The following is a 61,392-nucleotide window of genomic DNA, read 5'->3' on the forward strand; positions in this document are numbered from 1 at the left end:
GTTAGTGCAAAGAAAGTGCTCAGAACAGTGATTTGCAAATAAAAGTTCTTGGTAAATGTTACTATTAAAGAAAATTGTGGATCAAATAATCAGAAATGACTCCTTGGTGAACATATATCTTTCCTAGTGCATCCCTCATTCCTGTCTATTGTTTGTAGACAAGTTAACAGTTGAGAGAAAGTCTTCCCCTTTTTTTACATGTTAGCTGGCCTGAAAGTAGATATTGGGGTCCTTTCCTGGAGCAGGAGGTTTTGGTTGGGACAACTTCCCAGTAGGGTCACCAAGGGGTTGGTTAGTTGGCTAAGTTTTGTGTTGTCTGGCCTTATCACCTCCAGCTGGATCCACTTTCATTCTGTATTGCAGGTGAAGATCCTAATGTGTGAAAATGAAGTCCCAGGCAACCATGATTTGCTGTTTAATGTTATTTCTGGCCATAGAATGTTCTCACTATAGATCCAAGATCCACATAAAAGTAAGTTTGATCCATTCTCAGGTGGTCCCATAAGAAATCTGTCAGTTCTCCTAGATGGCTAAATTTATGATAAATAACATAATCTTTAATAAAATTTCAAATGACTACAATTTTACTCCTGCTGATATATTTTTTAAAGGGAAAGTTGAGAGGTGGCTGGGCCCTGCAGCAGTATATTTTCAGGGTGCAACAGAGTGTAACAGTACAGTAGAAAAATCACTTTGCAAGCCACGGAGAATGTAGACAGGCAGCTGTTGGGAGGAGGAATACCAACCTGGCAGGTAGCATTTCAGCTCTAGACCTTACCTTTGCTTCTCCTTAGTTGTGCAAGTTGTTTTGCTTCTTTGAGTTTTAATTTCCTTATCTATAACATAAAGGGTGTTTTTTTTTCTTTTAGATATTTTATAGCCCTTTATAGCTACAAAAGAGTGTGATTCTATTCTATTCTATTCTATTCTATTCTATTCTATTCTATTCTATTCTATTCTATTCTATTCACCTAATGATTATTCCTAGCGTCTGCTCATTTCTTCCTCTCTGGGGATCTGTGGTATCTGGTGGATCATATTAGCTCCATTTCACAGTCACAGTTAAAACAGAAGGAGACCAGCTTAGCATTATAACTGTTACATCTCTTTTCTCCCTGGGTACTTAAGCTTTCCATATGTACCCAATCCACTAACTTGACCCTCAGGGGCCAACTGACCACTGGCAAGGTTCTAGCCCTCCCCAGAGGAGAGTTTTTTCTCTGTCTATGCTCACCTCAATGCTTCTGTCTGCAAATTCCCGTGACATCACACATGGACCTGGTGCAGTTTTCTTCTGAGTCCTCAACACATTTTCTCTTCATCTCCACATGGAGCCTCTACGTTGAGATAAGAGAGGAGAGTCCCACAGTAAAGAGGACCTTTGGGAATTTATGTTTTACAGGATGGAGATAAACTTCAACATCTTGAAGGGAAACTCAAGACTGGAAGGATACAAGGTACGTGTCTAAGAACAGTCTTCTTCCATATGGAGCATGGGCAGAGTAAATGAAGGGCATGGATATTGCCAAGCACGTCCCCAGACCGCAAGCTTTCAATTGGAATAACAGTCTCTAACAAGTTCTCATTGTTTACCAGTATTGATAGACTCTCTTACAACTATACCATTATCCATGGCATAGACAATGACCCAAGTTGGCAAATTATGCACATGCATTCTAGAGCAGAAGACAAGTGGTCACTTTAAGCCCCCAAAGGGAAATCTGTTTGAACTAATGAGCTAACAAGAGACAAGAGGGAACACGGAAGAATTCATTCCTTCATGTGAAGATATTTTCAGAACGCTTAAATGTACATAACACTCTGGTGCTGAGAAGTCTATTGAAGTGATGTAAGATAAGTATTGTGTTGGTGAGATGGGTTACTCTCAAAAACTCAGAGATAAACTATGGAGATAATCATTACTAGTAAGATAGTGAAATCACATGGTTCTTACCCAAATAGTAGAGATCACTGGATTCTGCACAGACATTGCCAAATATATTTTTTAGCAACAGATACATCTCTACATAGATGAGGAATTGAGAAAAGAGGGAGAGAGATGGCTAACCTTCAGTGAGCATTTATAGCAACACCGATTGAAGTGCTTAACAGGATGCTCCCTCAATGTTTGTAACAAGACTATGGCATCACCTCCAAACTGTATGGATGAAGAAATTGAGAAGCACTGAGCTTAAATAACTTGCAAAACCAGGGACAGTGGGCAGGTGGTAAAGAAAAATGCAAACTTACTCGTTTCCTTTCTCCATGAATGGAGTCATCCTCAGAGCTGTCCAAGCCATAAACATAGATGCCTACTTTGACTTACAGACAATTAGTCACCACATCTTATTGATTTCAACACCTTACTAGCTTCCATTAGGACCCACTTCTTTTCATTCCATTACCACTATCCTAAGGCAGTTCTTCCTGGGAATCCTTCAACAACTTCATTCTTGGGCTCTTTACCTCAAGTCAATCCATTCTACTCATGGGCCAAATTAGGCCTGCCACCAGGTTTTAGAAATAAAGTTTTATTGGAACAGAGTCATGCCCATTTATTTACATATTGTCTTTGATTGTCTTATGTCACAAAGGCAGAGCTAAGTAGTTTTGATAAAGACCACATGGCCTACAACGCTGAAAATATTTATACTCTGGCTAGAGTGGTCATATTTAGCAAATAAAAATATGCAATGCCTCATTAAACTTAAATATCAGATAAACCATGGATGATATTGCATGGATCATATGAACACTAGAAACTTATTCATTGTTTAACTGAATATTTTCAGTTGATCCCTGTTATTCATGGATTTTGTATTTGTAAATTCTCCTGTTCATTGAAACTTATTTGTAACCCCTAAATCACTACTCACAGTGCTTTCTGGATCATTCACAGACAGAAGAAAAATTGAGTTAGCTAAGGTGCAAGTTCCCAGCCAAACAAGGTGGCTCTCTGCCTTCTTGTTTCAGTAGTCCTACTATAAACAAGTGTTCTTTTTGTGGCATTACTAATACCATACTTTTTGCATTTTGTGCTTTTGTTTGTGATTTTGCTGTTTAAAATGGCCCTCAGTGTAGTTCTGAAGTGCTGTCTGGTGTTCCTAAGGAGACTGTGATGTGTCTCAAGGAGAAAATTCACATGTTGGATAAGCTTTGTTCATGTGCTGTTATGAGTTACGGTGCTATTGGCCATAAGTTCAATGTTAATGAATCAACAACATAAATAAAGTGTCTTTAAATAGAAACACACGTAAAATGAGCTCATATATTAATCAGTTGATAAAAATGTGAGAAGAAGCTCGTAAGAACCTGCCTTGATTTCCCCTCATTCAGTGTTTGTGGAAGCAACTCCATAGACCATAACTACTGCAAATAATGAGAATCGACTGTGTCTGAAAATAAAATTAGTATTTAACTGGGCTTTCTTTATTTTATCTGGCAACTCTATCTGGGCCTTTATAGAAAATTTTACTGCTTTCTGCTCTATGCTGTTGTTAATTATCTTTCAAAAATCCAATCATGTTTTCTGGTAACCCCCATATTCGCACAGAATTCAAAGTCCTTCATGTCTTGACTCCTGCTTTTCTCCCATCCTCATCTCTTTCCGCACTCCCCTCAGATGCTCTAAATAGCCTTTCTGTCTGACCTGCAACCTCTCCTCTCCATGTGCAGTTCACTCTGCCTCCACATCAGCGCCGCAGTCTGCCTGGCACGCCTTACTTGGTGCTGAGGACACTGCTCAGTGTCACCTCCTCTGGGAAGCAAGCAATTCCCAAATCCCTAGAATGAGTCAGCTGCCTCAGCAGAGTGCAGCAACGCTAATTAGGCCCCCTCGTCTCTCTTTTCCTTTTCAGAGAAATGCCGAGGACCTTGCATCCCTGCTTCCAACTGCAGCCAGCCCTGTGCTCAGCCCTTTCATGGAGAAATAGGGTTTACATGTCATCAAAACAAGTGGCAAAAATCAACTGAAACATGTACAAGCCTTTCTGTGGAGACACTCTTTAAGGTGACACATTTGCATATTATTGGCTTCCAGGGCTAATTTCCCAGGAGATGGTAGAGGCATTTTCCTGTGTTCTGTTCGGCACAACAATCTCAGATCTAGATTTGGGAAAATGGCAGAATGGGTGAAATTTGTCTTTTCTCCTTCCTTCCTTACCCAAATTCTCAGACACTCTCCGCCCCCCCGCCACTCTCTCTCCCTCTCAACATCTTTTCTTAAAAATAGATCTGAAACTCATTCACACAATGGTAAATGCTTAGAGGTTAAAGTTTGAGCTCTAAAGATGGATTTGTGTGTACCTTCGTCTAATTAGTGAACTCTAAACTTCTTGAAATTGCAATTTAGTATTCTTTATCCTGCCATCCTCCAAATCCACCCCCCCCACACAAATTCCATGAGACTCCCCTTTCAAAAAATTAAAATAAGTAGACAGATTTTGATTTTAGCATTTTTCCACATCTCTGGAGAAAACTGTCTTGTTATCACACTTGAGTTAAAACCACTATCCTGAAAGCAATAGGTCAGTATCCTGATCTCGTGGGAATTTTGATGGAACTTCTCATTTGTGTGTGACTCCCCATCTTACTCTTTCCGTCTTTCTTGGCATCTAAACCCCTTTTAGGACTACTTGCTTCTCTCTTTTCCCCACGTGGTGTATTGGTGCCTTAGCTCCTTTACTCTGACATATGTTAGGTACTTAATCATTTTTGAGCGATTTTTTTTTTTTTTTTAAAGCAGGACTTCAATAGTGCATCACACCTTCCTCTAGCAGCATCATCCATACCCGTGCACGTTCTTGACTTTCGAGCACCAGAGCCCGTGGAGAGTGTAGCTCAAGGAATCCGCAGGAACTGTCCAATTGATTATGCCTGCATACTCGATGTTGTGAAATCATCAGAAGCCACGTCTGGAAACATCGCATTTATAGTGGAGTTACTAAGAAATATTTCTACAGATTTGTCTGATAATGTTACCCAAGATAAAATGAAGGTATTTTTTGATAATTTCGTTAAAAAAACTGACAGATTTCTTCTTTTTTTTAAACCAAATCTTGCCTTTTAACAGTTTCAAATGTACTTTTCAGGGTCCAAAATATGACAGCCACAGCAACCGTAACAACAAGGATAGACATTTTATTTCAATTTTGCATATTGATTCACTCTAGTTTATGTAAGTTTTCAAGAAGCTGGCACATTTTTAATACATGTTTTTGTACAGACTTACTATTTTCAAGAAAATGTCCCAAAAGGATGGCTGTGAGCAAGACTGTGTCTACTCCGGTCTTGCCCAAATTTCATTCTGTAGAACATAATTATTTGGAGAAATGTTAATGGAGGCTCCGTTTCTAAAAGGGAGATCTGTACCTAGCAGAGGTAGGAATTCTGGGTTAAACAAAGTTAAGCAGGTTTCCTTCTGGCAGGACTTTTTAAAGTTTTTCACGTGTTAATGAGGTTTGACCCTCTTTATAAAAGGGGGGGTTATAGAGATACAGTATGCAGTATTTCTCAAATTTAGGTTTTTATAGAATCTACCCCAAATTCCCTCCATTAAACAATCATTAATATCTCATGAGACTCTTGGGTTATAAAGACTGCAGTTTGGAAATGCTGCCCCGGGGCCCATAATAAAGCAGGTAAACTTTACCTATGATTTTTATTTTATTTTATTTATTTATTTATTTATTTATTTATTTATTTATTTATTTTTAAAGATTTTTTATTTATTTATTTGAGAGAGAATGAGAGAGAGCACATGAGAGGGGGGAGGGTCAGAGGGAGAAGCAGGCTCCTTGCTGAGCAGGGAGCCCGATGCGGGACTCGATCCTGGGACTCCAGGATCATGACCTGAGCCGAAGGCAGTCGCTTAACCAACTGAGCCACCCAGGCGCCCATGATTTTTATTTTATTTTAATCATTGTTTTACTTTACTTCCCTCTCTGAAGGACTCATCTCTCAGCATGAGATTCTAATAAACAATGAATTTGAAGAGCAATATGTCAAATAAGATCTGATCACTTGATCTTTAGAAATGGACTTTCTACAATAACGTGTAAATCCTTAGCATAATTTCCACTTTTCCTCCCTTGCAGAGTTATAGTGAAGTGGCCAACCACATCCTTCACACAGCAGCCATTTCAAATTGGGCTTTCATCCCAGACAAAAATACCAGCTCGGATTTGTTGCAGTCAGTGAATCTGTTCGCGAGGCAACTCCGCCTCCACAATGACTCTGAGAACCTTGTGGATGAACTCTTCATCCAGGCAAAAGGGCTTCGCATCACCCACAATACCTCAGAGGAGAAGTTCAATTTCTCCGCAAGCATGAACGGTACAGCAGAGGGTATCTTAGGAATGATAGAAATTCCCACGCAAGAGCCGTGGAACCTGCCACCAAATGCATCCCAAGCCATCAGCATAGCCTTTCCCACCTTGGGGACCATACTGAGGGAAGTCCGCTTGCAAAATGTGAGTCTTCCTAGACCTGTAAATGGTCTCGTCCTTTCGGTGATTTTACCAGAAGGACTGAAGCAAGTCTTACTCACCTTCGAGAAGATCAACAAATCCCGCAGTGCCAGGGCACAGTGTGTTGGCTGGCACTCGAGGAAAAGGAGGTGGGATGAGAATGCCTGTGAAACCACGTTGGAGATCGTGAACAGAGTGAAATGCTTGTGTAACTACACCAACATGGTGATGTCCTTTTCCATTCTAATGTCCCCCAAATCTATAGACAACAAAGTCCTGGACTACATCACCTGCATTGGGCTCAGCATCTCTATCTTTAGCTTGATTCTCTGCCTGATCGTCGAAGCCGCAGTGTGGTCCCGGGTGGTTGTGACGGAGGTATCATACCTACGTCACGTGTGCATCGTGAACATAGCCGTGTCGCTCCTGATTGCTAATGTGTGGTTCATTGTAAACTCTAACTTTCACAAAAAGGCCCAGGACTCCAACTGGTGTGTTGCGCTGACATTTTTCAGCCACTTCTTCTACCTCTCTCTGTTCTTCTGGATGTTCTTCCAAGCACTGCTCATCATCTATGGAATATTGGTTGTTTTCCGTAGGATGATGAAATCCCGCATGATGGCCATTGGCTTTGCCGTTGGCTATGGGTGCCCATTGGTCATTGCAGGTACTACAGTTGCTGTCACGGTGCCAGAGAAGGGCTACATGAGACCCGATGCCTGTTGGCTTAGCTGGGACAGTACCAAAGCCCTTTTAGCATTTGCCGTCCCAGCCTTAGTCATTGTGGCCGTGAATCTTGTGGTGGTTTTGGTTGTTGCTGTCAATACTCAGAGGCCCTCTATTGGCAGTTCCAAGTCTCAGGATCTGGCCATAATTATGAGGATCAGCAAAAATGTTGCCATCCTCACCCCATTGCTGGGACTGACCTGGGGTTTTGGAGTAGCTACACTTCTAGAAGGCACTTCCTTGATAGTCCATATAATCTTTGCCCTTCTCAATGCTTTCCAGGTAAGTACCAAGAGAGAGAGACTTATTTTATTCATTAATATTGTTAATTAGTATTTTATTTATAAGATGTTACTTTTATTTTATCATTCGCTATTCTGGCTATATGACAAAAAAAAAAAAAAGGCTACGATTGAAAAATACAGAATACAAAATGTGCCTTTCATTTCTTTCCATGTCTTAGAGACATTGAGCTGTGGCGTCTCTCACCCTATTGATTGTCCAGTTGGATTTAGCTGATCAGGCTGACTGGGTGGGAACCTCTTTCCTTCTGTCCTCAACCGATCCACCTGTATCCCTCCTGAAGTTTCAGGGTCAGAAGAAGTTGGCCTTCACTTATAGAGAACCAGTCTTTGGTCAAAGATGTGTGAGTCTACACTCACATGGTATGCCTCAAAACAAAGAAGTTTTTATCCTTTCTCAAGCAGTTGGGAACTCAGTGAAATAGTCATTTTCCATAGTATGACGAGACAGGACCTGCCATTCTCTTTGAGTGTTAACCAGTTGGGAGTTCTCATGGCTCTTTCCTGTGAAATAAATCTAGGTTGTTCTTCATTGAAATGGATCTTGCTGCATGTTGCCTGACCCTAGAAATGTCACTTTTCTCTGGGCCTCACCCATCTCCTTAGTAAGATAAAGATACGAATCTGAGATCATCTCTTTTCTTTTCTCTTCTCTTCTCTTCTCTTCTTTCTTTTCTTTTCTTGCTCTACCATACTTGGTTTGGCAAAATTATCCCTCTAATAGTTGCTTTACTCTATGTTGGCTACTGAACTTGTACTTTTGGGAAGCTGTCACTAGCCAGACTGCTTTCCATACCTATGAGTAATAGCAAGTTTGGCAGGTTCATATCCTTAATTGTGCTTTTAATCAGGGGTTGGCAAACTCCAGCCTGCTGCTTGTTTTTGTAAATAGGTTTCCTGGAATAAAGCCATACACGTTCGTTTACATTTTGCCTGTGGTTGCTTTTGAGCTACGATGGCAAAGTTGAGCAGTTCTAACAGAAACTGTGTAGCCCACAAAGCCAAAAATATTTATTATCTGGTTCTTCACACACACACACACACACACACAAATTCCCAACCACTGCTTTAAATATATAAATATAACTGCTTAGTAAAGCAGCAATGTATTCCTATTAACGTGTCACTATTACTCTATTTAAAAACATGGTACAAAATACAAAGCAGACTTTTAAGAAATGTCAGCTCAGATCAATTATATATCTTACTCATACTTCTTTAATAACTATGGAGAACATTTATTTCACGCTTTGCCTTGCATGGCTTTAAAGAGAAGCATTTAACTTATGGTTGTTGGTGGTGGTTTTTTATTTTTGTTTTTGTTTTTTTTTTGATCAAAAGCTCTTGGACTGACATAAATCTCCCCGACTCTTGAAGTTACTTTGGTGACTAATGATCTCATTCTATTTTTTTTAATTTTTTACTTTGCAACTTAATTAAACCCCAGAAAGTTTTATTCTGTTTCTTTTCCGAATCACTTCTTTCTCTCTTTTCTTGATAGAAAGAAAAATACTGAAACACTTTTAGTTAAATACACTCCAACTTTTCTCAGCAAGCTTTCCCTGTGACTCACATTTAAAAAATTTCCGTCTTCTGATTAGCATTTCTCTGCCATGAGACTATCCTTGGAAACCCAGCCTTCCTTCCACTCTCATGGCAAGATCCAGAATTTTCTTAACTTCAACTTCCACCATTTAAAAAGATTGGCTATCAATTATTGTGACTTTATAGGTAAACAAATAATTTAAACTTGAAGAGACTCTGGTCTTTTAGATCTCTGTAGTTTTCTCTCTTTTATGCATAAACTTATTCCACCAGCTCAGAGACCCTGCCGTTTCGTGACTTTTAACCCCAACTGAAAGTAAACTATAATAACAGGCTTCACTTCTCAAGAAACCTTCCATGATTGTCACTTTGAGCTACAGGATTCCATGTCATGTTATGTCATGATGAATAAGAACAACTACTTAATATTTGGAAAGAAAGTAAACAGATGTGATAAGGTGGAGAAACACCATCCTACATCTGCAGCCTTTCAATAAATATCAGTAACTGTCACACAAAAATGAAGGTGACCCTCTTTGAGGTACAGTCACAGAAAATACTTACCAATGCATTTTCTCTGAATCAGTAGAAGCTGAAGTTTCTAATACCCAATAACTGTCCTGGAAGATATCTAGAAGAGTGGTATTAAAATTACAATTGGGATGTTGTCTGCCAAACCATCCCTCATACTTCTGTTGAATTTTGCCATAGGGGTTCTTCATCTTGCTGTTTGGAACCATTATGGACCACAAGGTAATTTGAATTTGTTTCTCTCATTGTAAAAATTTCCATGTGGCTCAGGGTAGCCGGGGGATGAGGCAGTTTTGATCAGAAAGCCTGGTCCATGGGGGTGAGTTTATGGGGGTGCTTCAGGCATCAGCTGAGAGGAGGAAAGGAAAGAACTCTACTCTCTCATTTGTTGACTTAAGTCAACAGGAGGCTGTGTGTGAGTGTATTTAAAAGAATGAAAACCGTACCGGAATTTTAATTTTAATTTTAATCCCAAATCTAATTATAATAGCCAGAATTTTAATTTTAATCCTAAATGGGATTATAACTACACCTCAACTTTTATCCAAGTCTCATTATTGGCTAAGCACTATGCTAAGCCATCTGATGCTGCTTCTGCCAGGATTAGTGGTCTCGAAGTTTCAAGGCATGGGTCTGGGTTTGAGGGATGTTGTCATTTCTTCACTGTCATTGTTTCTTCAGATAAGAGATGCTTTGAAGATGAGGATGTCTTCACTGAAGGGGAGATCCAGGGCAGCAGAGGTAAGCCCTCCCTTTCAGTCTTAATACTGAAGGGTCAGTGTCCTCAGCAGAGTCACGCAGAGACAAATATTATAGCTTAGTATTCAGAATTTGTTAGCAAAGAATTCTTAGGGTATACAGACATTCATTCATGTCTTCACTCAACAAATTTAGAGTATCCCGCTAAAGCTTAAGGTCGGTAGAATATACGTCTCAAGAGAATTTTCTACCTTGGATGTATTTCAACTTGATATCTGGACCGTTGAGATGGGACAACATGAAGCCAGGATCCTAGACTCATAAAACAGAGCTGGGAAATGAGAGATGAGTTAGAAATGAGATTCTAGGCCAACCTAGTCATTTCATAGGTAAGGAAACCAAGGCCCAGATTACTTACGAGATTTGCCTGAAGGCACACAGATAATCATGAGAATTCACATTCTCCTTGCTCAGAACTCTTTTGAGTAAACCCTGTTCTTGGATTGAAGTATTTGTATACTTATTGATCTTGAAGATGACTTTGACCAAGCTATCCGTCTTTTAAGGTACTGACTGAAATTGCCATCATTGCCATATTAATGCAGTCATTTAGTCCACCAACAGTTTCTCAATAAAAACTACTTTCTTAAAAGTCAACAAACAAAACATTTTCTGAACATATTGAGAGTCAGCATTTATGGTTAGCTAGTATTGGGCGTGACTTTTGGTACCCTAGTTCATCAATGCTAAGATAGGTATTTTCTTTACCTTTTAACATTTCTGAAATAGGAATGTATCTTACAATCAGTGGCATGTCATGATTTAATTGGCAAGTTTTTTCTTTCTTTTTCTTAGTGGAACATAAAAATAATGATGCAGGGGCGCCTGGGTGGCTCAGTCGTTAAGCTTCTACCTTCGGCTCAGGTCATGATCCCAGGGTCCTGGGATCGAGCCCCGCGTCGGGCTCCCTGCTCGGCGGGGAGCCTGCTTCTCCCTCTCCCACTCCCCCTGCTTGTGTTCCCTCTCTCGCTGTGTCTCTCTGTCAAATAAATAAATAAATCAATCTTTAAAAAAAAATAATGATGCAGCTAACAATGTTAGGTTCAATGAAATATAATTTAATTCTGTGTAGCTATGTCATTTCAAATGCTTCTTTTCATGTTCCCATTTTTACGTGTTTATCTCTGGGCAGCTGTATACATAAATATAAATGCATTTTTTGTCAATGCCATTACTTACTGACATCACTGTTACTTTTTTTTTTTCCATTTAGAACGCATCTTTAAGCCCAACCAATGGATCTAAATTAATGAATCGTTGAAGATGAGGTGTGAGTATTAAAAACTGAAGGAGAATCTTTGCTTTCAAGTTGTGACAAACCCCTTAATGCCCCTTGTGAGCACAGTAGTACCTATGATGTGACGCAGGAGTGAGGTGGGGAGGGAACAGGTGGGTATATCTTTCAGAGATTAGAAACTTCTTCATTGCCCAGCGCATAAATGAAAATATGCACATCTTTAAAACTATGTCATCTCAGTGTGTATGTCCAAATCTTTTTAAAAACACTTTTATTTAAATTCCAGTTAGTTAACATACAATGTAATATTAGTCTCAGGTACAATATAGTGATTCAACACTTCCACACATCACCCGGTGCTCATCACAGGTGCACTCCTTCATCCCCATCACCTATGTCACCCATCCCCCTGCCCACCTCCCTCTGGTCACCATCAGTTGGTTCTCTATAGTTAAAAGTCTGCTTCTTGGTTTGCCTCCCTCTCTCTTTTATCCCCCTTTGCTCATTTGTTTTGTTTCTTAAATTCCACATATGAGTGAAATCATATGGTATTTGTCTTTCTCTGACTGACTTATTCACTTAGCATAATACCCTCTAGCTCCATCCATGTCATTGAAAATGGCAAAATTTCATTCTTTTTTATGACTGAGTTATATATATATATATATCACTTCTTTTTTATCCATTCGTCCATCAGTGGACACTTGAGCTGTTTCCATAATTTGGCTACTGTATATAATGCTGCTATAAACATCGGGGTGCCATATATCCCTTTGAGTTAGTATTTTTTTTTCAAAGATTTTATTTATTTATTTGAGAGAGAGAATGAGATAGAGAGAGAGCATGAGGGGGGGAGGGTCAGAGGGAGAAGCAGACTCCCTGCTGAGCAGGGAGCCCGATGTGGGACTCGATCCCGGGACTCCAGGATCATGACCTGAGCCGAAGGCAGTCGCTTAACCAACTGAGCCACCCAGACGCCCAGTATTTTTTATTCTTATATGACCAAATCTTAAGCATATGTTTCTTTCCTCAGTGAGAGGATGATGTCATCACATCTCCACTGATAGAGGATACACCCTTACTGTCTATAGCACTTACACACCCTAATTCCATCTTGTCAGTGAGCGGTGACACTTAAAATAGACTCATTGTTGAGAAGGAAGACTTAATTGATTGAAATCACAAAGCAACAAGCCTGTCTCTCCATAATGAAGTTGGAGCCCAGAATCATCCCTAAGGGGCTGTGGGTAGAATTGTAGCGAGTTAGCTGCCTAACAGCCAAACTCTGAGACATATTTCTACACAGATGAAATTAGGAGAAGACAAGTTTTAAGCATCTGTGAAGGGGAGATTAGTAACAAAATGGCAGCCGGGAGCCTGAGAGGTAGTAGGGAGATGTGGGCAGGGGTGATCAATTTTAGTATGGTTTTGTCTTGGAGAGTTTTCTCGGCCTTTGTACATGATATAGATGAGTCTCAGAGTCAGGGCCGAATAGCAAACAATGGGCAAAGCAGAGAGTTGAAAGAATCTCGTGGACTCAAAGACATTCTGAGTTGGTAGAACTTTTGGGGGACCCGCTGTGTTAGATACAGATCCTACAAACCTCATGTTGTGCTGCTGTGGGACATTGGTTCATGGTCCCGGGGCAAGGGAGGGAAAGGAAGAGGGCTTTGTCATACACACTGACTGGCATGTGTGGGGTGCTGGGAAAACACCAGCATATTATCCTCAATTAATCATCCTCTCACATTTGGGTTCTTATATTAGAACTTTAAAAGGGGGGAGGAGGGATATCGTAGTCCTTTAAAAGGGTTAACTCTCCCACCTCTGCCCATCTTCTAGTCCATAGTGGAATATCACTATAACATCTCTTGATGAGTCACTCATCAAGAGGTAATTCAGATGACCTGTGAAAGCTGACCTTTCCATTAAGGTCCCAGTTTGACCTGCTTTAGGAAATTCGTCAGACTGTTTCAGGTGGAGGAGACTCTGCCTCCTGGGGATACTAAATCTAGCCATTCTAGAGAAGAGAGGCATGGTTGGAGTCTAACCTCCAGCTATTTGGGCATACCTGGGTGGCTGTAGTAAAAACTGGAGAAGACCTGTAGAACCCAGGATCTGTACTGCACTCCTTCCTGTGATTGGGGAGGTGCACAAAGCTTCGACAGGCACTTGGGGAAAGTGTAGGAAGGAGGTGGGAGTGTACTAACAACTACTCAAAGAAATCCTCACCAGGTGATTCTTGAACTTCTATTTTTGAACCTGTGAGGTGGGGGATGAACTGAGGGTTGCATTTTTTTCAGCGTATCCTTCATAGGTGGCCCTGTGCCTGTTGAATTTTCTCAGTAATTGGAGCTATGCTTTTTACATCTGGATGCACGTGGTACCAGAAGTATCAGGAACAGCAGCTGACACCAGGGTAGACCATGTTAGGGGGGCTACAAGTTAGATATCAGGGATAGGAAATTCACTCTAAGTGAATGGAGACCTGGCAGCGCCAGGGAGGTCTTTCAGCAGAGAGAGAAGGGCTCCAGCCATGGGTCAAGATCAGAATTACAGCTCAGCAACATGGGGTGTTTGGTAGCTCAAGGCAGGGCTAACCCACAAGGAAAAGGCAGTATTTCAGACCTTAAATCAGAGCACAGAACTGAAGACTGATGGGGTCTGAGGAGATAGGCAGAATTCCATTTGTGAGACAGGGGGCCAGAGTTCAGAATTGGACTTGCAGAGACTTGAGACCCTGAGCATGGGTGGAAGCTGCTCATGTCCCAGTGACCTGAGGTTTGATCGCTCTTAGAAACAAGGTTTGGAAAGGTTTGTCAGGAGGTCTTGAGATCACGGAAGGACTGCAGAGATATGAAAACCCAGCAGTTTTCTTCAGGTATAGATTCTAATTGGGGGAATCCCATTCTGGAGACAGAGGAGGGAGGGAGAGAGAGGGCATGCTTATTATGAAGTCACAGCTGCACAGCGCCCTCTGCTGTTCATATGAAGGGCAGGCCTTTACTCTGAGGCAAACCCCCTGTTTTCCCCAGGGTTATTCCAGTGTCACCAGCAAGTCTCTTCAGTTCCTGTAAAATCTCTTCCACATATTTGTTTATGCCTGAACTCACCTCCAAGGATGCAGAACTCTTCATTCCACAGTGAGACATGAGACTGGCTGAGCAAATGCCCCAAGAGAAGCAACACGGTTTTCTATGTAAGGTTGTAGGTTCAGAGGAGCAGTCATTCTAGAGGCCAAGCTTAGGCAGCGGAAGAGGGAGAGAGGGCTCTGAGCATCGAGTTTAGGGCTGAGGGAGCAGCATGGAGAAGGTGGAGGGCACAGAAAAAGGAAGCTGGGAGAATAGCCTTCCTAGTTGTGTGACTTTGAGGAGATCGCTCAATGCCTCTGTGCCTCTGTTTCTTCATCTGTGAAATGGGGCTAATAATCGTACATACCTCCCAGGATGGTTTCAGGATTCAATGAGCTAACATATTCAGAACTCATAAAATAATGCCTGGTTCAAATTAAATTATCAGTAAATGCCAACTGTTCTTCCTGTTAACGTGTGTTCCAACCATTTTGCCTAGGCTGCTCCATTCCTCATGGGCATTCCGTGTCCTGGACTGAGAGTGAAGCTCTGGGAGAGGGAGGCTGGAATGAGGGACAATCGAGCTTCCCTGGAAGACTTTCTCTTCTGGCCAGGAGTGACACCTAAGCTTTCAGGGGTGAAAATGCTTGCTGAGGGAAAAGTAAGCATGACGTTTGGTGACTGGGCTTGAAGGAGCTAGAACCACTGACTCTTTGACTGGCCCATGACTTTCAGGAGCCTGGCTTCTTGGTCACCCTTGGCAAGATTAAGACAGCAAGCCATTTTCTGAGCTCCTGGACAAGCCTGGAGCTGTTGGGGCTCTCCTGGACGAGGTCCGCTTTCACACGCAAGGCCTGCTCTGTGGCTCCATAAACCCAGCCATTGTCACTGTGCATGGATCCTGCTTGCTTTGGGGGACAGGAGTTAGATCCAGTGTTAGGGGTAGGGGCTGGCATGGGGGTGGAGGGTGGGGTGGCAGCAGAAACACCGAATCTACTTTGGAGACAGTTAAGTCATGGTAGGTTTCCTAAAAATAGGGAACAGAATTAAATTAAGAAGACTTTTAAATGTGTTTCTGATTTTAGTCTATTTTAGACCTCAAGTAAAATAATTTAGCTCCTAGGACTTTAGGTTCCTCATTTGTGAAACTTAAAAATATTCTTGTAGGTATTATGATGATGATGATGATGATGATGTGTGTGTATGTGTGTGTATGTGTATCTGTGGGTGTTTAAACTGCTATACATAAAAAAAAATCTTAGAAATAAAAATAAAAACATTTACTTTTCACAATTTGCTCATGTGTGAGTTCATTCAAGGTGGATGGCCCCATTAGTACCACAACATTCTTGGGTACAACCCTTTTATCAATCTACCTCAACCCATTGGCCAGACACACAGGAGGCCCAGGAATATAATCCTACCATGTACTATAAGGTGAGGACCTGGAAATATTTGGCAAACAGCACTACTTTCGGGCATGCTCAGTGAAATTTCTATTGCCAGTTTGGTTTTAAACAGCCAGCCAGTCAGTAGGGCTGAAAATGGCCATGTGTGTGTGTGGGGGGGGCAGTTTGATCAAAGCAGAAGTTATAAAGGCCAGTCACCCCTTTTTCATAACACATGCACACAAGTACCTCTTTGCAGGCCTGCTTTCAGAACCTTTAGTGTTGGTAGTTTAGAAACAAGATAAAGATTGGTTTCAAATCAAATAGTGATTATTTTAGTGATGAAAATTTTGAGTCAACTTGACATAGTACCCCTTTCATAAAATAAAAATAAATTATTTATATTGAGGGATATGAATCTAACTTCTATATTTGTAAAAATTTCCTGAGCATTAATTTATTGGCCCCTATTTCCTTTTTGACTCTAGCCAAAGGAGTTATGAAAACAAGTTTTACTTCTCTCAACCCCCTGAGATTTAGAAATTCCAGAGCATCATGTAATTCCAAGCCAAATAATTGCCTTTAGTTTGGTAGATTTACTTGGTATTGTATCAAGGTCAAATTAATAATTTCCTATGATAATAGCATTGAGTCTCTTTTCTTTTCCGTATTTTCCCAAGCTCTTCATCTTTTTAGTGCATATTAGGGGAACTATCATGCTGAGTAGTCAGTTCTGCAGTAAGAGAACACAAGCATTTTTAAAAACCATCACACTATGCAAACAGGTAATAAAACCTGCAGAACTTATGGGAAAAATGGCATTAGGTACATCCAGGCATGAATCTTAGGCAGCAATATCAGCCCTGAGCAGCTCAGCTTAAAGACAAACTTTCTCCTAGGAATTTTTCCCTTCTGGTAATTCTCATCTCTGAACACAACTCAGTGACTCAATGGTTCTACTCCCATTGAGAAATCATTTTTTTTCTACTCTTTTTTTTTTTTTTTTGTTGTTGTTGTTGTCTTAGAGAGGGAAGGAGGGGTGGGTACTGGGCAGAAGGAGAGCAGAGCCTGATATTGGGCTCAGTCTCACAACCCTGAGATCATGATCTGAGCCAAAATCAAGTGTTGGACACTTAACCAACTGGGTCACCCAGTGCCCAGAGAAATCCACTTTTCAACTGCATTATGTGGCCAGGTGATATTTTATCATCTCTTTCCAACTTCCCAAATCCCATTTATTCCATTTAGAGGTGTGGCTGGAAGTTTGCATGACAAACAGAAGGGGTGGCTTTTATTTGGTGTCCACTTTGCCATCCCAGCTCTTCAAAAGGTAAAAATCTGCTCTGGGAGTGGGGACTTGGTTTCCAGAGAGATGCAGGATCCCTGGGACACAGTCAAGGAGTAGAACCACTGAAAGAGGCAAGCAGAGAATGGAACTTATATCCCTCAACTTCCCCTGGGAGGGTGCCTGCTAAGATCAAAGAGCCCTCACTCAGCGCAGGACCTGAGGACCAGCAGAGGAAAGATTTTAGCTGATAAAACACATGAAGAATGTTGAAACTCAGTAAGCAGGAGACCATCAAGGTGCACAAGACATTTTAAGACAGTGGATAGAACTTTGGTTCAGACACAGGAATGGGCTCTGACATTCAGGAGTAAGGACTGTAAACATCTCAGCCTTTGGGCCTGGGGATTTTGGGGGCTTGGCTCTGTAATACCCCTCATGCATACGCAGGGTGGGCCAGTGGAAAGAAGACAGGTTTTGAACAGTCAGATGTGTGTTTTAATTCTGTCTTTTCTACATTCTACGGGGTGACTTGGGCAGGCAATTTAGCCTCTAGGGGTCTCCATAAAATGCTCACCCATGAAATCGGGGCAATCTACACCACATCTTATGGTCCGGTCCAGAGTACAGAAGGTGATGTCTATAAAAGCACCTTCCTCCATGTCTAACAGATGGGAGACACTTGAGAAAAGTTAGCTCCCCTTCCCTATCCCTCTGTTTGTCTGGGGATGGGAGTGTGAGTACTCTGCTTTCCTCTGAAGGTGTTTTTGGCTCTGTGTGGCAGGCGGGGCAGGGGTGGGGACTGGAGAGGGGAATCGAGGGCTTACATACTAGGACTTTCAAGTCCTAGTGCTCAAGAGCAATAGCCGGAGGAGGGCTTCATATGTCCTTCTCATGGGTTGGCCTGGTCACAGGATAGGAATGGGGACAGGGTTTGAGAGCGAGTGATCTGCCTCAGGAATGACAATTAAAACTGGATCTGGAGTCTGGTGCAAGAGAGCGAAGGACTGTGTATGGGATAACAATAATTCCCAGAGTAATGGAGAAGATAAATTCCATTCTTGAACAACTTAGTCACTTAATTCCACAATTCAAAGCAAGCTTCGTGGAAGATCAGTGGTAAGGGCTCTGCTGTGCTACAACTAATGAATGTACAGAGGGTTCCTTGGGGAGAGACGACTGGACACTCCCATTACAGTTAAGAAGACAAACCATTGAGATGGGTAACATGAGCTGTGCACAGAGCCATCGACATCCTGGGCTCAGTTTCTCTGTCTACAAAATGGTAGTGAAAGCATGAGCCCTTCCCACAGGCTGTTATGGGCCAGTTGTGTCCCCTAAAAATTCCTATGTTGAAGTCCTAACCCCCAATTTCTCAGTATGTGACTGTACTTGGAGACAAGGCCTTTTTAGAGGTGATTATGTTAAAATGAGGTCATAAAGGTGGGCCCAAACCAACATGACCGGTGTCCCTATAAGAAGAAAATCTCAGGACACTGATAAGTACAGAGGGAAGACCATGTGGGGATGCAGAGAGAAGGTGGCCACTGCAAGTCAGGGAGAGAGGCCTCAGACGAAACTGGCCCAGCAACATCTTGATCTCAGACTTCTAGTCCCCAGAGTATCGAGAAAATAAAGTTCTGCTGTTTAAGCCACCTAGTCTGTGATATTTTGTTACGCCACTCCTAGCAAACTAATATACATGGGGCCAGAGATTAAAAAAAAAGACAATTCTTTTAGAGCAGTTTTAAGTTCATAGCAAAATTGGGAGGAAGGTACAGAGATTTCCCGTATTCATCCTGGTCTCCACACATGCACAGCCTCTCCCATCATCAACATCCCCAGCCAGAGCGGTACATTTGTGACAAATGATGAGCCTACATTGACACATCATAATCACCTGACATTAAAACTCACTCTTGGCGTTGTACATTCTATGATCAACAAATGGTCAATGAGGTGTATCCATCATTATAGTGTCATACAGAGTCTGAAATTTTAATATAACAATATGCCAGCAATAGGGCGGGTTTTATTTCAGACAAATCTGATCCTGATATTTATTAAAGCCGACCTACCATTTGCAAAGAGCATTGGGGCAACTAGTAGAGTAGATAGAGACAAAGATGTGATGCCAGTCTGCAAAAAGGTGGCTGTGAAAATGGGCCACCCGTTTGTATTCTCGAAGGAAGCATTGGTCGTACATGCTGGGATGCACTGCCGAGACTCTCCCTTGAAGACCGAGACACTTGCTCCTGCCTGGAGCCTTGCTGGCTGATGGCTCACAGCCGAGTTCCTCTCTCACGTTGCCCCTCAAGGACTGAGGGAAGCTGCCTCTCCTAAAGTCAGGCTGGAGTCAGCGTGTGTCTAAGGACTGAGTGATGCTGCACATAAAGGGCCAGCCCCCTTGCTTAAACTTGGAACGTATCTGAGGGGCCACCCACCTCAAGACTTCCTGTGGGATCCATGGCGGAGGCTTCTGTTGCCCCTACACCATGGTTTGATCCTCCCTCTGCCCTCTCTGGCTCCCCTCCATCCCTCATGGGTGTTCCCATGAATACTCCCCACTAAACATCATGCAAGCAAACCTCCGTCTCAGAGTCTGTTCCCCAGGGCATGTGACCAATGACACCATGCATCCTATACTGTTGTTCCTGATGCACTAATGCTGTTCTTTGTGCAGAATGAGTTGAAGCAATTGACAGTCTGAATGTTCTGCAAGGTAGACCAAGAGAGTGTTGGTGAAGATTTTCTAACATCTAATGATATGTCATGTCCTATAGAAGTAGGTCTCACATTTTTTTTTTTCTTTTTTAGTAAGCCACATTGCGGCAAAGTAATCTGGGATCCAAATATTTCAAGTTCCTCAGCTGTTATTAGAGACCTGCCAATCAATGGCCTTGCAGGTCCTTGCTTATAGGACCCTGTAAGAGGAAGCATAGCTCCTGACCTTGCGCGTGGCCTCCCAGCATGAATACACTTTGAGATGTGATTGTTTACCCGAGGAGTGAGGCCTCTTTGAAAGCAGTCTAGTGCTCTTTTTGATTTTTAGAGTGATTATATAGCAAAGACAAACAGGGAAAAACTCGGGCTCTAGCACCTGCTCTGAACTCTCAGAGCACCTGAGGGCTACTAGGCATGGGATCTAAGAAAAGCCAACCTTTCCATCATCCCGTGTCCTCACCTGTCACTGTGGATGAAGAGGAAATAGGTTGGCTGTGATCCTGAATCTCCAATTCCTTGACCTCAGAGGCTCCCAGAGAAGAAGTGCAGGGGGAATGCTCGGCTATTTCTTTCTCATGAGCACTTTTGTGTGCAGTCATATTCTCACAGGGAAGCCAGGACTGGTGAACGGGGCTGGACCACTTCAGTGGGAGCCTCAAGGACACCTTTTGTCTTTCTGGTCCCAGGCCACATGTCCTTGGTTTCCTTCCTCTCTAATCTTGACTCTCAATGTCTAAAATGAACTCAGACAAGTGCCTCAAATATAAGCACATATTTGTCTTTAAACCGTGGAGCAGTGGTCTAAGCTGCGGACTCTGGGCTTCCTATTTCCGCTAGTACCGTGGTCAGTGGGGCCATCTCTGAAGTCAGTGGGGTCACCTCTGACCCGAGCTCTCTATAGAGCATCTGTGCTTCAGCCCTGGCCTCTCAGCCTCAGTCACTATGATACTGAAGCCTTTTACTTATCAGCTCAACTCTGCCCACTTCCGAGCTAAGTCCAACCATTTTGGAAAGCACGCTCAGAGCATCATACAGACCGGGGCTTAGGGCATGCGATTTACATCCATCAACCCGGGTTAGATGTGCCAAGGATGAGTCCTGAGTCCTGAGTCCTGGGTGTCTTTAGCCCGTTCTATGCCTTTTATCTCCTATATCAGCAGGGTCAGGTTTACTGGCCCTCTCTCGCTCTGTGACTATTCCCTGTTCCGTAGTCCACCTTACAGGACCAGAGCCCCGACTTCCCCTCTGGACAGTTTCATCCTTGGAGACTGTCCCATGTCCTGGCTGGAGCCCTGCTTCCTTTGTCAGCTGCTTGGGATTGACTGTCATTGTCAAGTGTGTTTGGCAGCTGCACCCTGTGGTATCCTGGACTCCTTAGACAGTGTTCATGGCTCAGGTCAAGTGCCAGTTACCCAGCCCCTGTGAACTCTGGCACTCCGGCAGCTGCTCACGCTCTGTGGATCCAGCCCCGCTTTGCTTCCTCTCCTTCCCCGTTAGCTTTTTCTACTGAGGTTTCAGAATACTTCAAGAAAGAGCTTCTTCTTCCTTCTATCGCCTGTCTGTCCCACCTTACAATCTGCTATTTCTGTCTAGCCCTGACCCTGAATGGAGCTCAGTAGAAAAGTTCTTAAAAATAACAAGTTCTCCCCAATAGGATTTTTTAAACAGAAAAAAAAACCCCTATTATTTTATGTTTTAATCAGTGTGTATAGCAAGGGCCTTCAATATGTGATGGAGCTACTTGGACTCCAGCGTCTTCTCCTAGCTGAACTTAAAATTTAGGATCAGACTTGCCTTAGGCTTTAGGACTGATTTTATCCTTAATCAAGATGAAGGAAGCCTTGTTTAGGAGGAACTGGCTGATTCAATAGTAATTAAACATGCCTTTTTTTTTTTTTTTTTTTTGACCATGTGCCCCTGTTACAGCATGTGGAAGTTTCTACCTTTCTCCTGGGACCCACTTTCCCTAGTGTACCAGCCCTAATAACAAACCTGTGCCTTGTGTTGATAGACTTCTCTGATTTTAGGTCCACATAAGCCTGGGTCTTCACCTTGTCCCACAATTTCTCTTTTCCTCTAGATCCTCCCTGACCATAGCCAATGTCTGTTTCCAGATGTTCTTTACCACATTCTGCCCACTTACTTAGAAACCCCTCTTGCCTTCCACAGGAATGCCTTCTTGCCCAATATTTCCTCAAACTGCCATCTATTTCTTATTTCAATATTTCCAAATACATTTACTAATTTAACATGTAATTGAGCATCTACACTGTGCTTATAATTGTGAACAAAACCCAGTCCCGGTCTCCAAGGAGCTTACCATGTACTAAAGGGAAGAGACAAATAAAAAGGAAATATTAGTAGCAGATAACTCTGCAAAGTATATTATCTAAATTAGTCCATTTTATTCTCAGAATCCTATGAGGGGGATATTATTATCTTCATTTTGTAGATGTGGAAAGTGAGGCTCAGCTAGGTTAAGTAGCTTGGCCTGGATTATGCAGGCAGGAAGGGGCAGAGTTAGGTTTAGAACCCAGGTCAGCCTGACTTTGCTATATTAGTTAGTAATCCTCATCGAGTCTGATGAAAAGTCTAAGTACAGTTTGTCAGTTCACAGGGAAACAACCTACTGACTTTGGCTGGAGTTACACTGACCTGGCTGAGAATTAATAGCTTGGCAAGACTGTGTCTTCTAATTCATTAACATAGTTTATTCTTCCATGTTAGTCTTTTGGTCCATGGGTCTTCTTTCTTTCTTTCTTTCTTTCTTTCTTTCTTTCTTTCTTTCTTTCTTTCTTTCTTTCTTTCTTTCTTTCTTTCTTTCTTTCTTTCTTTCTTTCTTCTTTCTTTCTTTCTTTCTTTCTTTCTTTCTTTCTTTCTTTCTTTCTTTCTTTCTTTCTTTCTTAAGATTTTATTTATTTGACAGAGAGAGACACAGCGAGAGAGGGAACACAAGCAGGGGGAGTGGGAGAGGGAGAAGTAGGCTTCCTGCTAGCAGGGAGCCCGACGCGGGGCTCGATCCCAGGACCTTGGGATCATGACCTGAGCCGAAGGCAGACGCTTAATGACTGAGCCACCCAGGCACCCCCATGGGTCTTCTTTAAATTCTCTACTTGTTTTATAGTTTTCTGTGTAGGTGTCTTGCATTTTTTTTTCTATTTATTTTTAGGTGCTTGGCGTTTTTTGCATATTTTTGGTATTTTTAGAATTTATTTTAATTTCTTTCTTTTTTTAAAATTTAAATTCAATTAATTAACAGAGTATATTATTAGTTTCAGAGGTAGAGTTCAGTGATTCATCAGTCTTATATAATACTCAGTGCTGGTATTTTAAAAAAATATTAATTTCTAATTGTTTATTGTTATTATATAGATATAAAAGAATTGATGTTTGTATATTGCTTTTATATCTGGAAAACTTGCTGAATTTGTTTATATATTCTAATAGCTCATCTTTAGATTTTTTTCCCTGTGTATACAATCTAGTTATATGTAAATAAGGACAGCCCCCTCTTTTCTAATACATCTTTTATTTCTTTTTCTTGTCTTTTTTTTTTTTAAGATTTTATTTATTTATTTGACAGAGAGAGCACAAGTAGGCAGAGCGGCAGGCAGAGGGAGAGGGAGAATCAGGCTCTCCACTAAGCAGGGAGCTGGATGTGGGGCTCGATCCCAGGACCCCGGGATCATGACCTGAGCTGAAGGCAGCCGCTTAACCGATTGAGCCACCCAGGTGCTCTTGTCTTGCTGTTTTTAGTATCATTTCATTATCTGAATAAGTGAAGCATAACTGGCTGTCAGAGGATATACTTTTCTCTGGCTGATTTCCTAAATTTCTGTTGTCTTTACCATATTAAAACTGAGTCTTGCTCAGTAGTGGCCCTAGGTGGCCTACCCTCTGATGTAAGCCAGAGTTAGGGGTGGGCAGCACCTGTTCTTGCTAAGAGTTGGGTCTGTGTAGCTGTATGAGAGCTTCTTTCTATGACTCATTTATTAGTAAGGGTTTCATTCTATTCTGCATAGGTCACAGAAGATGTGTTGGCACCACTTCATGTTTATTTTTTATTTCTTTATGCAAGGACAATACCTCAGAAGCATGAGAGGGAAGAAGGGAAGGAGGGAAGGAAGGACAGAGAGAGAGAGAGACAGACTGCATTTGTTAAAAAGCTTTCTCAAGCCTTATTCTGTTCTGCAGCCAACACTGCCCTTATACCTGGAGAACCTCTTTAGTGTCCTCCCTACACTGCTATAAGGCCTATATAGTTCCCATAGGGGCTAGAGAATCAAGTAATGGCTAACTTTGGGTAAGTCCAATGCTCACTTTATTCCTAGGCTGGAGAGGTCAGAATTACTGGGGTCTCACAAAGTAGCACCCAGCCCTCATTTCAGAGAGCCACGCTCACTTTATTCCTAGGCTGGAGAGGTCAGAATTACTGGGGTCTCACAAAGTAGCACCCAGCCCTCATTGTCTTTAACTGGGCATCAGTGCTGAAGCCTTACTCCATAAGACAATCCTGATTTCACCTTTTAGTTTTTTTCTTCTTTTACTCAGATAAGTATTAGTGGGGGCAATTGTGGAAATATATAATACTGAGACTCATATAAGGCTGAATACAGGGTACCTGATTGGCTCAGTCGGTTAAGCATACAACTCTTGATTTCAGCTCAGGTCGTGGTCTCAGGGTTGTGAGATCAAGCCCCTTGTTGGGCTCTGTACTGGGCATGGAGACTGCATAATATTATCTCTTCCTCTGTCCCTCCTCCCACTCCCACACCTCTGGCTTCCACACTCACTCTCTCTCTCTCTGTAAAAAAAAAAAAAAGTTTGAATACTTCAAATTTTTAGGTTTATGGGCATTAGACATGTATTCCCTAAAGTAACTTCTTGACTTCATGGCTGATATTTACTGACCAGTAGAAATATGAAAAAAAAATGCACTTAAACATCAGCATTTCTTTCCATGAAGAAGAGGGTAAAGGCTATAGAAAGAAAACTGGGGCTAGTGACTAAGGATCAAAATTCAAGTTTCCTAACTAGTACAAACTTTTCTCCAGTATATAATTTTTCACCTAGCATGCCGATGTGATTGCATAGTTTTAAAGAAAAAATTGAGATATATGACTTGATAGTTCTACTTATCTACCTGTTAGTCTATTATATATTTACATCTAGTAGACATACAGTTTCAACCATGTACTCAAGTGTACAGAAATAGTTTTTTAAAAAAATTACAATTTAATTTTCATTTTGAGACTTGCCTCAGCTTAAACAAAAATATATGTTATTATATAGTACATATAATTTGTATTTCTTTTCTATTTCATATAAATTATATACATATATATCCATTTAAGGTAAACTAGTCCCTCTAGGTCAATTTCAATCACTTCAGGATGTTTCTCCTTATTCCATCCCCACTCCTATCTTCCTGAGATTACACTTAAGTTCTAGAAACTTCCATTAGCTTCATCCATCATTGAAAAGAAGACCTTGAATCCTTGGGCAAGCTCTATCATACAATGGCTTCTACTGGGTACCATATGGTCCTTGGGGAGAAGTCGTCCTCCATGCTGGCATCTGCTGAGACTTCTGTGAATATATCTGGTCCTTGGCCATATGGCTTGTCCCACTTTCCTTTTCCTTTTCTCTTTCTCCTAACTTCCATGCCCTTTTCTCAGTTGTGTGCAGAGGACTTAGTTATTATCCCATGACTCTCTGAAGTTGTGAGACTGCCTTATCCCTCCCTTTTGACAGCCTCTTAGCCATGTCCACCCCACAATCTCTGCCAGTGTAGCAGGGAGAGTGTTTGTGAGTCTTCAACTTCCAAAATTTCAGGTAGGAGCGTGGACAAAGTATTTTTTTTTCTTGGACCCCCAAACTTATCATTTGATTTATTCTACACTCTCTGCCAGTCTAGTATTTAACCTCAGGGCCTACAAGAGCAGATGATATTCCTGCTCCTCCATCTCTTCTCTCTCACAGTCAGAAGAATCCTAATTTATTCTGTGGCTAGAATAAACCCATTTTGAAATTGGAAAAAAAATTTAGGTACTATTTTAAGTCTTTCTGTTTTTTTTTTTAAAGATTTTATTTATTTGGCAGAGAGAGAGAGAGCATGAGCAGGGAGGAGGGGGAGAGGGAGAAGCAGACTCCCTGCTCAGCAGGGAGCCTGATGAGGGGCTTGATCCCAGGACTCTGGGATCATGACCTGAGCCGAAGGCAGATGCTTAACCAACTGAGCCACCCAGGTGCCCTAAATCTTTCTGTTTTATCCACAGACTAGGTTCTTCAAAGCTGAAAGCTAAGAATTTGATGTTTGATTCTGTGGCAGTGATTCATGTCTGTAAGACCAAATGGGATGAGGGAAAAGGTCATGAAGTTAAAGGAGTTTGTGTGTGTAAAAAACATTGATTCATGTCTTATACTGGTCTGAATATCCATCCAAGCATCCATCCATTTGTCCATCCATCTGTTCATCCATCCATCTTTCCATTTATCCATCGATCCTCTGAATACTCCAGAAAAAATGTTGAGCATGCTGTTTGACTTGAGCATGACAGGGCAAAATATTAAAAATCAAGATATATTAGAAATTCCAGAACATACAGTAGCTGTGGTAGGCAGAACAATGGCCTCAAATATAACTATATTCTGTTCCTTGAAACCTGAGATTATGTTAGGTTACCTGGAAAGGGAGAATTAAGTTTGCAGATGACGTTAAATTTGCTTATCAGGTGAGCTGAGATAAGAAGATGATCTTGGATTATCCAGGTGGGCCAGTGGAATCACAAGGGTTTCTATAAATTGGGGGGGGGGGTCAGAATTAGAGATTTGAAGATACTCTATTGCTGGATTTGAAGGTGGAGAAAGGGGCTGTAGGCCAAGGAAGGCAGGCAGCTGCTAAAAGCTGGAAAAGGCAAAGAAATGAATTCTCCCTTAGAGCCTCTGGAAGGAATGTAGCCCTGCTTGATTTTAATGAAGTGAGAGCCATTTTTGACTTCTCACCTGCAGAACTGTAAGATAAGGCATTGTATTGTTTTAAGCCAATGCATTTGTAGTAATTTGTTACAGCAATAATAGGAAACTAATATAGTAGTTGTAACTCTCTAATCATAAATAATGACTATATAATGACTCTATATGACTAGCAAATGAATTTAAAACTTGGCAAACCAACAGTGCAATTGATTTGAATAAATTAAACACTTAGGTGCCACCTGGTGGCTGAAATCTTGCAGTGAGTGACTTGAAATGATCTCAGTTTACAGCTCTTCCCTTCTAAGCAGGGCATTCATTAGTCTTATGGTTTGTGGTCAAATGATTTAAAAAAGGTTTAAATGATTCATTTGGATTGCCAAATAATATGGTGGAAAAAAGGAGCTCAAGTGGTAAACATTCAAAAATATGGCATTGTATTGCAAGGACATGTGACAGAAAACAGGCAGCCTGTGAGACCAGCCTAGGAAACATTAGCCAGTGGTGGTGCCAGCAGGTGGCACCTGACGGGGAATTTTCCCTCACTCAAACCTTACTCCATGTAATCTATCAGACCTCGAGACTCTCCCGATATTAGTTACCGACAACTAACACTTTCTCCATTTCATACAGAGTATAGTGAAAATACAACATTGTTTCAACCAGAAAGCACCCCTCAACCTTTCCTAGAGGGAAAATCTGGACCTGTCTTAGCATACATGGCCTAGTTAAAAGTGCCAGGTACCTCCTACCTGTTAGGATGGTTACTATTAAAAAACAAACAAACAAACAACACACACACACAGAAAAATTAGTGCTAAGGGGATTGTGCAGACGTTGGGGCCCTGTGAACTAGTGGTAGGATTGTAAAATTGTGCAATTGCTCTGAGAAACAGTGTAGAATCTTCTCAAAAAATTAAAAATAGAACAACCATATGATCTAGCAATCCTACTTCTGGGTATGTAAACTAAAGAATTGAAAGGCCCTATCAGGGGCGAGGGCGAAAGGAAAAAGGAAATTGTTGTTCAATGGGCATGGAGTTTCAGTTCTGCAAGGTGAAAAAATTCTGGAGATCTGTTTCACAACTCTGGAAATAGGCTTCACGCTACTGGATTGTACATTTAAACATGGTTAAGATGATAAATTTTATGATGTGTGTTTTTTACGACAACAACAAAAGTGCAGGGTAAGTGGAACATGTACAGTAGAGAATAGAGGATGACAAATCCACCCTCCCACGGGGCATCTAGGTCTTCGACTGAGTAACGTGAAAGTCCCTGTATGCTGGAGAGGCATGGTGGCCACTGTGGGGTTTGAACAGGCTCTATATCTCAGAGTGGGCCCTATTCATAGGGTCCCAAGAGCTGCCTTCCTTTTGCCATTTTTACATGACTTAACTACAAAAGCATAGCTTTAACGCTCTTATCCTCTAACCTAATTTTGTGCTAGTCATTGAAAGAGTCCAATTTTCCCATCAGTCATGGGTCACTTCCTGCTGGTATAAATATACAGTCACGTTATGCTCAGATCTTTCCATCATAATTTTTCAAATTATTTATAACTTTTATAATACCTCTGAGTCTAGAGGCTGAACTCATCCCATAACCTATTTTAAGGAAACCTTTCAGGATTTGAGCTAACTTAATTCTCTTAGACTTTTCATCAGCCTATAACCTTCCTTATGTTAACTTTCCAGAAACCAGTAGCAAGTGGAGGTAAAGAGCATATGAGTGAAGGAAGACAACACACCTAGTTCCACCACTGAGTCCTCTTTCCACCATTTGCTCGCGTCACCTTAGTGACATGTGAGCTTGGTCACCTTAGTTTAAGAACTGCCTAAAATGGTCCTTCTGATTCTGAATACTCCTTACAGTCTAATTGTCAACAAAGTAACCTGAGTGAGGTTATGAAATTGATCAATATTTTGCTTTATGTTTGTGTTTTTGAAGCTTTGTTTAAAGAAATTTTCTTTTCTTTTCTTTCTTTCTTTCTTTTTTTTTTTTGTATCCCTAGGTTACAATGATCTTCTTTTCCATTCAGGTATTTATTTCATCTACAGAAGTGGTTCTTAACTGGGGGTGATTTTGCCTCTTGGGAGACATTCAGCGAAGTCTTGGAGACATTTTGATTGCCATGATTTGGGTGGTTAGGGGTGCTGCTAGCATCTAGAGGCACAGGATAATCCCCCTTAAAACAAAGAATTATGTGGCCCTCAATTTCAAGATTGAGAAACTCTGATCTATTGGCCACTTCTTTTAAAAAAGATTTTATTTATTTATTTGAGAGAGAGAGAATGAGTGGAAGGGAGGGGCAGAGGCAGAGGGAGAAGCAGGCTCAATTCCAGGACGCTGAGATCATGACCTGAGCCGAAGGCTGACACTTAACCAACTGAGCCATCCAGGCGCCCCTATAGTCCACTCTTGAACAATATGATATTAGGTGGGAATCCACTTTTATTTGTTTTTGCCCATAGTAATCCAGTCTTCCAAATACTTATTCTTCAGATTTCCATGTACCCTTTTTTTTAAATACAATTAATGATAATGGCTAACACTTATTTAGAGCTTAATACATACACACATAGATACATACATGCCAAGATCTTGTTAGTACTGGTGTAAATATGAATATTTTCACACATCCCCCCCCCCCCCGCCGAATCATACAGATCAAGAGGGAGGCCAAATGAAATCACCCATACCCCATATTGATAACATAATTAGATACAGTTTGGCATTCTTCAGTTCATGTACCACTAGGGAAATATTCATTCAAGACTAGCAAAGCTGCTTCCAGAGCCTGCTTAGAAGGGATGGTTAGGAGGGATTTGCACAGAAGAGACCAGAGGGCAATGGGTCTCAGTGGCAGAAGAGCACAGATCATGTCAACTAGGATTTGACCCCAAAGGGAGGGGGACCTAGCCTGAAGCCCAGTGAACAGAGAACTGGATACTGGGAAGTGAGTCAAAAGGAAGAGTCTGGAAGCGGAGCAGAAGCAGCAATGTCAGGAAGACCCTAGTCTGGGGGAAACAGAGAAACATAGCAGAGAGATGAGTTTCTTGAGGCCTAGAGGTGAAGAGGAAAAAGGAATCGATCGAACAAAAGTCTCTAATGAAACAAGAGAGCATCAAAGATTCAGAAGAAGATAGATTAAAAAAATACATTAGATGAAAAAATAGATGAAAAAATACAAAAAATTATGCTTCACCGAAGCAATAGAAGATATCTCTGTTCAAGGCTAACTTTCCTTATATGTAAAGAATTTTTTTAAATTAAGGAGGAAAAAAAATAAAGATATGAGATAAAGATCTAAAAAGAATTTACAGATAAAGAATCTTGGGGTCTCTAAACACATATATATTTGTTTATTAAAAAATATATCCACAGGAAAGATAAAGATGGAAAATAGGAAATAGGGTTACTAAAAAGTTGGGAGGTGGAGTGAGGAATGGGTTGGACTTAACAGGCATGTGTATTAGTTTTCTCTAGCTGCTATAACAAATTGCCACATATTTAATCACCTAAAACCACATACATTTATTATATTATGATGCTGGAGGTCAGGGTTCTTAAATGGGCTTCCCTGAGCCAAAATCAAGATGTCAGCAGGGCTGTGTTCCTTTCTGGAGGCTGTAGGGCAGAACACACTTCCTTGCCTTTTCCAGCTTCCTAAGACTGCCCACATCCTAGACACCCTTTCGTCTTCAGAGCCAGCAAGCAAGGGTTGAGTTCTTGTCTCATGGAGTCACTTTGACCTCCTCTCTTGTAGTCAGATCTCCCTCTGCTTCACTCTTCTGACTCCCTTTTTTTAAAAAAAGATTTTATTTATTTACTTAACAAAGAGAGACACAGAGAGAGAGAGGGAACACAAGCAGGGGGAGTGGGAGAGGAAGAAGCAGGCTTCCCGCTGAGCAGGGAGCCTGATGCAGGGCTTGATCATGACCTGGGATCATGACCCGAGCTGAAGGCAGACGCCTAATGACTGAGCCACCCAGGCGCCCTCCTTTTTTTACTTTTAAGAATCCTTGTGTTTACATTGGGTCTACCCAGACAGTGCAGGATAATCTCTCCACATCGAAATCCTTAATCACATCTGTAAAGTCCCCTTTCCATGTAAGTGTCATCTTCACAATTTCTAGGGATTAAGACATGGACCTCTTTTGGTGTGGGGGTGAGCATTCTTTTGCCTCCCACAGCATGGAAATGATATTATAATTTTTTAAACATTTACATCACACACATACTTTACTTATTAAAAAATTAACAAATCAAAATAGGAAAAAGAAAGCAAACATGAAAAGAATACATACCAGGTACATTTTATGGGATTCAATGCATCTAACCTTCAATAAAATATATGAGGCAGTGCAATTGTGTACAGAAAACTGAGAACCTTTGCTCTTTAATAATTTTCCCAAATCGGTGGCAGAATTATGATTCAAGCTCAAGTTATTATGACTCTGGAATAGCTCCCAAGGTCATTCCGCTCTAGCGTTTAAGCCCCAAACGAAGACTTTTTTCCATTACTTCACAGCTGCCCATGGTCAGTTGTAATGCTTACACAAGTGTTTCTTCTCTTTGATCTGTTGCCTATATGAAAAATAATAGTAAAATCTCCTGTACTGCCAAATTGTTATGAAATGTCCTCTTCAAGTTCTTTTAGAAGCTTCTTGCACTTGGAAAATATTAATATGAGTAGCAAAAATAACACTTCTCATAGGTGTGATTTAGTACCCAGGGATCGGGGCTAACTTTGGATAGCAGCAGATCTGGTAGCAAATAGAGAGCCAGAATCATTGACTATCGATGCTGATGGGTGGGCAGCAGTGATGATAGGATTCTATGGAAGTTCTATTCTGGTTGCTTCAGGTTTTTCAGAGAAATAGGAAGAAGGGTCGTTGGGTGAGAGGGAGGGTGGGGAAAAAGGTGTGGGAGTTTGGGAGGACAGAATGTGTGGCATGGTTGTTTTGGAAAGTGGGGTATCTTTTGACTGCTAGGCAACATAAAGGAGCCACTTGCTTTTTATGGTAATACATTTAAAGAGGTTGAGGGTTGAGAAGGCAGCAAGTTGGCTTTCATCAAATTTGTGGCTTGCCAAGCATGTGGGAGCAAGTAAGAGAAGGAAAAGGGACCAGAGTGTTTAGGTCTACAATTGACCATGGAATTTCAGCCTGAAAGGGAGGGGAGTGAAACCATCAAGAAGATGAGGAACAGCAAAGAGATTTAAGAATCAATGAATCATAGTTCTCAGGGGGGTGGAAGGGTAGTTGGCACAAAGCACTGGGGGACAGAGAATGAGATGTACACACCTGAGGTTATGGTGCGTGTACAGCTCTGTAAATGATGGTGATGCTGAGTCTTAGGCTCTGCCACGGGAGTGGCCCAGGGAAAGGAAGTCTCTACTACATGTGTATTGAAATTACTAAGGATTAGGACCAAAGTAGCATCAGAGTGAGTGACAGTGAACCAACCCTTGGGAAATGAGGAGGGATGACGTGGGGTCAGTAGGTGACCTCGACAGTGAGATTCAGAATGGAAGGGAGGAGAATGGCCAGAAAGCAGCCATGGAGGTTGGCAGGTGGGCAGGGAGGACACTTACTCCTTTCGAGGTCTGGGAGAAGCAGCCAATACTAGAGTTTTCTGCAGGGAGCATGGTGTCCCCCTGAGGACCAGGTTTCTTTTGGAACAAAAAGGTGAGGATACATTGGGAGAAGAGTGTGACAATAGAGGGGATTTGTTCTCTATGATTTGTCATGAGTCTAGGCAGTGCAGTGGAAAGATCTTGGGATCAGGGGAGAAGGGAAAGAGATGGATGGAACTGGAGATATGCAGAGCCTTATGGAACTACAGTGTGGGAGGTGAGGGGTGACCTTGGGGTTTGGGGCTTTTGAGATAATTCTCATAAACAGAGATAAAGTGATTAGTGTGGACCCAAGGGAGGGATTGGGGGTGAGACTTTGACTATAGAGGGTTGGAGAGGGTGGGCCTCTGGAGCTGCCTTTTTATCCCTGATGATGGGGATAGGTAGGTAGAAGGGAGGCATGTTCTTAGACCAGCTATGTCATTGTCCCTTATTCCCCTGGGCGTTGGGCATCACCCCAAGGGTGTCTGTTCTGTCTGCCTCCTTACTGATAGCCTGGAAGATTCCTGGAGAAGCAAGTGTAATGTCAAGGGTACCTATCTCTACACATAGTAATAAGAGTTGAAGGCATCATCTTGTTTCCACAACAATAAAGTATGAAGTTTGAATAACAACAGGCCAGGAAACAGAGTAGTTTCCTCAAAGGGAAGGCCAACCTAACTGATGGTATCTGCAAAAGGAATGAGGTTTACTTTACTGCCATCGGAAGCATTCAGAGGCGCTGAGAATAACAGACCCCTGAGTTCCTTCTCATCAGTTGAGACTGAGTGTCCGCTGCATGCCCAGCACTTGGGTGGGTGTTGCAGGACATGGAACAAAGGGGTGACACTGTCCCCCCTTGAAGCCTACTCCATTAGAAAACAGTGAAAAGTATTATATATAAAGTCAGTGCTGTCCCGAGGGATAGGCTACCACGGATATTGTTGAAAGGTATCTTATTTACCTAGAGTTTGACTTTCATAAAGTATCTGCAAATCAAAAGCCAAAAACAAAACTAAAACACAGATTGATTTCTGTTTCCTTGTATTGTTTTCCTGCAGGCATTTTTGATTTTTGAATTTATCATTATTACGCAGGTTCTACATACACTGCAGCCAGAAATGCCAATGAGCCATAATAGACGTTTCCCCCTGCATGCTTAAGATTAATATATTGAGAACTGAATATCTGTATTTTATATTTCCATTTTTAGAGACAATCACAAATAGCTAAAAAGTGATAGATCAGGGATTTAAATTCATTGATTTTAAAGCCATATGGTCTATTTTGTGTCTCCTGTGATTTTTTTTTTTTCCATCTAGGTCTTGCCCTATACCATCTCTCTTGATCCCAGTTATACTGCTGAATCACTGTCAAAGATAGGGACTCATAGGAATGGGTCATCTGGAGACGTTTGTCCTATTTTAGAACAAATTAAAAGTTGCCTCGGTCGGTGGTGTCTAACCCCTTAACTTAGAAGAGAGAAAATATTAATAGGAATCAACTCTGCTTATTTAGCAGGTCAAGTTGGTCTGTGGTGTCCACGGGGATGCTTGAGGACAAGCCAATTCACATTGAGATTTGTGGAAACAGGATCAATAGTTTTCAGTAACTGAGGAAGATTACCAGAAGTCAAGGGAGCTTTAACAGGGGCTGTGCAACGTGGAGCCCAGGCTTGTCAAGCACTTGGCAGGCGATTGAAAAAGTCTAATTGTGGCCGATGATGAGTCATTTTACACAATTGTCACACCTCCGTTCACCAGGTTCCATTTTAGGCACAGTATAACTTGCCCAGCCAGAAACTGCTTAATTTAAACCCTGACTCTTACCTGTGTGAATCAAAATGACTCAGAAAGTGCAAATAAAATATTCCCAAGGAGTCAGTGATTGTTTCATGTTTCTCATAGCTTCTCTTCTTAGAACTGAGTCTATCGGTATAGAAAAAAATACAAGTCCTGGAGAATTGAATTTGGGTTGGAAAGAGAAGAAAAGAAGTTTTACAGGACCTAAGTCAGAGCCTACATTTTACTCTGACATGAGAATACAGGGTAGGCTATTTTAAAATTTATGATCAAGATTTTAATTATACAGAAAATAGAGCACTTATTCTTTAAAAGGAGAGAGAATTGCTACCTTTTAAAGATAATTAGGGACATTGAGAATAAACAAAAATGAAGAGTGTATGCACACACACACACACACACAAACATAGATACATATACTCTTTAATCTTCTATGTTCAGCTCCTATCTGCTGTTCATCTCCTATCCTCTCAGCCTGAACCATTCCCCACTGTTCAATGGCTGTTAGTAATTCCTGATGAAATGAGTAAAACTGACCTGCTGTTCTTTGCTGAGACTAATTTTGATCCTTTTTAATTTATTTAATAACCACAGCCTAGATTCTAAAAAGAAGACTCCAGAACTCACAAAACCATGGCATATTGGCCAGTGAAGTGACGAACAAGTAGTGCTTAGTAGTTAGATAATTCATAAGACATCATTTATTCTATTATCCACAAAATATTGATACTTACAACAGCCCCGATCACCTAGAATGTTATAGGTAGCATTCCTTATTTCTATATAGTACTCTTCAGTTTTGAAGATGATTTATTTGTTTGTTTGTTTGTTTATTTATTTATTTATTTATTTATTTATTTATTTATTTATCAGAGAGAATGAGAGCACAAGCAGGGGGAGTTGCAGGCAGAGGGAGAAGCAGGCTTCCTGCTGAGCAAGGAGCCTGATGTGGGACTCGATCCCAGGACTCTGGGATCACCACCTGAGCTAAAAGCAGCAGCCTAACCGACCAAGCCACCCAGGCGCCCCTGAAGATGCTTTAATATATATATTATCTCATTTGACCCTCACAAAAACCTTGTATGGTAGCCAGAGCATGAATTTTTATTTACAATTTATAGGAAAGGAATCAGAAATACAAAATGCTCAAATGATATGACCGATACCAAATGATCCTACAAATCATGTATATTTACTCACAATCTAGTGATGGTTAGAAATATATAACACATGATCCAAGTATTTCCATCATAAAACTATTAAGATCTCTGAAATAGTAAGAATATAAATTGAATGGTTTCAATTATACAGAGTTGTATCTGTGAACAACATCATTTCCCCTAATTAGGTGTCACTGTATTTTAAACATATTTTGATAAAAAAAACATTTTGTAATTTTTAATGTGCAGATTGTTTCTTGATTCCTTTTATTTCATTTTATCTGTAAAGTTACGTTATTTGAGATCTTTCTTGTTTCTTCCTGTAAGCGTTTGTAACTATAAACTTCCCTCTTAGAATTGTTTTTGCTGTATCCCATAAGTTTTGGTATGTTCTGTTTCCATTTTCATTTGTCTCAAGGTATTTTTTGATTTCTCTTTGATTTCTTCTTTGACCAAGTGGTTGTTCAGGAGCACGCTGTTTAAGCTCCACATATTTGTCAAAATTCCAGTTTTCTTCTTGTTATTGATTTCTTATTTCATACCATTGTGGTTGGGAAAGCTAGTCTATATGATTTCAGTCTTTTTAAATTAATTGAGACTTGTTTTGTGGCCTAACATATGGTGTGTCCTGGAGAATGTTCCACATGCACTGGAGAAGAATGTGTGTTCCTGCTTGCTGGGGAACAAAATGTTCTATATTTGTCTGTTAGGTTCATGTGGTCTAGTATGCAGTTTAAGTCCAATGTTTTCCTATTGATTTTCTATCTGGATAATCCATTCATTGTTGAAAGTTGGGCCCCAAAGTCCCCTAATATTATTGTATTGCTGTCTATTTCCCCTGTCAAATCTGTTAATGTTTGCTTTATATACTTAGGTGCTCCAATGTTGGGTGCATAAATGTTTGCAATTGGTATAGTCTTTTGAGGTATTGATCCCTTATCATTATATAATGACCTCCCTGTCTCCTGTTACAGTTTTTGACTTAAAGTCTATTTTGTCTGGTAGAAGTATAACTACCCCTGCTTTGTTTCAGTTTCCATTTGCATAGAATATCTTTTCCCATCCCTTGACTTCGAGCCTATATGTGTCTTTAAAACTGAGGCAAATCTCTTACAGCACACACTTGGGTCTTGTGGGTTTTTGTTTGTTTGTTTTTTTGTTTTGTTTTGTTTTTAATCATTTCAGTCATTTTAAGTCTTTTGATTGGAGAATTTCATCTGTTGACATCTAAAGGAATTACTGATATGTATGAGCTCACAACTGCAATTTTGTTAGTTGTTTTCTGGTTGTTTCATAGTTCCTTTGTTCCTCTTTTGCTTCTTTCCTTTGTGATTTGATGATCTTCTGTAGTCATATGTTTAGATTCCTTTCCCTTTATCTTTCAAGAATTCATTTGTTCATTCATTCATTTATTACTTATTTATTTTTTATCTTTTGTATATTTATAATAGGTTTTTGCTTTGTGCTTACCATGGAGGCTACATAAAACACCTTATAGTTATAACAGTCTGTTTTAAGCTGGTAACAACTTAACTTCACATAAAAAAGCTCTACATTTGTATACTCTCCACTCCCATATTTTATATATATTTTCCACATATATATATAATCCATATAAATATATATAATCCATATAAATATATATAATCCATATAAATATATATAATCCATATAAATATATATAATACATATAAATATATACATGTATTAAGAGAGAGAGAGAGGTGGAGGGGCAGAGGGAGAGGGAGAGTGAGAATCTTAAGCAGACTCCACGCCCAGTGCAGAGTCTGACATCTGGCTCAATTTCACAATCCTGAGATCATTACCTGAGCAGAAATGAAGACACTATTCTTGATTGGCAGATTTTTTTTCTTTTAGCACTTTGAATATATCCTGTCACTTTCTTCTGGCCTGCCAAGTTTCTGCTGAAAAATCTGCTAATAGTCTCATGGGGTTCCACCGTACATAACAAGTTGTTTTCCTCTTGCTGTTTTTAAAATCTCTCTTTGTCTTTAACTTTGACAATTTAATTATAATGTGTCTTGTTATGAGTATCTTTAGATTCATCTTATTTGGAACTCTTTGTGCTTCCTGGATCTGGACGTCTGTTTATTTCATCAGGTTAAGGAAGTTTCAGGTGTTACGTGTTTGAATCAGCTTTCAGCCCCCTTTTCTCTCTCTTCTCTTTCTGTGACATATGCATATATTGGTCCTCTTGATGGTATACTGTAAGTCCCTTAAGCTATCTTCATTCTTTTTCTTTTTTTTTCTTCTCCTTTGATTGGATGAATTCAACTGCCCTGTTTCCAAGTTTGCTGGACCTTTCTTCCACTTCATCTAATTTGCTGTTGAACCCTTCTATTGGATTTTTCAGTTCAGTTATTGTATTCTTCAGCTCTATAATTTTTGTTTGGTATTTTTAATATTTTCTCTTTGTTGCAATGATCGCTTTGTTCATGCATTGTTCTCCTGACCTCAGCGAGCATCTTTATGGCCATTAGTTTGAATTCTCTGTTGGGAAAACATTTATCTCTATTTCATTAAGATTAGTTTCTGGAGACTTATCTTGATCTTTTGTTTGGAACATATTCTCCTGTTTCTTTATTTTCCTCTGCTCACTATGTTGGTTTCTGTACATTAGACAAAAGAGCCACCTCTCTCAATTTTGACAGACTGGTCTCATGGAGGAGATGAACCTTGTCAATGAGCCCTTACTGAGCTCCTGTTTGTCTCTCAAACTTTTGTGATTGTCTAAGCCATATTCTTTGTTCATAGTGGCTCCCTATATTTGGAGTATGTCAAGACCTGTTCAGTGTCCCAAAGGGAAGGATCGCAATCAGCACCTAGGTGCAGGCTGATTAGATGCCAGACCCTCAGGCAGCAGCTGGGGAAGTATGTAGTTAAGCCCCTTCCAGAAAGTAACTGGGAGATGCATGCTTTTGCCTGCTTCTTCTCTGCTGAGGCCAGGTATATAGCTACGGGTTCTCCTTCTCCTATTTAAAAACTGCTTCTCTGTTTGCAACAGTCCTATGGGACTCAAATGGAAGCCTCATTAAGTATTAAAGCTATGTAATTTGGGGGTCTGTACTTCGGGCAGCAGTTGCAAAAGGTGGGGTGCTAGATATATAAATAAGTTCCTTCTAGGGAGATACTAGCAACTTGGTTTTATTGTTGGACTGAGCAGGAGGGAGCAGGTGGTGGAAGTGCCCATTGGCTCCTCTAAGCTCTGGAAGGGATCCTAGCCAGCCCCTCAATGTGTGCTAATTAGAAGTTGGACCCTCAGGCAGCAGCTTGTAAACTGTGCAATCAAACCCCATTCAGGGAAAGATTGGCAGATTGGTGTTTTTGCCTGCTGCTTCTATGCTGAGGTCTGGGGGCATGGCTTCTGCAAGTGCTTGCACGTGCACTGAGTGAGAACGGCTTCTTTGTTTACTAGAGTCCTATGGGACTCATGAATGCAAGCCCTGTTGGCTATCAGAAGCTAGGCAATCCGGAGGCACATTCATCAGATGACAGCTGCTGAGGCTGGGGTGTCAAGCATGTGCACAACCTTCTTCCAGAAAGATGTTGGTGACCAGTTTTTATGGTTGGAGTGAACCCCTTTGATTTCTTTCAGATTGGCTGTTTTTGTTATATGTCAAGTGGTCCTTTTCTCATTAGTCATCTGTTTCCATACTGAATTATGGTATGGGTTAACAACATAGTGTTATATTTATTTTTACTAATTGTAAAGGTAATACATGTTTATTATAGAAAATTTGGAAAATCTGCAAAGATATTTTTTCTAAAATAAAAATTAGTCATCTAGATGATAACCATTTCCTACCTCTTATTGTATTTTCTATTGATTGTCATTTTATTCTTATTCAGATGTTTTCTCAAAGATTCTGTGAGGATGTACTCTTCATACAAATTGTGTATTGTTATTATTTTTCTTACTAATCAGTAATTATTTTTCTGTTATTAACATTTCTTTGAATATGTTTTATTTATTTATTTATTTATTTATTGAGAAGATTTTATTTATTTATTTGAGAGAGAGAGAGAGCAGGGGGAGGGGCAGTGGGAGAGGGATTCTCAAGCAGACCCCTAGCTGAGCAGAATTAGTGTTGAAAGATGTATGCCTAGGGTAACAAATTACCACAAACTTAGTGGCTTAGAGTAAAACAAATGTATTACCTACAGTTTGCCTGTCAGAAGTCCTATAATCAAGGTGTTAGCCTGGCTGCATTCCTTCTGGATGCTCTAGGGGAAAATTGTTTCCTTCCTTTTTCTAGTACCTATAGTTGCCTGAATTCCTTGGTTGGCATCCTCTTCCTCCTTCTTTAAAGCCTGGCGTGCAGCATCTTCAAACCTTTCTCCCTTTGATTTGCTTCTACCAGCATATCTCCTTTTCTCTCTCAGATCCTCCTGCCTCCCTCTTCTAAGAAAACTTGTAATTACATTGGTTCTACCTGGATAATCCAGGACACTTTTCCCATCTCAAGGTCCTTAACTTAGTGATGACATCTGCAAAGTCTCTTTTGCGTGTAAGGTAACATATTCACAGGTTCTTGGGACTAGGACATGGGCATCTTTGGGAAGCTATAATTCAGTCTATCACAAAAGACAAAACATAATTTGACTTTCTGTTTTAACATGTAGTTTGCAGAACTGCTAGCAAATGTACCGATCTTCATGTCCTGCTAGCTCAGAAAAGTTTCCATTAGGATTTTTGCATGGTTGAAGAAATAAAATGAAAGGGAATGTATTTATCGAGTCTCTAATAAGGAATCTGAGATTTAGTGTGGTCTCGAAACATCTCGAAAGTCAAATGTTTGGAAGGTAGAAGTTCAGTCTGACTTCTTCATTCATTACCATTTATGGTTGTTTATTTGTTTTTGTTTATTATCTTCAATTAAGAAACTAATGACGTGTGCACCAAGTCATCATGTTGTGCCTTAAACTTACACAATGTTATAAATCAATTATATCTCAATAAAGGCAAAAAAACCCTAATGATATCAATGCCCAAAGGCATAGCGAGTTAGTGTTAATTCTACAATATCATTGCTGCTATAAAAGTAGCCTATTTTCATGTCAGTAATATTGACACAGAGAAGAAACAATTGTGAGAGAGTGTCCAGGCCCAGTGACACTGTTGGAGGATGCCAGACTCAATATATCTTTTGGCCTATTTATCGTTAGAAATCATATATTTTCCAAGATTTGTATACATTTAAACTCCTAGTAAGAATATGTGTTAGTTACAGGAAAGCAGATTTTGGTGGGCTTCATATGTTAGGAACAAGAGAGTGTTTTAGAAATACTTTTCATTCCATTAGCTACTTCTGAGAAGGTTTAAGTCCATGTAAGTGGGCAAACTATAGAGCATCATTTTAACAAAGCTTACAGGGGTCTTATAAGGACAACTGACCCACTCTTATTACTTTAAAGTATTAAAGACAAAAAATAATAGTTGGCCATGACTTTAGTATGCTTTAGAGAAAACACATGAAAAATTATCTTTAAGATTTTTGATCAGATGAAGTTACTAAGTTTTATATCTGACTCTGTGGGTCTGTGATTTGATATAATTATGTCTCTTTGCATCAGGTTGTTCTTGCTAATATTGATCTTGCCATTATAAATGATATGAGGATATATATTACACTTGGGAAAAAAATCTAGCTAGTATTCAGTATATATATCTGAAGCACCAAAAAGCAACTTCTGCTCTCCTTCCAATGGACAGTTTTTTAGCCAGGTTACTAATTATCAAGATGCTCATTAAAGATTAAAGAGAAGGGTTTGTACCTTTCAATGAATGAGCATAGGTTTGGGCATCTTGTCAATTCACTTGATGCAGTTATCAATACTTTTATCTGTTTGGCTTTCTTCAGATAACAGTCCATGTTGACTTGTTTATATTTGTAGCAAGTTTTATGGAAATTTAGATTTCCATAGGTAGGGATGAGAGTACTGACCCTATGATAAAGTAGCCCAGGTATGGGCTGATTCAGGAATGCAGAATTACTGTACTAGTTGTAGACTCCCAAATGCTGTTGAAGAGAGGTCACAAAGTTGGCTTTTTTAGTTAATTTTGAGGGCATAAAGAAAGGCATAACACACTGCTAAAAGATGTTCTTGCTTCTATACTCTGCCTGGAATCACTAAGAAAAGTCTACAAGGTCTTGGTTGAAGAGCAGAGAATAATTAATAGAACTGGGTACATGCTACTAGCAGAGAGGTATTCTGAGTTGCTGCTTTAGATCTTGCTATCATGCCAGGCAGCACTGACCAGGTCATTTTAGAAATAGCAGCATTATTATTATTTACCATTTCTTAATGGTACCATGCAAATTAAGAATATACGAAGTGTTCAGGGCAGTCATATGACATTCCTGCATTCTCTACTGGAATACCAATCTCCAGTAATTATCTTCTGATTCAAAGTCAACAGCAATGATTCCTGCCTCTGCTTTGCTTTTTTTTCATTATTTCACTGGAAATCTGGTTCTGTTTATCTTGTGATGTACTGAGGAGCATACCTTCATTCCATTCTTTGCCACCTCTTCTACATAAGTCTTCCAATTCAATATGTCTACCTGTGATGACTGCCTATTCAATGAAACCCAGCCGACTCTTGCTTCTTCACCTAATGCTTAGACCCCAAGAGGAGTGAAGAGTAAGGGATGCATAGGACCAGTAGGTCATAGTGCTTGCACCCTCCCAGTACAAAAGACCAGTGGCCAGGACAGCACTCTCCATGGCATCCTACCTTTAAACTAAGCTTCCTATCTGTGAATAAAAACGGAATGAATGAATCCAAGAGGAAGCACTAGCCATTATGATGAAGATCACTCTATTGGAGAGAAAATGAAGAATGGTTTATTGAGAAGCAGAGCTAAGAGGTTATGTTACAGGATCTTGACAATAGAGAAAATAGGCAAATTTAGTATTTATGTAACTTATTTATTGTGAATTTTTTCTTCACTAATTGACCATACTATTCCACAAAGGATTTGAGCTAGTCTAAGGAAGATAATAAAATAAACATATAAATTAAAAAATAAGGCTAGAAAAATATTGATAATATAGCAGGGACAGATGGAGGGAAATTTAGAAAATAGAGCAATCTGTGTTCTTCACCATCCTGAAGTCACAGGGAGAGAAGTATTCTTTGGTTCTTGCTACAAAGACTTTCCCCATGTGTTAATGGAAGCCTGGTCTCTGGGGAAGTTTACTGTAATTCACTTTACTCTCCCTAGTAAGCCAATTTAATCTTTTCCCTCTAAATAAATATAGCTTTTTGACGGCTCCTTGCTTATTATCCTTTTTACTTATAATATTGAACTTTCTGATTACTGCAAGTGATATTTTTTTAGCGTCCAATTAAAAGTTTAGGCTACTAGTGACTTTGTAGAGCACAGCTCTTCTAAATCAGCCAACTGGTGGACAATATTCACACATTCTTGGTCTTTGTGAAACAAGTACTGAACGTGCAAATATAAAGGAAAGTGTCAGTTTCTATAATGGCTTGTTTCCTATCCTATTTCTGCATGTATTGAACCCAAATGAACCTGAATGGTTCATTTTTTTTTCTAAAAGTAGCTTCTATTTTATTTTCTAAAAAAAGAAATAAAAAAGAAAAAAAGAAAATCCTTTTCAACTATCCACCAATTGGCCCAGAAATTAAATATATTTTATCTATTTATGAACCATGATAGTTAACTTTGTTAATGCATTTATTACAGAGCAAAGCCCATTATTATATTCTGGTGGTAGGAAGTTCTGGTTTTAGTAGATTAATACTGAATGATCATTTCAGAAGTCCTACCAGTGTGAATTAGAAATGAAGTTGTATTTAAAAAATGCCTAATTGGAACATTCAAATTATAGATGCTCATGATGCTATAGTGTCTTTCAGTTTTTGTGTGATTCAGGACTACCATTAGGTAAGATCTCATTTTTCCAAGCTAATAAAAAGTATGTTTTTAAAAAATGTTTAAAATATAGTCTTTAACAATTTCACTAAAAATAATGTCTAAAATACCCTCTGAGGTTCTTTAGTATAGTATTTTTTAAAAAAATACATACTATTTACATATGTATAGATATATATTATTTTGAGTTCTGTTATTATGCAACATTTATTTCTCACATGTAACTTTGTATTATGTTTTCCATACTTTCCATTTTAATGATCACATAATATATGGTCCACTAGGCATATTTTTGCTTCCTTGAGTGTTATATTGGCATTGGGCACTTTTTCTTTCTTTCCTGCTTGCTTGCTTGCTTTTCTTTCTTTCTTTCTTTATGGCATTGGGTATTTTTTGTTTGTTTGTTTGTTTTCCCCTCCACTATTATAAATGTACAGCAAATATACCATAAGCTTTAGAAAATAATTTTGGCAATTCAAATTCTTTAAAAATTATTGAGACTAGCTGTAGGGCCCACTGTATGATCAATTTCAGTAAATCCTCCTTGTGCACATGAAAATCTGTGTGTTCTACAGGTGAATGCAGTGTTCTATACATGTTAATTAGGTGAAGTTGATCATTCTTGCTTTTCAAATATTCTATGTCAGCACATTAATGTTGCCCACATACATAATTCTTATTTTAAACTTTCTAGTAGGCACATTACAAAGTAAAAGAATGGGTGAAATTAATTTCAATTATATATTTTACTTAATGCAATATACCCAAAACATCATCATTTCAATGTGTAAGTAGTATAAAATTAATGAGGCTATTTTTTTATCTTTAAATTTTCCTTCAGTATCTGATATATATTTGATATTTACAGCACATTTCAATGCAAGTGCCAAATTTTGACCTTTATTTAGATTTCACAAAATTTACTGCTTAAAAAATTGATAGAGACTCACATATCCAGGTTGTTCCACCCAAACTTAAAAGTTTTCAATACCTCAATTAAGTGCCAAAAATAATTCTCCTTTAATAGTTACATTAATGTCAAGAAAACTGGTTTATCTGTTTTAGAATATTTGATTTAACTTTTGAGGCAAAAGCATATAATTTTCAAAACTATACCTGTTCAAGTTTAGTAAATTGACTAACTTTTGTGCCAACTCAATAATATTAATATCAATTTAAATGCATATTCCTTAAGTTGAAAAGCAATTTTAAATTTATCAATATCAAGAAAACATCATTCAAATTTTCTTATAGTGTTTGCAGCCAATTTATATAATAGTGTTGATTACAATTAAAACTTCTATATGTTGATTCATGTTAGAAAAATGTGTAAAACCAAATATTACTGACTTGTATTATGTAAAGTTGTGCTATTAATATAGATTATTGTACCTATTTAGCTAGATTTAATAAGCATTTTCTTTCCTTAAAACCTGAAAATTTAGCTCATTCATATGCAGTGTGATATCAGTGAGGTAATACAAATCACACTCCTAAATTTTTGTCTTTTTGATTATTAGATATTTGAAAGGCACCCTTTGTTTCAAGGAAATCTTGAATTGGAGTTAACAGTACAATAAATATTTGTAATATCTCCCACAATGAACATTGGCAAAGAACATAAGATAATTAAATTCATTGTCTTCTATTTCTTTCAGTAGGTCCATAAATTGGTGATGAATCCTACCACTTGCATATATATATACTGAACAATTTTTTTAAAGATTTTATTTCTTTATTTGACACAGAGAGAGAGAGAGCACAAGCAGGGAGAGCAGCAGAGAGAGAGGGAGAAGCAGGCTCTCCACTGAGCAGGGAGCCCCATGTGGGGCTCGATCCCAGGACCCTGAGATCATGACCTGAGTCGAAGGCAGACGCTTAACTGACTGAGCCACCCAGGAGCCCTTATACTGAACAATTATAATAACTTCTATGCGTGAGATTTTTCATAGAGACTGTTTCAGAAAGGTGAGCACAGTATTTCAATATGTATCACATATTAAAATGAATTAATGAGGAAAGCATGAATTTCTTGTTTGAAATTCCAATAAATATGGATTTTTGATCTAAAATTACTGGAATAGTATCTGCTGTGTCAGAAACTAATTTTAAAAAATTTAGTTTAAATTTTCTTTGACAGCTGTAAAAGACTTAAGAATATCTATGCCATCAGGACACAGTTTTAGGCTGCAAATTTCCAACTTTTTTGTAAGTTGGGAAGCCCTTGATACATGCCACCAAAATTAACTGGGCAGAGTCTGTTATATTATATAACTCCTTTAAAGCTAAAGAAAAGTTTTTGCATTTTATGGTCTTTGTTTGGTGGCTTAATTAAAGATCTTTTACTTTGTGTAAAATATCTAATTTGGGGCTTTTCTTATAACTTTCTGGCTAACTTTCTATATTTAAAATGATAATTTTCTCATATCTATGTCTAAAAATGGTTTTCTATTTTGTGCACAAATCAAGCTGCTTTATAGCTGGACAAAGTTACAAGTCTAGCTCCTCTTAAAAATTGTTTAACACTTTTTATTGGACATTCAATTCTGATTTCAAATGGGTAGTTTTGCCAATTCTTTTTTGACTGTTGAAAGTGAACATGGAACACTACATCAAAAACTAATGATGTAATATATGGTGATTAACATAACATAATAAAATTTAAAAAAAGAAAGCGAACTTCTTACATAATGCTAAAAATATCTCTTAATATTTTCACTTTATCTTTAAACAGTTTTTTAACCCAACAAACAGCTTTTTTGCTTTGTTCTGTCATAAAAAGTTAACATTGCCATTTATTGTGAAATTTGTAGCATCTGGTTTCCCAGTTTTTTTGTAGTCATGGTATCAGTTATAACACTGGTTTCTGCATCTATACTCATGTCTGCATTTGTAAGGTGCCTTAATTTTAAATTAAAAAATTGTTCCTACTAATTTTTTAAATTAAAATATAATTTAATTACATTGTAATTAATTAATAACTAATGCAATCTACATAGTCTTTAATTCTTGCTGTCTCCACAAAATATTCACATAGGCACATTAAAATGTTACACTGGTATATAAAAACAAAGTCATTCCAACTTAATCAGTTTGTTGACATCAACTAGATTGATATCTTCATATATTAAGCACCTGACACATGTATTACATATGGCAATAAGATCTTACAACAGCTAAGAGTGAAATGCAGTTACCAAAACACAATTGTGTTTAACAAAAAAATATTTTATAGTCCTTCAGTTATAAAAGTTGAATTGAATTATTTAAAATGATAAATAAAATTAAAAATTCAATTCTTCCATTGTAGCCACAGGTGGTTCATGGCTAGTAAATTGGACAGCACAGTTCTAAGTTGTTATATGTATTTTTGCATTTGTTCTGTCAGATAGAGTATGTTAAGATCGTTCACTATGATTGGGAAGCTTTATTTTTCCTTTTAATTCTGTCAGCCTTAAATATTTGAAGCTAGGTTAATATCTAATTTGCTTTTTAATTTATTTATTGTATTTCTAATTTCAGTTATTATATTTTTCAGTTCTAGAACTTCCATTTTATATCTCTTCTTGTTGGTTCTAGTTCTCTGGTTCATTATCTTTTTATTAAATTTTGAACTTGTAATTACAGTTTTTGAAGGAAGTGATTCTGTTCATTAATTGCAGTATCATCTGTCCTATGTCTTTTATTTTCTCTGGATATATGTCCTTGGTGATGTTTTATTGTATATGAAATATTGTAGAGGTTCTGGATGATTATTTTCTTCCAGAGAAGAGGATGTCATCTTACTTCACTCAGGGCTTAAAATGATTCTAAGTTTTAATTCAGTCATTTAAAAGACCTGATCAATTTCCACCCAACCTTAATTTCTAGGATGCAGTACTTCTGAAGGCTCGGATTGTTTATCCCTCCAAATAAGCACACATCTAAACTCCAGTTTTTATCTTCTCAGCACAATGAGATTGCCAATAGTTGTGCAGAGATTTTCAGCCTCTTAGCAAGTACTCTGTTGACCATAGGCGCCAAGTTCACTTTTCTGAGAGCTGCTCCTCTCTATAGGATTTTGGTCCTGATTGCATTGGTAGCCCTAAACTACAAATATGTCTTTCCAACCACTGGAAATTCTACTCAAATTTTCTTCAATTATCCAAGTTTTGTTCGGCTTTTATCTCTTTGCCTGTATTACTTATGAACCAACAAATGCCTTGAAGGGAAAAGCTTTGAAGAAAGAAGGTTAGACTCACCTCTTTGATGTCTGCCTATAAAATCCTGGCTGCCTGGGTAGCATTTTGATACTTGCATTCAGATTTTTTTTTTTTTTTTTTGTATTTTACAAACTTCCCTTGTTATTCTCAGTGGGAAAATTGGTTTTCTCCAAGGTAAACTTTTATAGCTGGAAGCGAAAGTCTTTCTAAGTCATAGAAACTAGCACTGTCTATAGATTTTTTTTTCCCTCTTGATTACAAAAGGATACATATTTATTGTAGCAACTATAGAAGACTCAGAGAATATGAAAATAAGTCATTCATCTTCCAGATAATTACTTTTAACATTCATAAATGCTATGGACTAGAAGTTTGTGTCCACCCAAAATATATATGTTGATGCCTTAACCCCCAATGTGATGGTATTTGGACAGAGGCCTTTGGGAGGTAATTAAGTGATGAGAGCAGAGCCCTGCTCTGGGGGGATTAGTGCTCTTATAAGGGAGACACCAGAGAGCTTGCAGTCTCTTTCCCTGTCATGTGATGACACAGTGAGAGGGCAGATGTCTGCAAGCCAGGAAGGCAATTCTCACCAAAACCTGACCATGCTGACACACTCTGATCTCAGACTTCCAGCCTCACAGAACTGTGGGAAATGAATTTCTATTGTTTAAGCTACCCACCCAGTCTCTAATATTTTGTTATGGCAGTCTGAGCGGACCATATATACATATATGCAGCCATTATCTCTACTATATACATATCTTAGTTTTTGACTACATGGAATCCCATATATGCTTTTTATAATCTGATTCATTTAAATGTATCAAATATTTTTTGTTTCATCGAATATTATTCTACTACATATTTTACTAATTGCAGAGTATGAATATGTCCAATTAGATTTTTCCTAACTTTTTATTATTTAAAGTAATGCTATGATGAACATATGCATGCATAAAGTTTTCTGTTTGTCACATTTCATCATGATAGATTCTTCAATGTGCAATTTACTTAAATAAGGAAATAGTTATGTGTATATATGTATATGTGTATATATACAAATATATAAACTTCTTATTCTAGAAAATTTTAAATACAGAAAAGAGTAGAGACATAGTATAATGAACCCCTAAGTACCTAGAATCCAATGTCATCATTTCTGCAAGCTTTTAAAAATATGAATTGGGGGCGCCTGGGTGGTGGCTCAGTTGGTTAAGCGACTGCCTTCGGCTCAGGTCATGATCCTGGAGTCCCGGGATCGAGTCCCACATCGGGCTCCCTGCTCAGCAGGGAGTCTGCTTCTCCCTCTGACCCTCCTCCCTCTCCTGCTCTCTGTCTCTCATTCTCTCTCTCTCAAATAAATAAATAAAATCTTTTAAAAAAATATGAATTGGCCCTCAATTTCAATAATGAATAAACAATTGATTCTTATATGTTAGGGAACTTTAGGAAGTGTTAGGATTTTGTTTTTCCACTCCAAATATTTACCTTTTTAATTTATTACATTGTCAATGTACAATAACCTCAAACTTCTAGAAGTCCAATTGATATCTCTATTCCTGATTTCCTTGAACATCTGCAGGGCTAAATTTACATTGCTACTTCAGGAACTCTAGAAAGTCACAGCAAGATCTCGGGCATTTTATTTTTCCTTGGGGACCCCAGAGGGGTTGGGAGAAGAAGAGGGAAACATAGAAAGGGGACTTTGGGCTCAAGGTCAGGTTCCTGGAAAGTAGAAGAATTAAGAAGGGTACTTATGGAAGAGTTGGGTCTGAATCGTGGCTGCAAGAATGAAGGGATGTGTTTTTTCTTTGGGAGATTGGCCATGGTTCTTAGCAGAAGTTAGCTAGGAAATGTCATTTTGAAACTTTCCAGACTCAGGTTCTATGGGACCTGAGAAACTGTCCCTCAAGGAACAGATGTCAAGTTCAAAGCAAAGGGTTACCTTTTGAGGACACAAACCACTTGGAGTCTGATGATTTAAAACTTGCTGAAAGAGCTGCATCACCTGAGGAAAATTTTGCTGCATTGAGACTGTCAGGGCCTAATAAATGAGGCAGTCATCAGTGCTGGAGAGGAGTTAGAAATGGTCAATAAAGCAGATCAGCGATAGAACAGACACTGGAGGAGTTAACAGAGAACTGAAGGTAAAGAGCACCACTGGTGGAAGGAAGCAGCAGTGGCAGGTCAGGATGACATGTGCTCGTGACTTGAAGCCTAAGAATTGGAGGGAGGTGGGGTGAAAAGAGTGGCTCAGGCCAGCGTCCTCTTGCTTCATAGTCTGGGCTCTGGATTTTCACCCTGTGAACAACATAGCCTAAGAACATCATATGAGATTTGCTATTATTCATTTCGTTCCAAGTAACTTCAACCTATTTTCTTCCACCTGGAATAAGCCCATTAATCCTCAGCAAAGTGGGACCATCATGAAGGAGGTGGCTCTTGAAATGGACCTTGAACCTCATGTAGGATTATAAGAGTAATGGTGGAAAAAGTTTAGACCAAAGTACATGCACTAAAGCTTAGAGGCACAAAAGCAGGTCAGTAATTAGCAAACAGTGAGATACCTTGTGACCGCCCCATAGGTTTTCAATAGGAGGGGAGGACCAGCTGGAAAGCACATTGGAGGCTGTGAAGCAGAAGACGGCAATGGCAGCAGGGACCGGGGAGTTAGCAGAATCCTTTGGGAAAAAATTACTTTCTTCTGATTTCTCAGAGTAATAATCTAAAATTTCCATCCTCATTTTTTTCTTTAAATATTTTCTTTGATTTAAAAATCAATAGGGGAGTTTAGAACATTTGGGAGAACAGAACAAGAATAGAAAAAAAAATCACCCATAATTTTACCACCTAGAATCAACCGTTTACATTTTCTTCTACAAATTTTAATTTACATATTTGTGACATATGAGCATTTACTAAGCTTTGAATGTTTAATTTATGTGTATAATATTACATCCTAAGCATTTCTTCATGCTATTAGCTGGTTTTCATAAATACCAATGAATGGCCTCCAGTATTCCATGATGTAGGCATACCATAGTTTAATCATTTATCTCCTGTTAGATTTATGGATTACCCCTTGTATTGGGAGGATAGTGAGCTTGCAACACAGTGATAAAAAAGATCTTTACAGTTTAGAATAATAACGAGAAAGAAAGAAAATTTAGTAAGAATGTATGAGTCTTTTGATAAATTAATTTATATTTTAGTTTCAAAAGAATAACAAGTACCAGTAAGATACCAGATGAACTCACATGAAAAGGACCCAGGAGCGTTATTTAATTGAACTCTCATTGAAGTAATAGTTGTGACCTGTGATTAAAAATAAGGAATATATACTTGGTCTTCATCCCCGTCTCTGGCACAGAGTTCCTAAAAACCTTGGAATTTCCTAAGTGATGAGAGCAAGTAAAAATGTCTTTTGTTATGTTAATTAGGACCCTACTAGGGGCTCAAGGCTGGTTGTCATGGAGCCAACCTTGTGATTAGAGGGCTGAACTTTCAGTCCTGCCCACCTCCCCAACCTCTCAAGAGAGGAGAGGGGCCCGCGAATGACTAATGGTTAATCAACCGTGACTGTGTCATGAAGCCTCCACAAACCCCAGAAGGACAGGATTTGGGGAGCTTCCAACCAGGAAGCTTGGTGAACACATATAGACTTGGGGAGAGTAGCAAGCTCTGAGAGAGCATGGAAACTCTGTGTCTTTTCCCCGCACTTGCACAAGTTCATCTCTTCCATCTGGCTGTTACATCCTTTTATAATAAAATGGTGATCTAGTAAGTAAAATATTTCTCATAGTTTTATGAGCCACTCTAGCAAATTAATCCAACCTAAGGCGGGACTACCATTTGTAGGAAATTCTAGTTTGTAGCAGCTTGGTCAGACACACAGGTAACAACCTGGCTTTCAACTGGCATCTGAAGTTGAGGGGGGTGGTGGAGGAGGAGCAGGCTTGTAGGAGTGACCCTTAACTGGTGAAATTTGATTCTATTTCTGGATAGATGGTGGCAGAATTGAGTTGAATTGTAGGACACCTTGCTGGGGATGTCTTCTTGCTATACACACATTGGAATTTGTCTCAGAACCAAAAGAAACCAAATAGCTAATGTGATCTCAGGTTTTTAATAAACACAGTGTCACAGTAAAAGTAAGTAAAGGTCCCTCTAAACTCTGATACATTTATTAAGGAAAAAAGAATTACTTGAGAATAAATGGAGAACAGGGCAAAGTCAATACTTCCCAAGGCAATCACCTTGAGAAGGATATATGTAATGATGAGCTTGAGATTTCAACTTTTAAATGTAAATTGGTGATGAGAATGAGTAACATTACTTTCCAGGAATGCTTCCCCATGACATCATGCTAACAGTTCTCTCGGGGTCCAGGGTATTAAATTAAGGAAGTTGTTGGACAACAAATGCTAATTTCCATTTTGTGCAGTAGATGAATCAGCAAAAGGCAATTAGAGTCAAATTCTTTAATAAAGCCTAACCACTCAGGTCCTTAAATTCTGACCATGAGTTTATAATATACATGCAATATGTAGATGCCAATGAGAAAGGTTCAGAGATCGGGTTGAATGGAAATGAGGACCCTGGTGTATTGCATTGAAATGTTAAATTATAATTACTGTTTACTCAATATGCTTTTTTGGAATGCTTCCTAGGAGGCAGGCAAGGTGAAGGTGTGAAGCATACAAAGATGATGAGCAGAACACAGTCTCTGTTTAAGAATCGCACAATAAAACGAGGTCAGCAAGGGCACAGAGGATTAACTGAGGTACAAAGTGACATGTGCAATAATAGTGGTTAGCACAGGAGCTAGAAGAACTGAAATGAGTGAGGAATTAGTGACTCTCTATTGGAGTGTGATGACAAGAATGGAATGATACATACAGGTGACATTGAACTGATTGTGGAGGACAGAGGACGAGTATTCCAGAAAGCAGTGGTAGCGTATGAGAAGGTAGAGAGAGATCATCTCTTTGACAAAAGTCACATTCTAACTAGACAACAAACTAGGAGGTTTCTGGGGTCTATTAAGGCTTGAAAGTAGATAGATATATTTCAGAGATCATTTTAATAAAGTGGTTGTAATCAAAGACATTTTCTTCCTTTAGTTAGCCAGAAAAGTATTCATAATTTTGTTGAGCAGTGTGCATTACGGGCCAAATATCATTTATTCTTCACAACTCTGTACAGTAGGCATGATATTGTTATCTCTATTTTGCTTCTGGGGCAACGAAGTCTAGAGAGTTCCAGTATCTTCTTAAGATCACTCAGGCAGTCCTGGTATTTGAACCCATGTGTTTGTCTGTAAGAGCATTCACTCAACTGCTTTTTGTTTTGTGACCATTCGGTTTGCAAGCTTTTCTCTATTGTGTGAGACTTCTTTTCAGTGTACAGACCTCTGTGGGCAGATGCTCATATACAGTGGTGGTTTATTATTGCCTGACCACATGGATCATATTGTTCCTTTTGTAGACATCCTTTGGAATCATTAACCCTCATTCCTCTCCTGTATAAATGTTGACAACAAACGTTTCTATGCATTGTTCCAAACACTGCCTATATTAACTCATTTAATCGTAAGTAACTTGCCCACAAGCAAACAACTAGGAAGTAGTGAGTGGAGCTGGTGTGTGAAACCAGGATTTAGGACTCCAGAAGCTATGCTCATAACCGCTACAATATTTTCCTATTTAAATCTTAGTTACCCTTCAAATTCCTACACTTGAGCTCATCTTGCCTGTTAAACTGTCTCAGACTATGTAAGGCTTCTAACTTACATCTAAGCATCTAACTTATGCCATTGAATTATGGCACTGGAACTTTCCTACATTATGTGGTTAGATATTGCACTGCACATCCTAATTTTTCTGCTCTTACCAGACTAAAAGCCCATAGAGGTAAGCATCTATGACTGACGTCATCATAAGCCACATGTCTCCCTTCAATATTTGTCACCTGGAAAACGCTTAATAAATATTTGTGTAGTTACTAAGATCATAATTATGGATACTAATATTCCATTATTGCATTGTGCTATAAAACATTGATGATTCCAGGTGCTATCACCATATGCAGAGCTATTTATCTCGACCCTAAGTGTCTCTGCATTTTGATCTTCTAAGAAATTCTTTATTTTGTTATATATATATGGATATAGAATTATATACATAACGTATATATATTTATAAGTATATATATATACATATATATATATATATCTCTCCCTTGCTGGTGACCTGTAATCATGTCTTCTTTTGATTAACAAACTCAATTTTTTCCAGAGCAGTTTTAGGTTCATACCAAAATTGAGCAGAATAAAACTGCTATAAACATCTGTACACAGATGTGGACAGGTTTTTATGGGGGCATAAGTTTTAACTCACTTGAGTAAATACCAAGGAGTGTGACTGCTGGATCATATAGTAAGAGTATGTTCAGTTTTGTAAGAAACCACCAACTTGTCTTCCAAAGTAATCACTTCTGTTTTGGGGATCTCTAGTTTTCCTCTGTACTTTTTTTTTTTTTGTTATTGTGGTAAAAACACATAACATGAAATTACCTTCTTAAATTGTTTTTTAAAGATTTATTTATTTTAGAGAGAGAGAGGGAGCATGCACACAAGTGGGAGGGGCCAAGGGAGAGGGAGAGAAAATCCCAAGCAGACTCTGCACTGAGCATGGAACCCTATGTGGGGTTCAATCTCACGACACTGAGATCATGACCTAAGCCGAAATCAAGAGTTGGGTGCTTAACCAATTACACCACCCAGGTGCCCCTACCCTCTTAAATTTTTAAGTGTACAGAATAATATCATTAACTATATGAACATTACCATACAGCAAATCTCTAGAACTTTTTTTATCTTGCATGACTTAAAATCTATACCCATTGAACAGCAACCCATTTTTACCTCTCAGAAGTCCCTGGCCACCACCATTGTACTTTCCGCTTTTATGAGTGGACTACTTTAAATCCTCATATAAGTGATGGGGCAGTATTTGTCCTTAAGTACAATCTCACTTCTGAACATTTATCCAAAAGAATTGAAAACAGGATCTCAAAAAGATATTGGCACTCCATTGTTTATTACAGTATCATTCACAACAGCCAAGGGTTGGGAACAACCTAACTGTCCATCAACAGATAATGAATAAAGAGAATATGGTATATACATACAATGGGATATTATTCAGCCTTAAAAAAGGAAGGAAATTCTGTCATATGCTACAATATAGATAAATTTTGAGGACATTATGCTACCTCTGTACTTTTAATCTCTTTCCAACATCCTGCGGTCAGGGAAGCCAGATAACTAAGCTTGTTAGAATTGTGTCTAAAGTAACAGTAAAAAGCTACACAGATCTGATTAAAGAGGTTCTGTGATGCACACACCCACATGGATATGTATGAATGTAGAGACTTTTCTTGGTCATTCTTGTTTTATATTTTATTATTCATGGTATACATTGTTACATAATTGTAGTCAATATAAAGAATATAACTAGAAAACAGGAACAAGCAAAAAATGTTTGCATTTCATTTTGTGTTAAAGATATGTAATGAACAGCAGTAATAGTTTATATAAAATTTGTAAATAAAATCTATTGTTCAGAAATCATCATGTCGAAGTCCATGATCCCCACCGTTTTTAGCTGACTAGCTGTCATATTTATGTTCCTGGTCAACATGAGAAAGGTCGGGAAAATTTTGTTTGCTGTTAAAATAAATTTTGAGGGTTGATAGATTTTTTAAAATTCTGTCATTATGTTATAGCATTTTTTCATTGAGTGGAAGTGTCACCTGAGGGATTCTCCAATTATATCTGAATGGAAATTTCAGTTGGTACGAAAATAACTACATCTTAAAATATCATTTACTTCACTTCATTCACTTTTTTTCCTTTTTGAAAGTCTCTGTGAAGTCTTTCTGCACTTTGCTCCCTGTAAATCTCTGGAGAGCCAATTCCATGAGAACTTCTTTAAATTCCCTTCAAAACACACACCCACACAACTCTTTTTCAAGGTTTTTTTTTTTTTTTTTTTTAAATCTGACAGGCTCCATGTCTCATTTAACCACAGCATTCAGCATTTATACGTGTTCTGGGGACTTGTGCTAGAACTCACGAGTGTGCCCAGTAATACTTCAGCTGGTTTGGACTCCATCTTCCTTGCTGCTTCATTTGGGCGGGAGGCTGTGCAGAATCAAGATCAGTGGCTGATGTGCCAGCAACCTTATCTCCTCTTCTCTGAGAGCTTTTAGGAGCTTCTCTTTGGGAGTGTTGGATGGAACATGTGGACAGCCCCGCATTACCTCCCCTGTTGGGTCTTAAACTGATAAGCCAGGATAGTTAATGGAAGTTTATGTGGTTCAATCAAGGAATAATAACATTTAATAACCTAAAATGTGGATATGATGAGCATAATTGCCTTATTGATCTAGGGTGAAAAATTCTTGTGAAGTTAGCTTTGGGACTGTTTCCTTCCTCATTCTTATAAGGCAAATACCACTATTAGGCAAATACAGTCTCTCTCCCTCCCACATACATGTGCACATACTTATACAAGTATATGTTTGGCATAGAGTAGTGGCTCAATAAACAGTAGGGAATATTGGGGCACCCAACTGGCTCAGCTGGTAGAGCCTGCAACTCTTTATCCTGGGGTTGTAAATTCAAGCCCCATGTTGGGTACTTAAAAATAAAATCTTAAAAAAAATCAGTAGGAATTATTATTATTACAATCATCACCATTATTTTTTTAACTATCATCTTAGTTATAGTCATCAGGTGAAAAAAATTTTTCTTTAGGTAGTTGTGGTAAGTTTCTCCATGAGGTGCTGTTTGATCTTTGTTTCTCTCACTCATTTTTTTTTTTTTTTTTTGATCTTTGTTTCTCTTGAGAAGTTTGTTCTGTCCTCATTATTTTAGAACCTATGGACCCTGACTGATATTTCAGAATGTAGGTAGCTGATTTCATGTTTCACTGTGTTTTATATTCTCTCATATTTTGAGCAATTATCTGGAGGACACTGGGTTCTCCTGTTGGGTTTCATGGATGGCATCTTACGTTATGGCTTGGGGCATGTTGTGATGTGAAGGGTCCAATGCTCTTCCCGTTTCTTGCTCTCACACATTCATTTCTGCTCACACACATTCATTTCTGAGGAATTGTTTGCTTTAGGAGGACTCTATCTCATTATTTCATGAGATGTGAGTTCATAAGAGTCATGAGGAGGGTTTTAAATATGCATAATAAGACCTGAATTAGAATCCCCAGTGGGGCCCAGGCACTTAAATGAGCTTGCTAAGGGATTGTAAGGTTCAGTTCAAGTTGTAAATCACTGAGCTAAACCTGCATTGTTATAAATTTCATCCTCCCACTGTTCAATCATTCACTGAGGCAAATGCCATTGGATACCCAATTCCACGGACTGTTCTTTCTTTCAGGAAACAGTTTAATGGCCATTGCTGGTTTTATTGATTTTTCTTTATTGTTTTTCTGTTTTCTGTTTCATTGATTCTCATTTTTATCTTTATTACTTCCTTTCTTCTGTTTATACTTGCTCTTTTCTCATTCTAGTTTCTTAAGATGGAATCTTAAGTCATTGATTTGAGAAACTTCTTTATAAATTATGTGTTTACATACTTTTGATGAATTCAACCCTTTATTATTATGAAATGACCTTTATTCCTTGTAATTTTCTTTGCTCTGCAATTTACTTTTTCTGATATTAATATAACCACAGCAGCTTTCTTTCGATCAGTGTTAGTGATGTAGTTTTTGAATGTAGGTGAGATCTGGGGTTAAGAAAGAATTCTTGAGATGACTTTGGGGCAAAATGGTGGCTTTATTAAAGCACAGGGACAGGACCTGTGGGCAGAAAGAGCTGCTGCACTGGGGTTATGAGGGATGGCTGATTATATACTTGGGAGTTGGGATAAGGAAAAAGGGAGGTTTTCAAAAGAACTTTCATATGCTAAAGAGGACCTACAAGATACTGGAGGCCTTGCCATTGTCAAGTTGAGGCTGTTTTTCCCTCTAATAAAGCATTAACATGAAGACAGTTGGGAGCTTCCTGGGAGAATGTTATGCTCTGCTGCCTCAAGTATTTGTCAATGGGCAGCAGGTTATAAAGACATTAATTTTATCTACATTTCCTTCTGGAAGTTAGGTTATTGGTAAGAATGCTTTTTCCTTGTAAATCACTAAGACATTTGTAAACTCACGGAAACTCATGTCTTGCAGGATTGTAGTCTCTATACATTAACCATTTGTTTTTCCTTCCCTTAGCTTTAGGGCAGCTAAGAGTACCTGAGGAATGTCACACATGTTCCACCTGGGAGTGGGTCAGGAGGTATTGTGGGGTGTCAGCTTGTGCTTTGTCCTCAGCTTGCCTTCTGCTCCCTCATCATTAGCATGATATATCTTTTTCATCTTTAATTTTTTTTTACCTATTTATGTCTTTATATTTAAAGTGCATTTCATGTAGGCAAAATGTAGTTAGTTCTTGCTTTCTTACCCAATCAGATAATATCTGACTTTTAATTTAGGTGTTTAGACCATTTACATTGAATGTGGCTATTGATAGTGAAGTTTGTATCTCTCATCTTGTTGTTTGTTTTCTACTTGTCCCATCTGTGATGGCTAATTTTATGTGTCAATTTGACTGGGCCACAGAGTGCTGGATATTTGGTTAAACATTATTCTGGGTGTGTCTACAAGGATATTTCTGGATGAGATTAACATTTGAATTGATATACTGAGTAAAACAGATTGCCCTCCCTAATGCAGATGGGCTCTGTCCAGTTAATCGAAAACCTGAATAGATCACAAGTGTCCTCCTGCAGTAGAGGAAGACTGTGTGTCTTCAAGCTGGGACCCCAATCTTCTCCTGCCTTTGGACTTGGACTGAAACTTGCACCATCAGCTATCCTGGTTCTTAGGTCTTAGGCTCACACTGGAACTGTATCATTTACTCTCCAGTGTCCTTAGCTTGTCTAATGAAGGTCTTGGGACTTCTTAGCCTCCAGAATCATGTGAGTCAATTTCTTATAATAAATCTCTCTAACACACACACACACACATCCTATTGGTGGTTTCTCTGAAGAAACTTGATTAACACACCATCTAACTTTTGTTCTTCTTTTCCTCTTTTACTTTTATGATACCATCTTATTTCTGTTGTTGGTTTATCAGCTACAACTCTTTCTTTTGTTATTTTGGTGGTTGCTTTAAGAATTATTATATACATCTTTGATCACACAGTCTACCTTCAAGTGATAAGACACTTCACATATAGCATAAGAACTGTACAATATTATACTTCTGTTTCTTCATTCCTGTTCTTTGTGATGTTGTCATTCACTTTACTTTTACATATGGTGTACATCCTACACTACATTTTTATTATTTTTGCTTAAACAGTGAAATGTCTAAGAGATTTAAGTAATAAGAAAAATATCTTTTATGTATATAATTATATTTATGCATATAATTGTATTTCTATTGTTCTTCACTCCTTTGTGTAGACACGTATTTCCATCTGGCATCATTCTCCTTCCACCTTAAAGACTTCTTTGAACACTTCTTGTGTAGTGTCAGGTTTGCTGCTGCTGAATTCTTTCAGCTTTTGTGTTTCAAACTGTCTTTATTAGCCTTTGCTTTTGAAATGCATTTTCTCCATCTATAGAATTCTAGGTAAATCTCTGCCCCTGCCCCCTTACCCCTTACTACTTTTAACACTCTGTTCCACTGCTTTTTCTCTTGCATTGTTTCTAGTGAGAAAATCTTTGTTCCTCTGTGTGTGATGTGACCTTTTTCTCTGGCTTCTTCTAAAATTTCTTACAATCACTGGTTTTAAACAAATCAATTATGATGTGCCTTGACATAGTATTTCTTTGTATGTCTTATACTTGGAGTTTATTGAATCTGGATCTGCGGGTTTAGAGTTTTACTCAAATTTGGAAAAAATGCAATTATTTTTTGGAACATTTTCCTGCTAAAGTGATTCCAATTACACATATATTAGGCCATTTGAAGATGTCCTACAGCCCACTGATTAATTTTTAATTTTTTATTATATTTATTTGTTTTTAAAGAGTTTATTTATTTATTTGAGAGAGAGGGAGAGCAAAAGCAGTGGGGAGTGGCAGAGGGAGAGGGAGACACAGACTCCCCATTGATCAGGGAGCCCAACTAGGGGCTCCATCCCAGGACCCCAGGATCATGACCTGAGCTGAAGGCAGACGTTTAACTGACTAAGCTCCCCCAGGGTTTCTGATTCACTTTTAATTTTTTTGAATTTCTCTTTTCTCTATATGCTGCATTTTGAGTTTTTATTACTTTTTCTTCAAATTCACCAGTTTTTTCTGATCTAGTTTGTCTAATGTACTGTATATATATATAAAAAATATATATATATTTTTTATCTTGGACATTGTAGTTTTCATTTTTAGAAGTTTGCTTTGGGACATTTTTGTATTTTATATTTTCCATGCCTCTAGGTAACTTTCAAACATACATGTGGAACATAGTCATAACAACTGTTTTAATGTCCTAGCCTGCTAAATTCTAACATTTGTCTCGGATCTGAGTCAGTTTTGATTGGTTGATTTATCTACTCATTAGAGATGGCATTTTCCTGCCTTTTTTTTTTTTTTAACCTTCCAACTCTAGCTCTTCAACTTGGGAAGTCTGGATTCTTCCACCTTTGGTCACACTTGGAAACTCTCTCAAGGCAGAAAGTGGTGTCAGGGAAGGACAGAGTGACATAGGAGTCTCATAGTTTCATAGGAGGTGAGAGGGAAATCCTTGAAGATGTCTGCAATGTGAATCTTCCAGCCAGAGAAAAGGCCAAGGCCCTGAGGAAGAAATATGGAGAACTGAAAAATAGCTAGCTATCATAAAACTTAAATGTTGTACTAATTTATTTATCAAGTAATTTGTTATAGGGCGTGGATATCTAAAATAATTATTGCATCCTGTGAAATGATTTAGATAAATTCAAGTTTGTTCCTAGCTAAGATGAAAGCAATCCTTCAAAACCATGACCCCAGAAAGAATACAGGCTAATATTCTGAAAATAAAATGTTGCTAGATAAATTATTTGTTGTAGCTCAAGTGACAAGTTGGATTACTTCAGTTTAGTTGATGCATAGTTTTTTGTTTTGTTTTGTTTTGTTTTGCTTTCTGTATGGAAGGAACATTCATTGAGATGGCTTTTTACACTGATTGCTTTCCTTATATAAATGGAGGAACAATTCTGCATCTTTCCTGATGCCCAAGTTTATATGTTAAATTTCAGGGATGTAGCATTAACTTGAAACCATCTATTTGAGTGTTGTTGGTGGTAAGTCAAGATGACAAGAAAGGAGATTAAGGAAAAATGAACAAACAAGAAAGTCTTCCTTTATCAAAATCTGGAGCCTGAGGCTTAATGAAGAGCTTATAAGTAAAAGGCTGTATTGAAAGGTCAGAAAAATAGTACCATGGCTCATCATCTGAAGAATTTAGAAGCAAGAAAGAAGAGATAAAAGTAAACTCAGACTCCTATACTCTTTTTCTTTTTTCATGAGGAGACGAATCAACATTATCAAGTCTCACTGTATAGGATCTCGGCAATGTCATACTGGTTCCATGCCTCTTGTTCTACTTCTA

General features: G+C 38.9%; 1 protein-coding gene across 1 annotated transcript; it reads left to right on the forward strand.

Moving 5' to 3' along the window:
* Positions 1-403: 403 nt before the first annotated feature.
* On the forward strand, positions 404-15,566 carry LOC123836964 (adhesion G protein-coupled receptor F4). The gene is made up of 9 exons (XM_045866003.2): positions 404-472; positions 1,403-1,457; positions 3,858-4,009; positions 4,745-4,996; positions 6,096-7,475; positions 9,752-9,793; positions 10,253-10,312; positions 11,544-11,600; positions 15,138-15,566. Exons 1-8 carry the CDS (start codon positions 404-406, stop codon positions 11,589-11,591), a joined length of 2,058 nt encoding a protein of 685 aa, XP_045721959.2. The 3' UTR covers positions 11,592-11,600; positions 15,138-15,566.
* Positions 15,567-61,392: the final 45,826 nt, after the last annotated feature.

This window comes from Mirounga angustirostris, unplaced genomic scaffold (assembly GCF_029215605.1).
Source record: "Mirounga angustirostris isolate CCGP_5_RB_7025 unplaced genomic scaffold, mMirAng1.0.hap1 SCAF_8, whole genome shotgun sequence".
Taxonomy (NCBI): domain Eukaryota; kingdom Metazoa; phylum Chordata; class Mammalia; order Carnivora; family Phocidae; genus Mirounga; species Mirounga angustirostris.

What these genes read in the sequence shown, in the direction of transcription:
- LOC123836964 (XM_045866003.2), top strand. Translation starts at nt 404, where the DNA reads ATGATTTGCTGTTTAATGTTATTTCTGGCCATAGAATGTTCTCACTAT. An exon ending in CAAGACTGGAAGGATACAAG is followed by an intron (nt 1,458 to 3,857) that starts GTACGTGTCTAA and finishes TTTCCTTTTCAG; the next exon opens with AGAAATGCCGAGGACCTTGC. An exon ending in GGAGATCCAGGGCAGCAGAG is followed by an intron (nt 10,313 to 11,543) that starts GTAAGCCCTCCC and finishes TTTTCCATTTAG; the next exon opens with AACGCATCTTTAAGCCCAAC.